Here is a 72089-nt window from a genome sequence, read left to right as displayed (position 1 = left end):
TTAGATTATCATTATTTGATAATCTACGTAATGCTTTTTAAACCTTTATCGATAAAGTAAAGGTTATGGTTGTTTTAAAAATGAATGCAGTCTTTGAAAAACGTATCATATAGAGGTCAAAACCTCGCGACAAAATCAATTAATATGGAACGTTTATAATCAATATGAACGGGACATTTCAAGGATTTTGTTCTAAACTCGTATGTAGAATGTTTGTTTTCCTGTACTTGTGTTCACTTAGTAAAAGAAATGTTTATGTTTTCTCATCCCAAATGTAAGTTCAAAAAAAGTAAAAGTGGGACTATGATCTCACCTTGAGTGCACGTATGTAAAAGTACTTCAACAAGTATACGTGTGTAAGAACGAATGCTAGTCTTGACCTAAACAAATAGGTTGTATCAATAACGGTAAACACGATAGGTCAAAGTGTTCAAGTAGTCCTATGGCTCGTTAAGACTCGATCATAATAGCATGTGAATCAAATTGTCATGTTTCATGTAAGGTACAAATATAAAAGCATGTTAGAATGATTGCACAAACATTTGGGTAAATTTGATTAAAAGTCAACTTTGGTCGGTCAAAGTCAACAAAAAAGTCAACACGTTCGGGTCGGGTCCCGAACTATTTTTCTGAGGTTTTTATTCATATATAAGCATGTTAGAACAAGTTACATGTGAATCGGAGGTCCATAGCGTGCCAAACATTTTTCATATTTTGACCATGTAGGTCAGAACCTGGACACGCCTTAGGTCGCGCCGCGACCCAAAACTGCCGCGTCGCGGCATTTAACGTGTGCTGGTACCTGGTCAGTCTCAAATGTCCAAGTCTCAAATCAAAACTCTTTCAAGTATAAATCACAAACCGCTAACACTTAGAACTCGTATTTTATATCGTTAGAAAGGTAATTTGACAAAGAACACAACAAAATACATTTCACCAACCAAAAATATTATTTGCAATAATCGACTTTTCAAATCAAATGATCAATCAATGAACACATTTAATGCTTCAAATTTTACAAGTGCACATTTATGATTCGGGCATTTAATGCATACATAAAACACGCCGTTTTGTAGATAATCAAGCATACAATACAACTAACTACTTACTAACAATAATTCATGGCATTCAATGCATCAAATATTCATTTCAAGCTTATCAAACCCTAACCCAAATTCACCAAAATCACTAATCAAGTTTATGGAGTTTTCTCAAGCAACCTAGATATCAAATTGAAGCTAGTGATACTAGGAACATATTTAATACATGTACTTATATCATTTAACAACATTCAAGCAACCAAATCATCAAATCAAACACATCAAAGTTCATATTCAAGCTAGTTACTTCAAACAACGAGATCGAGCATATAAATCATATAATCATGTTAGACTTGAGCCATTGACACTAATTAACAACTTTATAACTTAAAAACATCAAGAACACAAGATCTAGTGATTTTAGAAAGTTACCCAAATGTAATGAAATCGGTATGGAATCGAAGAGGAAGTTGCAAAGAATCCAAATATGTAATTTGTTTTGATTGATGCTTGCTTGAACGGATTTAGATGATGAATCTTCAAATTGGAGAATTGAAAGAAAATAGGGAAGTAGTAAAAGAAAAGGAAAAATGGAAATGAAAAAGATGGGAGGTGGGGTTGACTAGTCAAATGCTAGTCACCTCTTTGGCACTTTGGCGAAACTAGTCCCTCGAGTTCAGTTGTGGGTGCGTGATTTACCTAAACGAGATATTTTTAAAATGCGTATTAACGAGGGATGTTATAATCATATAACGGACTTTAAATAATTAAACGAAAAAGTAAACGGAAAAAGGCGGGATGTTACATCACTCGTGCGAGTGAGCCCTCACACGTGTGGTTGACCCTCAAAAGTATGGTCACTCGTACGTGTGACCTGTCACACGTGTGGGAGCTGAAGAACAGCTTCAGCACGCTGTTTTTCGCGTTTTTGATCCAAAAACTCGAATTTTGCAAGTTCTAACACCAAAGCAACTTCAAAAACATCATATAAACTATATAACAACTATTTCTAACATCAATTAAGCATAACAAACACAAAACATGAAGATTCAAGGTCAAAAATGCTTAAAACCTACTTTACACCCAAACCCAATTTCTTTAAGAATTAACACACGAATTCAAGTAAACAAACCTGGATTAATGATCACAAAGATGATATGAATCAATCCTTAAAGCCTTAAAATCCAATTTATAGCTTGGATTAATTTAGGGTTTGAGAGGAAATGAAGTTAGGTACGTACTTGTTTTGAGATAATTCTAGAAATGAGAAGATAGAAGCAGTTTACACTCTTAAGTGGGTATTAATGTCCATACCCCAAAAAACACGGGTATTTACCAGTTATCTAATATCTATCGTACATAATTTGGCAACTCTAATGGAGTCTAAATTCAACAAACGAACTATTTCTGTGACCCTTGTCACAAACTGGTCATAACCAACTAATCAATTAATAATAAACATATTATTAAAATAAAAGCATATTTTAAACACAATTATAAACCTAAGGGAAATTAAGTAATCTTATTTCTAACTCCGGTTTCAGTCTGTTACATGCAATCAATGCAATAAGATGTGTCTAGACTAAGAATGATAAGCAGGTAATTTTCCGACGAAAATGATAAGCAAAACTTTTGACATGCAGACACGGTCGAAGTCCAGACTCACTAATGTATCCTAACGACTTATCAGTTAGACACACTAATGCAGACATGGTTCGCTAAGACCACCGCTCTGATACCAACTGAAGGTACCCGTTCATATCAATTATAAACGAATCACAATAGTTGATTTCATTGCGAGGTACTTGACCTCTATATGATACATTTTACAAACATTGCATTTGTTTTTAAAAGACAAACTTTCATTACATCGAAAGTTGACGGCATGCATACCATTTCATAATATATTCAACTATAATTGACTTAATAATAATCTTGATGAACTCAACGACTCGAATGCAACGTCTTTTGAAATATGTCATGAATGACTCCAAGTAATATGTGACGACCCGGAAATTTCCGACCAAATTTAAACTTAATCTTTATATAATTCCGACTTGATAAGCAATGAATTTTAATAAATCTTGAACCTCCGGAAAGAGTTTTACACAAGCTTTTGGTCACCCTTTTATTCCGACGATTCACGAACGTCATAACTTGATTAAATTGTTTAATTGTTTAATTATTGTGTATATATGTGGATTTATATATATTTAACTTGAAAATATGATAATTAAATATCTCATTAAGTATATTAGCAAAGTATTATATATATATATTTTCATACTACTAATTTAAAGAGTTTTCAAACAATATATATGTTACTATTTAAACGACGTAATTAACTTATGTTAAAATGTATTTACATATAATGTATTATGAGTGTAAATACATCCTTACAAGTATTGAATACACTTTATAATATACCAATACATATAAATAATAGCTATACTCGTATTTCCATTCAATTTCCTCAAGAATTCTACTCGCATTCATACGGTATTTTTACCCGTATTATACACATCTTCTACAAGTATTTACTATTGGTATATACCAATAGAAATCTGCAATTATTTGTGTAATATGTCATCCATAACCTAATCAATTTAATATTTCATGCATGACTTAATACAATTTAACTTATCTTAGATATTTTCACTAAAAGCCAAAATTATAAGCTTATAAATAAGGACCATTTTAACTCATTTTTACTCCACATTTTCTTAAACTAAAAACACACACTTGAATGCTCTCATATCATACTTTAATCTCAGCAACTTTTCTCTTCATAATCAAGATAAAATACTTCTCAAAATCCTTGTTCAATTCCTTGTATAGTTGCTATCTTATTATACTTATAAAACTTGTAAAAACTAGAACTTGTTTTGGTGAACACCAAGCTTGTTTGAAAAACTAATCTAATCTTTCTAACATAACTCTAATAACACTTATTTATATGTATTATGATGTTATATTAAGTTAATATAAGAACTTATAACCTGTACATATGAAGAACACCTTGAAACTTAACATATATCCTTTAATCTCCATTCGGTAAAAAGCGGACTGTTTTGGGTTGGGAATTAAAAACCTATCTTAGACTTTGATTTCGAGGTTAAGACTTTGGAAATATGTTAATATATGTAAATAAGACTTCCAGTATTTTTTTCATAATTTTAGACAAAGTGAAAGTATTTTATCAAAAATCATATATTGGGTGGATGTCGGGATTTTTCCAAATCTGTCTATCGACACAAAAAGAGGGTAAAGCTCTAAAAATTACTACTTGAGATGAACTTTTTGAATTTGTTTTGTAAAATTTACTTCTTAAGGAATCCATAGCAATTTGATTCACTTTAAACGGAGTTGTAATGAATATTTGGCGAGCAAAACAAAATCTGCTAAAATTAACGTTGTATGGACGAAATTTATATTATAAAAACTATATTAACCATATCCTTGTTAAATTTTCCTATATCCTATATATATATTTGGACATGTTATCATTAGTATAACAAGATATTATAATCTTGATTAATTCTGTGATTGTATATATGTATAATAATATTCTTGGTACGTCCTAACACAATAAGTATACAATACGTTTTGATAAATCCTAAGACAATACGTACACAATACGTCTTAGTTAATTCTAAGACAATACATATACAATACATCTCTGGGTTGATGCAAAGACAATACGTATACAATACGTCGTGGGGTAATTCTAAGATTATATATATATATATATATATATATATATATATATATATATATATATATATATATATATATATATATATATATACCGATTATTGGACTGTTGGACTTTTCGGACTATTTTGGACTACTAACAAAGGACTACTAACATAAAATGTTAAAAATTATTATATAAGTATTCTATGAACTTGCTTTATTTTATTCATATGTCGTATTATTATCTGAATCGTTATTATTGTTATAGGTTCGTGAATCCAAGGACGACGGTCATATTTTTAATAAGTTGAAAACTTATTATTAATATACTTTTACTACTGTGAGTATATAGTCCCATTTTTAAACTCTAAAAATATTTTGGGATGAGAATACATGCATTTTATGTTTTACGCCATGGACACAAGCACTTAAAATATATTCTACGTTGAGTTGTACCACATTGCATATCTTCCCTAATAGCTTGGTAACTAATATTTACATGTTGTAAGAACATGTAAGCGAGAATCCTAATAATTGATCTATCGGGTTTGACAACCCCAACCGGACTAGTCGCTCTAGTATCGTAAACGGTTGCATAGTACTTCGTTTTTACTACACTTGGTACAGTGTAGGGAGATTTCATAATAAAGGGAATATGCCACATTAATGGTTAAGTATGGTTACCGAAGCGCTCAACAACTTATAGAATACTTTTATACACTTGCGAGTGTACATATATTTATAACTATGAAATCTTGTGGTCTATATTTATATCGATGCTAAACCTATATATATCACCAACCTTTGTGTTGACTGTTTAAGCATGTTTATTCTCAGGTCCTTAAGAAAGTCTTCTGCTGTTGCATTATCTGAGCAAGTTGTGCATGGAGTCTCATATTTTTGTTTAAATGAAGTGTTGCATTCAATAAAACCTTCGTCATGTATTATATTCAACTTTTATGTCACGTGTGTAGTATTTGAAAACCGATGTATTATGGGGATTATTTCTTAAATAATCGCCCACTTGTTTAAAACATGCATTATGTATAATAATGGTGTGCTTTTTATGAAACGAATGCAATAATTTCTAAAACGTATCATATAGAGGTCAAATACCTCGCTATGGGACTAATGAATAACGTACTGTATTTATAGTGATATGAACGGGTCGTTTCATAATATCTCTAAAATGAGCAAATGCACAGCGGAAGATTTCTTTCATACCTGAGAATAAACATGCTTAAAAGTGTCAACCAAAAGGTTGGTGAGTTCATTAGTTTATCATAATCGATCATTTCCATAATTTTAATAGACCACAAGATTTCATATATTTAATTGTACACGTAACCCGAGTACAAAATAACACGCATAACCCGCGAATTAAAAATCATTCATATGGTGTGAACACCTGGTAACCGACCTTAACATGATGCATATAGAATATCCCCATCATTCTGGGACTCACATCGGACATGATAAATCGAAGTACTAAAGCATCCGTAACTCGGATGAGGCTTGTTGGGCTAAATAGATCTATCTTTAGGATTCGCGTCAATTGGTGGCAATTATCATAAACACCAATTCTTAGGCTACTAAGCTAAAAAGGGCATATTCGGTTCGATAATCCAACCATAGAATGTAGTTTCGATTACTTGTGTCTATTTCGTAAAGCATTTATAAAAGCAGCGCATGTATTCTCAGTCCCAAAAATATATATTGCAAAAGCATTTAAAAAGGGGGCAAATGAAACTCACAATAATGTATTTTGTAGTAAAAATACATATGACGATATTGAACAATGCGGGGTTGGCCTCGGATTCACGAATCTATATCATTCATATATATATATATATATATATATATATATATATATATATATATATATATATATATATATATATATATATATATATATATATATATATATATATTAAAATATATAATCGTAATTGAGCAATTATATATATAATTTGTTATTAATAATATACTTGTTATACTATATGTTATTTAGATAAATTTAATATTTTTAGTTTATATGTTTTATGTAACTAGTACTTATCATTAATAATAAAAACTGTATATTAAGGTTTAGTATATATATTTGTATAATAATTGATATAGCTTTAACTAATATCTTTTTAATATTAAAAGTATAGCGTAATGTATTTTTATATAAAAGTATCTATTTATGATAATATTGATTGTTTGGGTGATAACAAAATAATAATTTTTAGTAAGAATTATAATAATGATAATAAGTTTAATAATAATAATACTAATGATTATATTAATAATAATAATGATAATATTTATAATAATACTTATGTTATTAATAATAATATTAATAGTACTAAAAGTGATACTAATACTAATATTAATCATAGTATTTATGTTCTCATGATAATACATATATTAGTCGTTAAAACAAATATAATAATAACAATGATAAAAATAACAATATTCTTATTTATAACTATAATAATAATAATGATAACTAATACTTGAATGACCACATTTATAATAATAAATACATTAATAATGTTAATAATAATGATAATGGTTTTTAATACTTACAACTATGTTAATAATCATAATAAGTGTTCGAATACTAATAATAACAATAATATCAATAACAATAATAATAATCATAGTAATAACAATAATAATAATACTGATAATAATAATATTAATAATGATAATACTAATAGGTTTTAATTGATATTACCTATAATAACAATGATAATAACACTCATAATGTTAATATTAGTGATAACAATAATTAACATAATAATAATAACATAATTAATAATAATAATAGTAATAATAATAATAATAATAATAATAATAATAATAATAATAATAATAATAATAATAATAATAATAAAAAATAGATAAATAACTAAGTAAACTACCTTATTGAGTTTCAAAAAAAAAATAACAGTCGAGGTATAGGCTCGAACCCACGACCATCAGCTAACACGACAACTCCCTTAGCCAACCAATCCATTCTGTTTTTCTGAATTATAAACAATCTGTATTTATATATCTATTATATCTCTCTGTGATTCACTCTCTTCCTCAGAATTTAATTCGATCAAATCCAAAGACAACTAGACTTCAATTTAATCTTCAGAATTAAAACGTATAATTGACACAGAATTAATTAGAAAATGAGTGAAGCAACATAATCAGAAAAGAATTTGGATTTAAAATAGCAGCAGCTTTCGTTATGTAAAAATAAGAACTCAAATCTTGATTATAAATTCTAAATTGTTTTAGTCTAAAATCACAACATGAAATATGTTTTAAATGACTCCTATAAACTTTTGAAATCATGAATTGGATTTAAATTTCAACAGATAACTCGAATTTGATCGAAGAACAACGTTTGACTTTATATTTCAAAAAATTTGACCTTGAAATTAGAATTTGATATAAAGAATTGGATTCTGAAACTTTACAGAAAGTATCACGACGTGATTTTGATCATCTCTGCATTTTTAGATTTTTCTAATTATTTTGAATTTGGATTATGGGTAAAAAGTATCACGAACAGAGGTGTTTGGGTACTAACTTCTAACTTCTAATTTCTGGTTTTCTTTTTCAATTGCAGTAACAATTACCAATATAAATAAGTTGTAAATGAATATTTGAAGTTGTCAACGATGTTACAATCAATTTGTTTGTATTAGGAATGGATTTGTACGTATAACAGAATTTAAACAGTGAATATTCGATCTGATGAGGGAAAAAATAAAAAAATTAAAGTGTGATCGCGATAGCTAACAGAATGCGTTCTATAATGGAAATGGAAATCGACCAAAATCAGACAGGATCCAAAATAATGAGCAGGAGATGAAGAAAAAATGAACACCAAATGATATCAGGTTCGGTTATTAATTGTTTTATATATATATATATATATATATATATATATATATATATATATATATATATATATATATATATATATATATATATATATATATATATATATATATATATATATATATATATATATATATATATATATATATATTAATAATTAGTATATAATATAGTAATAATAAATATGCTACAAAATAATAATAAAGTAATAATACTGTTAATATTAATAATAATTATCATAATAATAATAATATTATTATTATTTGGAACAAGGATAATATTAATAATAATATTGATAATAACAATAATGATAATTTTAATAAAAATACTAAGTTTAATACTAGGTAATAATAATAATATAACAAATCATGTATATCAACTTTCATATCTATATATATAACTAATGTTGATATTAATAATAATGAAAGTAAGTATAACAACTATATTTTAATCTTGTAATTAAATTTAATTTATTAATATTACATATTATTAATTACTTATATAGTATATTATATAATACTATATTTTGAGTATTTTATACATTTTGATATATTATTATATATTATAATATGCATACAATCAACCATTTTGTATAGAAATCATATATATATATATATATATATATATATATATATATATATATATATATATATATATATATATATATATATATATATATATATTTCAACTACTATATATACAATTATATTTTAAATATTAAGTAGATAATTATATTAATTATATATATATTGAAACAAATAAACTCAAAGTATACATTACATATTTAACATTTTGTTAACGTTGACCAATTAGGTTCGAAATCTTTTATATTCAATATACCCTATATGTTCAAAATAGCAAGTTTCGGTTATTTTAATTTATCTCTTATAATAACTAAATCACTTAATAGTTCATTAATATATTTAATTTATTATGTATAATTATGTACGTATATATTTATCTTATATATACATTTCTGTTTACAATTAAAGGTTCGTGAATCGTCGAGAATAGTCAAAGGTCAAATGAATTTATGAAAACAGTTCAAAAATTTGAGACTCAACATTACAGACTTTGCTTATCGTGTCGAAACCATATAAGATTTAAGTTTAAATTTGGTCGGAAATTTCCGGGTCGTCACAAATAGCATCCTCCAGCAGCCGTCAGCAACAACCGGCAGCCGCCAATGACAACTAGGGCTGTAAACGAGCCGAGCTGAGCCCGAACTTAGCAGTGTTCGAGCTCGGCTCGTTTGACTTTTGGAAAGCTCGAGCTCGGCTCGTTTCAAGCTTTAATTTTGAAATTCGAGCTCGGCTCGTGATACATTTGAAAGTCTCGAGCTAAGCTCGTAATTCGATTTTTTTAGCTCGTGAAAAGCTCAACTTTTTTACTTAGTTTGTTTCTTTTTTTTCTTCTTTTTTCTTTTTTTTTTTTTTTTTTTTTTTGCAGTAACCCGCTGAGACTTGAAATCTTTTTAATGTTATTAACTAAAACTTAGGCTTTATGCCTATGGCCAGGACATATAAAGCCTGTAATGGCCCAAGAAACATAAAGCTAAGCAAAAATAAGAATTTTGTTTGTTAACCTTGTAAACACTTCGACTGGTGTTTATATAGAAAATGAAAATTGGGAAAGTTTATAGTTGGTGGCGATGTGGGACTATAATTCTATAAACTTTTCTAACGAAACTAAATACAGAGTAAATATCTTGGGATTTGAGTGGGGGTAGTTGGGAAATAAGTGGAAGTACATCAGTTCATTTGTATTTCTATGCGTATATCTTCCTTTCTTTTTGATTTATAAGTAACATAAATAATATATATATATATATATATATATATATATATATATATATATACAAGCTCGTTTAGGCTCGCGAGCCTAAACGAGCTCGACATCTGAATCTCGAGCTCGTTTGTTAAACGAGCCATATTCTAAGCTCGAACTCGGGCTCGAGCTCGTTTAGGCTCGGCTCGAATCGAGTTTTTAACGAGCCGAGCTCGAGTAGCTCACGAGTAGCTCGGCTCATTTACAGCCCTAACGACAACCAACCGCCACCAACACTGTAGCGACCCGACAAAATCGTCATTGACGGCGCCGTCTACTTAGGTCCCGTTACGTGGTCATAAGTCTTTAAAACAACGTTTGACCAAAAGATATGTCGCATTCATTTTAAATGTAAAGATTGTTCAAATTTCACAAGAATAGTTCCACCACAAGTTACGTTACAAAGTTATAAGTACGAGTGAAACTTATGCGACACAATTTAAAAGTAGCCAAAAGACGCTCCATGTATGCATATATACTCGACATCCAATGCAAGTATCAAAGTAATGAGCGGAAGCATGTATCACAAAACGTTCAGGGACCTGAGAAAAACATAGAAATCTGTCAACGAAAACGTTGGTGAAATCATAGGTTTAAGTAAGTAAGTGAGTAAAAGTAAGTCGAACCACAAGATTTACATCAAAGATAAAATAGTAATACATTCTAAAAGTTAATATTCACGAGCACCCAATTATCAAGGCTTAACATTCCGTCCGTTGATACCCCATTCATAGTGCTAGAACAACACTGTTTCTCGAAAATATATTTCATCTGTGGACGGTAGCGAACCGTCCGAGATGAGGGTTTGTCAAACCCATATGGCCATACAACATAAGTTCACGCCTACACTTACACCCTGCAAGTGTAACTAATGATAATCGAATTGAGGATTTCGTTCTAAACTCGTATGTAGAATGTTTGTTTTCCTGTACTTGTGTTCACTTAGTAAAAGAAATGTTTATGTTTTCTCATCCCAAATATAAGTTCAAAAAGAGTAAAAGTGGGACTATGATCTCACCTTGAGTGCACGAGTAGTAAAGTACTTCAACAAGTAAACGTGTGCAAAGAACAATGCTAGTCTTGACCTAAACAATAGATTGTATCAATAACGGTACACACGATAGGTCAAAGATGTTCAATTAGTCATATGGCTCGTTAAGACTCGATCATAATAGCATGTGAATCAAATTGTCATGTTTCATGCAAGGTACAAGTATAAAAGCATGTTAGAACGATTGCACAAACAATTGGTTAAGTTTGATTAAAAGTCAACTTGGTCGGGTCAAAGTCAACGAAAAAGTCAACACGTTCGGGTCAGGTCCCGAACTATTTTTATGAGGTTTTTAATCATATATGAGCATGTTAGAACAAGTTGCATGTGAATCGGAGGTCCATAGCATAGTAAACATTTTCCGTAAAATGACCAACGAAGACAGTGGCCTGCCAGGGTATCTGGACGGCGTCCAGATTTTCTGGACGGCGTCCAGCTTTGAAGGCTGGGACGGCGTCCAAATAGCTGGACGGCGTCCAGCTTTGAAGGCTGGGACGGCGTCCAAGTTTCTGGACGGCGTCCAGACTGGTATTTCAGTCTGATGCAGTAAGCTTCTAAGTACACGAACCAAAAACCAAATAAACACAATTTATGATCCGCAAACAATCAAGTCAAGTATTTTATACCGTTGGGAAGGTAATTTGACGAAGAAAACGACTAGACACATTTCAACAAGTAATTTAACACCTACAACAACCCAAAACCGCATTAGACTTTCATAATCAAAGGTTCAAGTTCTAAAAACGCATTTCATGATTCGGGTAACCAATTTACATGTATGATATGCCGTTTCGAAAGTAATCAAACACACGTTGCAACAAAACACTTATCAACAATATTTCATAGCATTTGATACATTAAAAGTTCATATAAAGCTTATCAAACCCTAACCAAAATCTCAAAACCAATAATCATGTTAATGTAAGGTTTTCATGTCAATCAACACACCAAAACGAAGTTAATGAAGTAACTAACACTTTGAACACACAACCATTAACATCTAAACACATTTTATCATTCAAAATCAAAGGTTCAACTAACTCATTTCAAGTGTTCATGCTAGTTACACCAAATAACAAGATCGAGCTTACAAATTACATACGCGACATCACAATGAGCCATAGACACTAACTAACACCATTTCAAGTCAAAAACACGAATTTAGAGAAATCTAGAGTTTTAGAAATGTTACCCAAACGAGATGAAGTTGGTACCAAAATGAAGAGGATGAAGAGAGGGTCACGAATATGTAATTTATTTTGTTGTAAGCCTCCTAGATCGAATTTAGATGATGATTGAATGAATTTGGTAATTGTGTGTGTGTTCTTGCTAGAGAGAAAGAGAGAGAGATGGAGATGGTTGAATGGTGGTGATTTGGGGTGGGCTAGTTGACCTAGTCAACTAGTTTGCCCCGTGTCAATTTTAGTCCCTCAAGTTTGAATCGGGTGCGTGAATTACCTAATCGAGATAACTTAAAACGCGTATTAACGAAAGATGTTATAAATATATAACGGACTTTAAAATAGTTAAACGGAAAGTAACCGGAAAAAGGCGGGATGTTACAAACACCCTTTTAAGTTACCAACGACCACTAGGGCCGTCATCAACAAAACCAGTCGGCGTCAGCCACTAACGGCCGCCAGACAACCACCAATGGCAGCTAGAGGTGATCGTCGACCACTGTCGCCACCTCCTTCGACCGCTGATGTAACGACCCGCACTTTTCCGATCGTTCTATACTTATGAGATTAATATTTACATAAATTAAACCTTACCAACATGATAAGCAATCCAAATTGTTGAGACTTATGTTTTTGAAAAGAGTTTTACACAACGTTTGACCGTCTAGTTTGACCGATGATATCACGAACTATACAATATATGATAATTATACATACATATTTAACATGATCTAGGATGTTTTAATATCTCATTTTGTATTAATAACAAAAAGTCATAAGTATATTTTGAAACTACTAACTTAAGTTTTCAAAACAATAACCTACGTAACGTTATTTGACATAAATACTGATGATTTATAATGTTTATACATATATCGTATAAGTAATGTATTTAATCATTTTTAAAGGGCTTTTATACATAAAACAATATAAGTATATTTACAAAAGATAGTTATATTTGAATTCTCGTTCCGTTTCCTCAATAATCCTATACGTATATCTAGGGTACTATACACAGCTTCTAGAAGTATTTACTATTGGTATATACCAATAGAAATCTTCAATTATTGGAATAATATGTCATTCATGACATAATAAATTTTAACTTATCTTAGATATTTTCACTAAAAACCAAATTTTCAAGCCTATAAATAAGCACCATTTCTAACTCATTTTTACACATTCATTTTCCAAATTTTACTTCCAATTTTCACACACACTTGCAAGAACTCTCTCAACTTTTATTTTACTACTTCTTTCCAGCAACTTTACATTTTAAACTTGAGGTAAAAACTCTACTTCAACTCTTTTTCAATTCATATATTTAAAGCTATATATATAAGAGTTTATAAACTAGAACATAGTTTGAATGATTTCAAACTTGTTCGCAAACTAAATAGATCCTTCTAACTTAACTTTTAAAATACTTCAAGACCTGTAACATATCTTAATTATATGCTAACTTAACAAGGTATAACTTGGTTTTTCAAAGAACACCTTAAAAACTGAATTTACGACGTCGGAGTGCAACCGGGGGCTGTTTTGGGTTGGATAATTAAAAACCATCTTAAACTTTGAATTGGAGGTTTATTTTCTGGAAAAATGATTTTTACTATGAATATGATAACACATAAAAATTTCATGATTTAACTCAAAGTATAAGTATTTTTAGAAAAATAATCATTTGAGGTTGTTTACATGATGAAAAATGATTAACTTCATAAGTTTCACTAAATTTTGACCTATGCCGTGTGATTTTGAATACAAACTAAGGTATTTACAGTTCATAGTCTTAAAGAGGGACTCGATCCAAGGAGATGGCAAGTTGAATCAACGAAAACGGAGTTGTAACGAAGAAACTATGACCGAAACAAAATCGGATATCCAAGACTAGTTTAGCCACGAAAATAATTGGGAAAAAATTAAATAAATCACATCTTTTTAAGTTAACATGATATTTTATATATATGTACTTATAATTCAATTTTATATGGTTCAGGATCACCCGTAAACAACACGAGAAGATTAATCATAAGATCCCATGATTGTACGCAACACGTCATTTGACAACACCGGTACTTTATGTACGCAACACGTCATTTGACAACACCGGTACCATGGGTCAAGATTAATCTCGACCAATACATATACGATGGGGTTTTATTTATTTCGTTGGGGGTTTTATTTATTTCATTGCGGGTATATTAAACATCTAAAAATGAACCATTAAAATTGAATTACTAACAACGAACTGCTAACTACGGACTAAGGAATTATTCAAAGTATTAAAAGTATAACAAGTATATATATGTGACGTTTATTTAAAAAGAAAAGGTATTGATATATTATATATGGATAGGTTCGCGATATCAACCGGAGACCAAGTCAAATTATATATATATCTTCAAGACGAAAGTGAGTATATAGTCCCACTTTTAAACTCTAAATATTTCGGGATGAGAATACATGTATTTTATGTTTTACGATATGGACACAAGTAACTGAAAAATATATTCTACGTTGAGTTGTACCACTGGCATACTTCCCTGTAGCTTGGTAACTGTTATTTACAGCGGTATTGTAAACGCGAATCCTGTTGATAGATCTATCGGGCCTGACAACCCCAACCGGACTGGACGACCAGTATTCAACGGTTGCACAGTACTTCGTTTCGTGACTACACTTGGTACGGTGTAGTAAGATTTCATAATAAAGGGAATATGCGACGTGATTAAATGTTAAGTATGGTTACCAAGTGCTCAACCACTTAGAATATTTTTATTAAAATGTTTATATATGAAATCTTGTGGTCTATATTTATATCGCTGCCGGCATTAAACCTATATCTCACCAACTTTATGTTGACGTTTTAAACATGTCTATTCTCAGGTGATAATTAGAAGCTTCCGCTGCATCATGTTGAATCTAAGCAGGATCTTGCGTACGCATATTTGTGTCAAAAATAAGACTGCATATCCAAGAACTTGTGTTGTAAAATATGCTAGAAATCGGGTTGTTATTATCATTTGTAAAGTTTGTAAGTCGAAGATTATCGCTAAACGATAATCATCTTTATTTTGTCTAAAGCTTGTATCAAAATAAGAATTATGGTTTGTAATGTAAAATATATGCAGTTGTTCTTTTAAAAATGTCGCATATAGAGGTCAATACCTCGCAATGAAATCATACGTTATCTAACACGTTCTTATGGTTAAGGACGGGTTATGACATGTGGTATCAGAGCGGTGGTCTTAGCGAACCAGGTTTGCATTAGTGTGTCTAACTGATAAGTCGTTAGGATACATTAGTAAGTCTGGACTTTGACCGGGTCTGATTTCAAAAACCATTGCTTATCACTGTTGGTTAAAATTTATATGTAAATATTATGTAGTACTAATGGGTTAGTTGTTGTATGATAGATGTCGGGCTCAAAACTTGTTATCACATTCAGCGACTCCGAACCAGAATCTTCAGATGGTGTTCCAGTCATTAACCTATCCGATGACGAAAATAATATATTTGGGGAAGACTCACAAATTCCGGATGAACCGACTATAGAGAACCCGGAAAGTGAACCCGAGGAGGAAAGTGAACCCGAGGAGGAAAGTGAACCCGAGGAGGAAAGTGAACCCGAGGAGGAAAGTGAACCCGAGGAAGAAATACAGGAAATTACAAAAGACGAGTTTGAACTAGGAAAGAAACGAAAGGCTAATGAATTAGAAAATTCAAATCCCGAGTTTAGTAAGGATGATGTGGCACCAACTCCACTAGACACTACCACCCCTATTCCCGCTATTCCTATTCGTGCTGTCCCGGCATCCAGTTCTTCAGCCCCACAGCCAAAATATAGGCAGACAGCTAGGATAAGCGTTAGGCCATTCCTTGAACCTAAACGTCCTAGAAAATAGACCAAACGATGCGCTGCCGTATTAAACCATGGGATCATATAATGTTTTGTATAATATTATTAGTGTGGTTTGCTTAATGTTCGATATAAGATAAGCATATGTAAAATAGTGAAGTGTGAAATGCAATAATTTTCCATGGTTAAGTATTATTTAGATGGTAGTAATTGATTCTGTACTAAGCTATTAAGTATGGACATTAACGGGTAGGTACTACCCTAGATATAATTATAAAACGCTAATAAGAAGAAAAGGCTTTTATAATAATACCTGGTTCATATTATTAATAAGCTGTAATGTACTGTAAATATACACTACATCTATAATATTCCATGTGAATAATTATTTTCTTTTCATTCTTATAGAAGAATATGGCGCGATTGAACCGAATGACGGAACAAGAAATCCAGGAACTCATCAATCAGCGAGTGAACGACAGAATGTTATGGGTCGAGGCTGCAAGAGGTGCTGCAGTTAACCCAAATCCTCGTGTGGGGTGCACTTACAAAACTTTTCAAGCTTGCAAGCCCTCATCATTCAGTGGAACAGAAGGACCGATCGGTTTAACCCGGTGGATAGAAAAGATGGAAACTGTGTTCAAAATCAGTGGTTGTGTTGAAAAGGACATGACCAAATACGCATCGTGCACTTTACAAGATAGTGCACTCACGTGGTGGAAAAATTATGTGAAGGCTGTAGGAGGAGATGTAGCTTATGATACTCCGTGGGAAGAATTCAAAACAATGTTAATCAATGAATATTGTCCAAGGAACGAGGTTAGGAAGTTGGAAGATGAGTTACGAAGTCTGAAGGTTATTGGTACTGAAATCACCAACTACAATCAGCGATTCATGGAATTAGTTTTGCTATGTCCTGAATTGGTTCCAACCGAAGAACGGAAGATTGAAATGTACAAAGATGGTTTGCCCAAAAAGGTCAAGGCAAATGTTACAGCATCGAAACCTAAGACAATTCATGAAGCTATAACCATGGCAAACGAGCTAATGGATCAGGTCATTTTGGATAAGAAAGCATTCAATACTGATGTGAAGGTATCAGGTAACAAGAGAAAGTGGAATGGAAGCTATGATCGAGGTAATCAACAACAAACTTTTAAGAAACAAGAAACCCCGAAAGGTGCGGGTAGTGGTTCAGGTTTTGGTTACAAAGGACAAAGTCCTTTATGCAACCGATGTCACAAACATCACTTTGGTTACTGTAGTGTGGTATGCAACAAATGTAATCGACAGGGTCATCTTGCTGAAGATTGTAGGGCTCTCGTTACGAATACAAATGGTGCCAAGACTCCTGCCACCAACGCAAATAGAACTGCTTTGGCTACCATTACTTGTTTTGGGTGTGGAAAACAAGGCCACTATAAGAGCCAGTGCCCGAATCCAGAGAAGAATATCGGACCTGCACATGGAAGAGCATTTGTTATTAATGCTAAAGAGGCATGTGAAGACCCGGAGCTTGTTACGGGTACGTTTACCATTAATAACTTATCCGCATCTATTATATTTGATACTGGTGCTGATAGAAGTTACGTGTGTAGAGACTTTCACGCTAAATTGAATTGTTCATCATTACCTCTCGATGCTAAGTACATGATTGAGTTAGCTAATGGTAAACTAATTAAAGCCGATAAAATTTGCCGTGATTGTAAAATAAATTTAGCCGGATAAACGTTTAAAATTGACTTGATACCCGTAGAATTAGGAAGTTTTGATGTAATAGTCGGCATGGACTGGATGTCCAAAATAGGAGCTGAAGTTGTGTGCGCCAAGAAGGCAATTCGCATTCCTCGTAAGGATAAAACGCCAGTAATGATTTATGGAGAGAAGGGTAACTCAAAGCTAAAACTCATTAGTTATTTGAAAGCTCAAAAGTGCTTGAAGAAAGGGTGCTATGCTATCTTAGCACATGTTAATAAAGTCGAAACAAAGGAAAAAGTAAAGAGCATCAATGACGTGCCTGTGGCAAGAGATTTTCCTGAAGTCTTTCCGGAAAAGTTGCCGGGATTACCTCCATTTAGATCTGTAGAATTTCAAATAGATTTAGTACCAGGAGCTGCACCAGTGGCTCATGCTCCATATAGACTTGCGCCGTCCGAGTTAAAAGAACTTCAGAGTCAGTTAAAAGAATTACTGGATCATGGATTCATACGACCAAGTACTTCACCGTGGGGAGCTCCGATTCTATTTGTTAAAAAGAAAGATGGATCTTTTAGGATGTGTATAGATTATCGTGAATTAAATAAGTTAACTATCAAGAATCGGTATCCACTACCGAGAATTGACGACTTATTTGATCAACTCCAAGGATCATGTGTGTACTCAAAAATTGACTTAAGGTCGGGCTATCATCAATTACGTGTCAAAGAAGAAGATATACCGAAAACTGCTTTTCGGACACGTTATGGTCATTACGAATTTTTGGTTATGCCGTTTGGATTGACGAATGCGCCATCTGTATTCATGGACCTCATGAATCGAGTTTGTAGTCCGTATTTAGATAAGTTTGTTATCGTTTTCATTGATGATATTCTTATCTATTCCAAGAGTGAGCAAGAGCATGAAGAGCATTTAAGGTTGATATTAGAGTTGTTGAGAAAAGAACAACTATATGCTAAATTTTCTAAGTGTGCTTTTTGGTTGAAAGAAGTTCAATTTCTTGGCCACGTTGTTAGTAGCAAAGGAATTCAGGTTGATCCAGCAAAAATTGAAGCCATTGAAAAATGGGAGACTCCTAAAACACCAATGCAGATACGCCAATTTTTGGGTTTAGCCGGTTATTATAGAAGGTTTATTCAAGATTTTTCCCGAATAGCTAAGCCGTTGACAGCATTAACGCAAAAAGGGAAGAAATACGAATGGACCTCGGAGCAGGAGAACGCATTTCAATTACTGAAGAAGAAGTTAACTACGGCGCCTATTTTATCGTTACCTGAAGGGAACGATGATTTTGAAATATATTGTGACGCTTCGCGACAAGGTTTTGGTTGTGTTCTTATGCAACGAAAGAAAGTTATTGCATACGTATCTCGACAATTGAAGATTCACGAGCGGAATTATACGACGCATGATCTAGAACTGGGAGCAGTCGTGTTTGCGTTAAAGATATGGAGACACTACTTATATGGGGTTAGATGCACTGTGTTTACTGATCATAAAAGTCTTCAACATATTTTTGATCAGAAACAGCTGAACATGAGGCAACGTAGGTGGGTCGAGTTAATAAACGACTATGATTGTGAAATTCGTTATCATCCCGGGAAAGCGAATGTGGTGGCTGACGCACTAAGCAGAAAGGAACGAGAACCAATTCGAGTACGAGCGATGAACATAAAAATTCGCATGAATCTCAACTCACAAATCAAAGAAGTTCAACGAGAAGCACTTACTAAAGAAAATATAGGAAATGAAATAATGAAGAAGTATGAGAAGCAACTCGTTATACGGGAAGATGGAATTCGATATTTTGCAAACCGTATTTGGGTACCGAAGTAGGGTGGATTAAGGAAGTTGATATTGAACGAGGCACATAAGACAAGATACTCGATACATCCTGGAGTTGGAAAGATGTATCAAGATCTTAAGACACATTATTGGTGGCCTAACTTAAAGACAGACGTTGCAACATATGTTGGGGAGTGTTTAACTTGTTCCAAGGTCAAGGCAGAACACCAGAAACCATCAGGGTTACTTCAACAACCAGAAATCCCAGAATGGAAATGGGATGGTATTACCATGGATTTCATCACGAAGTTACCAAAGACTGCCTGGGGATACGACACCATTTGGGTGATTGTTGATCGTCTTACCAAATCTGCCCATTTCTTGCCTATAAAGGAAACGGATAGAATGGAGAAACTATTATGATTGTATATAAAGGAAATTGTTTCAAGGCATGGAATACCTATTTCCATTATATCCGATCGTGATAGTAGATTTACCTCAAAGTTCTGGCAATCACTGCAGGAGGCACTAGGAACTCGTTTAGATATGAGTACCGCATATCATCCGCAAACCGACGGGCAGAGTGAAAGAACGATTCAGACTCTTGAAGACATGCTCAGGGCATGTGTGATCGATTTTGGAAACGGATGGGATAAGTATCTACCGTTAGCAGAATTTTCGTATAATAATAGTTATCATGCAAGCATTAAAGCTGCACCATTCGAAGCATTGTATGGAAGGAAGTGTAGATCTCCTATCTGTTGGAATGAAGTAGGAGATCGACAATTAACTGGTCCCGAGATCATACACGAAACGACTGAGAAGATAGTACAAATCAAGGAGAGATTGAAAACAGCCCGAAGTCGCCAAAAGAGCTACGCCGATGTCCGAAGGAAACCATTAGAGTTTCAGATTGGGGACATGGTTATGCTAAAGGTGTCACCTTGGAAAGGTGTAATACGTTTCGGTAAAAGAGGTAAACTGAACCCAAGGTATGTAGGCCCGTTCAAGATCATCGAACGCATTGGACCGGTAGCTTATCGACTCGAGTTACCGCAACAACTCGCCGGAGTACATAATACCTTTCACGTCTCAAACCTTAAGAAGTGTCTTGCAAAGGAAGACCTCACCATTCCTCTTGAAGAAATCCATGTTGACGAGAAACTACAATTCATCGAAGAACCAATCGAAATCATGGATCGTGAAGTTAAACGGCTCAAGCAGAGCAACATACCGATCGTTAAGGTTCGTTGGAATGCTCGAAGGGGTCCCGAGTTTACTTGGGAACGAGAGGATCAAATGAAACAAAAGTATCCACACTTGTTTCTCGATGACGCAAAATAGGTACAATTTTAAAATTTCGGGACGAAATTTATTTAACGGGTAGGTACTGTAACGACCCGCACTTTTCCGATCGTTCTATACTTATGAGATTAATATTTACATAAATTAAACCTTACCAACATGATAAGCAATCCAAATTGTTGAGACTTATGTTTTTGAAAAGAGTTTTACACAACGTTTGACCGTCTAGTTTGACCGATGATATCACGAACTATACAATATATGATAATTATACATACATATTTAACATGATCTAGGATGTTTTAATATCTCATTTTGTATTAATAACAAAAAGTCATAAGTATATTTTGAAACTACTAACTTAAGTTTTCAAAACAATAACCTACGTAACGTTATTTGACATAAATACTGATGATTTATAATGTTTATACATATATCGTATAAGTAATGTATTTAATCATTTTTAAAGGGCTTTTATACATAAAACAATATAAGTATATTTACAAAAGATAGTTATATTTGAATTCTCGTTCCGTTTCCTCAATAATCCTATACGTATATCTAGGGTACTATACACAGCTTCTAGAAGTATTTACTATTGGTATATACCAATAGAAATCTTCAATTATTGGAATAATATGTCATTCATGACATAATAAATTTTAACTTATCTTAGATATTTTCACTAAAAACCAAATTTTCAAGCCTATAAATAAGCACCATTTCTAACTCATTTTTACACATTCATTTTCCAAATTTTACTTCCAATTTTCACACACACTTGCAAGAACTCTCTCAACTTTTATTTTACTACTTCTTTCCAGCAACTTTACATTTTAAACTTGAGGTAAAAACTCTACTTCAACTCTTTTTCAATTCATATATTTAAAGCTATATATATAAGAGTTTATAAACTAGAACATAGTTTGAATGATTTCAAACTTGTTCGCAAACTAAATAGATCCTTCTAACTTAACTTTTAAAATACTTCAAGACCTGTAACATATCTTAATTATATGCTAACTTAACAAGGTATAACTTGGTTTTTCAAAGAACACCTTAAAAACTGAATTTACGACGTCGGAGTGCAACCGGGGGCTGTTTTGGGTTGGATAATTAAAAACCATCTTAAACTTTGAATTGGAGGTTTATTTTCTGGAAAAATGATTTTTACTATGAATATGATAACACATAAAAATTTCATGATTTAACTCAAAGTATAAGTATTTTTAGAAAAATAATCATTTGAGGTTGTTTACATGATGAAAAATGATTAACTTCATAAGTTTCACTAAATTTTGACCTATGCCGTGTGATTTTGAATACAAACTAAGGTATTTACAGTTCATAGTCTTAAAGAGGGACTCGATCCAAGGAGATGGCAAGTTGAATCAACGAAAACGGAGTTGTAACGAAGAAACTATGACCGAAACAAAATCGGATATCCAAGACTAGTTTAGCCACGAAAATAATTGGGAAAAAATTAAATAAATCACATCTTTTTAAGTTAACATGATATTTTATATATATGTACTTATAATTCAATTTTATATGGTTCAGGATCACCCGTAAACAACACGAGAAGATTAATCATAAGATCCCATGATTGTACGCAACACGTCATTTGACAACACCGGTACTTTATGTACGCAACACGTCATTTGACAACACCGGTACCATGGGTCAAGATTAATCTCGACCAATACATATACGATGGGGTTTTGTTTATTTCGTTGGGGGTTTTATTTATTTCATTGCGGGTATATTAAACATCTAAAAATGAACCATTAAAATTGAATTACTAACAACGAACTGCTAACTACGGACTAAGGAATTATTCAAAGTATTAAAAGTATAACAAGTATATATATGTGACGTTTGTTTAAAAAGAAAAGGTATTGATATATTATATATGGATAGGTTCGCGATATCAACCGGAGACCAAGTCAAATTATATATATATCTTCAAGACGAAAGTGAGTATATAGTCCCACTTTTAAACTCTAAATATTTCGGGATGAGAATACATGTATTTTATGTTTTACGATATGGACACAAGTAACTGAAAAATATATTCTACGTTGAGTTGTACCACTGGCATACTTCCCTGTAGCTTGGTAACTGTTATTTACAGCGGTATTGTAAACGCGAATCCTGTTGATAGATCTATCGGGCCTGACAACCCCAACCGGACTGGACGACCAGTATTCAACGGTTGCACAGTACTTCGTTTCGTGACTACACTTGGTACGGTGTAGTAAGATTTCATAATAAAGGGAATATGCGACGTGATTAAATGTTAAGTATGGTTACCAAGTGCTCAACCACTTAGAATATTTTTATTAAAATGTTTATATATGAAATCTTGTGGTCTATATTTATATCGCTGCCGGCATTAAACCTATATCTCACCAACTTTATGTTGACGTTTTAAACATGTCTATTCTCAGGTGATAATTAGAAGCTTCCGCTGCATCATGTTGAATCTAAGCAGGATCTTGCGTACGCATATTTGTGTCAAAAATAAGACTGCATATCCAAGAACTTGTGTTGTAAAATATGCTAGAAATCGGGTTGTTATTATCATTTGTAAAGTTTGTAAGTCGAAGATTATCGCTTAACGATAATCATCTTTATTTTGTCTAAAGCTTGTATCAAAATAAGAATTATGGTTTGTAATGTAAAATATATGCAGTTGTTCTTTTAAAAATGTCGCATATAGAGGTCAATACCTCGCAATGAAATCATACGTTATCTAACACGTTCTTATGGTTAAGGACGGGTTATGACAGCTGAGAACCAATAACAACTGCTAGCAGCCACTCATGGTCGTGAGCAACCACCACTACCCCTCAACAGTCTATGGCTGCGACCGGACCACCGAGGTCTGCCGGATTTCAACATAAAATGCGATAACCATAAAATACGCTACTGAACATTAATTAAATTTAAATTTAAATTTGAATAACAATAATAATAATTTATAATACTTTTAAATTTATTAGTAATGGTGTATTGGTAATAAAATTACCATTAATGATTTTAATTTATATAATCCTTGCTATCTTATTTATTATACAAAACTTTTATATTTTTATTTATACTACTAAGAATAATAAGTATAATAATAATGATAATGTTTTTTGGTATATTATTTACAAGAATAAAATAATAATATTTATATAAAAAGTGTACTATTAACCAGTTTTTTCTTTTTAAATTATAATAATTTAGTGAAACATATAAAAATAACGTTTTAATATGAGTATATCTAAAAAATGTATTAGAATAGTGCATGCACTTAATATCTAAAATATCACTACTTTAAGTTATATTCCTTTCACTTTTTAATGCACTAAATTATATTAATATTTTCTATTCTTAGTGACCAAATATTACCCTATGTATTTAACTGATATTTGATCAACGTAAATCTGAAGAAGATCATAGTGTAACATGTATAATATTTATGTTGTCAGCATATCGTATATATGTGTATATATGCAAAGATACGAAAACTAGTCAGTTATGTGATTTAGTGCATGTAAATTATATATGTTACGACTTATTTTTAAGTAAGTATATAATTTTGTACCAAACTGTGATTTTTAATAGTATTAAGTTGAAGGAAAAAAATATATAACGATGAATTATCTAATGGATATCAATTGACCCGGTTAATTTATCAGATATGAATATGGATTGATTAAATTAAATGGATCATATGGATGAACATTTGGTTAATAAATATGAATGTGAATATGGTTTAATCCGATCAAATATTTGATGCAACCATTCTTAGTAATAAGTATTCGTAGCACATAATAATAATTAATAATAATTAATAATAATAATAATAATAATAATAATAATAATAATATAATAATAATAATAATAATAATAATAATAATAATAATAATAGTTCATCCACTCTTGTCAATAATTAAAATCTAAATTTATTTACGGTATTCTTTGATCTCCGATTATTTTTTTCTTCTTTAAAAAAAATTATCAATTGGGAAGCTTCATCAAATAAATAAAGCCTCTAAAACCATACTAACCGCAAGAAACTGTTGAGGTTAACTACAACAAAAATCAAACAAAATCTCACGACCAAACCATAAAGATAACAAACTACATGACATTACGAACTAAAATCGAACTAAGCGACTAAAAGGATACCCAATCAAGCAAACTAACTCGAAAGATTAGGGACCATCTAAGACTCAAAAGTAACAAACAAGAATCGAAAAAACCTAAGAAAAAGAACATCAGACATATTTAACAAATTTAGAAAAATCGTTCATTTCGACTCCCTGAACCGGTCTTCTTCTTTGCTTATTTACATTAATCGGTTTGTTGAACAAATCTCTACAATTAATAAGCATAGCTTCGACTTCTTCAGCACCTAAATCTTCCATCATAGCATCAAACGCCGCAAAAGGATTTGCCTCGAATTCTCGAAAATTGGCGTCGTACCATTGGCGTTGCCGAAATTGAAAGCAACGGACATAAAGTCACTCGAACGATTGATTTCAACATCAACCAACACAGATTTTGATTCCCTTACACCCGTCTCGATACAACCCGACGAAAAAGATTCCTTAAACAATTTGACTCTTAGAACGATCTCTTCAAAATCATCGTCAAACATATTATCCAAATCATTTCCCGACAGAGACAAATTACCGACAAGTATGTTTATGTAAAGTGATTTGAAACAAGAATTCTTAACAGCAGGGATATTTGATACCGGAGAAAAAGAGACCATCTTAACTGGATAGTGTATAGTATTAAAGCTACCACGTGTTACCAGTCACGCGTATCTTCATCTGCTCGTGACGACGAGTTAACGATATAAAATGTTACATGTCACTTTCCTATTGGTTACCGGCGGGTCTATCTTCCTCTGCATTTGAAAATCCATATAACACAGTTTAATAATCTTTACCCGGTAATATTTACTACGTAATATTCACACTGAGCACTCCACGTGTTACCAAACATCCACGTGAAACGTTACTATTTTTACGTGGCATGTTCTACCTGACTTTCTCTTTAAACATCCACGCTCGCTGTCTATCCCCATCCATCTCAGTGTATCATCTTCTGTTAATACTGCCGGAGGTCGGATCTCCCACCGGAGTCTCCGACCTAAATAAACTAACCAGCCGTGGCTCCACCGTCAACTGATCACAATCACCCTAACACTAACAATATCACTCGTAGAAGAAACTTATCGTCAAATTCATCACCTACAACTACTACAAGTGAAACCCTAGCTTCATCTAAATCGGAATTAGACTTACCGTTTTGGGCCCGCAGGTGGTTTATTGGACTGCTGTTAGTTATAACGATTTCGTGCTTCGGTATTGCTGTTTTTCTTTTGTTAACCCTAGATTCTGATTATACTTCCTCATCAGCAGATCCTGTGTATGCTGATACTACAGAATGTGTTGAGGTATAATGTGATAATGAATTTTATATAATTAAGTATTTATTTAATGTATTTGTGTGCTTTTTTTGACGTTTTTATCTATTTATTTGGACTGTGTAATGTTACCTGATTCAAATTTGACCTCGTTGACTGATTTTTGCTTCAAATCTATGTGAATGTTGTATTATCTTATGGAAATTGTTTTATGTGTTTGAAGTTCATTGAATCATTTGGAGTCTGTAACAAGTATTACCTGATTACAATTTGACTTTGAAAAATAAATTTAACTTCTAACTTTTAATAGAATTATGTAAAAATTTAAGCAGAATTTGATAAATTGCTCAGGTATTTTTGATAATTAATACGAATAAATAATTTTTAATGTTAATGTTGCAACTAAGTTCAGTGAATCCTAATCAGTTAAATTATATTTATATTTAATCTGTATAGTAAGTCCTAGATTCGTTTACCGTGAAAAATTGTACTCATATAAACTTATTTAAGTTTAGAAGGTAAAAACTAGTAAACTGTGATTAAGAACAAGGGAATCGGTTTTTATTCCCAACTTTGGATGTCAAATGTTTCATGTTTATGCTAACTTTATTGCAACTATCTATATGCTAGATTACCTATGGGTCATTAGTCAAGCTGATGCATGAAAAGACAAGTTTCCGACTGCATTCACACAATGTGCCATATGGATCAGGCAGTGGGCAGCAATCTGTTACGGGATCTCCTGATGTAGATGATGCAAATAGCTACTGGGTATGTTTATGATATATGTGGATTTCAAAGATTTGAATAACATATGTTCATTATTATTGCTTTAATTTGAACTTTCTTAAACTAGATTGTGAAGCCTATGTCAGAGACATCAGCAAAACAAGGAGACGGTATAAAAAGTGGAACCATAATTCGATTACAACACATGAAAACCAGGAAATGGCTCCATAGCCATTTGCATGTTTCACCACTATCAGGCAATCTAGAGGTTTGTGGATTGTCCTTTTTTTAGTTACCCCTCTAATTTTTGTAGTTGGTAAAGATTTTCAAAGTTTTTATAATAAATTTGCAAATAAGTTATAATCATTTTAGGAAAGTTATCTCTTCTCGTAAAGTTTATGTGTATATGTGTTACATGTTTAATATCTATACCTATGAACTTGCTGACATGATTCGCCTAACTCATTATCAATAATTATCTTGTACGAAGTATATATACTTTTTTTTTTTTTTGTTTGTGGTTGGTTCACAGTGTAAGCAAGTGATATCTTGTGTAGGTGAGTTGCTTCGGAGATGATGGTAATTCAGATACGGGAGATTATTGGAGGTGAGAACTATTGCGATTTAATTAATACTATAAGTTTATAATTAGAACTATTCTGAAATACAATGAATAAAATTTAGTTGTTGTGTTTTCCTGAAAATGACTATATGTTGATTTTGTTGATCGTTTTATTGTGATGTTTGAAGACTTGAAATTGAAGGAAAAGGGAAAACCTGGAGACAGTATCAGCGAATAAGGCTTCGGCATGTTGACACGAGTGGTTATCTGCACAGCCATAATAAGAAATACAACCGCATTGCTGGTGGCCAGCAAGAGGTTAGATCTGTATTCATCGTATGAATGGTTTAGGATATGTTATAAACTGGTCAAACTGATTACGTGAAAAGATTAGCCAATTTGGGAAACGGTCCACTTAGACAAACAGGTTGAAAGTCGGCCAGAACGGATTTAAATTCATACATCCTTTCGTATTAGAAAATATGGATTGTTAGTGTATATATGAAGTTTATATATTCATTTTGATAAAGTAAGTATACATTAGAATAGTTGAAGTTGAAAAGAAAACGAAAGATTGTTGTCAATCAATACCTGCCCTGTTTTTGAGATATTCAACCACTTATTAGACAACTACTTGTATTGTAATATAGCATTGTAATCATAGTTTAGGGATAGTTAATGTAAGTATACCTTCTATAAATAGAAGGTCTCATGTACTGGTATAACACACAAATACAAGAACACAGTTCTTTCTTTCTCTCTTTATCTCTTACAGTTAATATGGTATCAAGAGCTGTAAAGGCCTAAGTCCGGCAACAATTCCGGCAGCCAAGCTATTTTCCGGCAACAATTCCGGCCAAAAAAAAAAAAAAACTGACCTTAAAAACTCGTAGTATGCTCTGTGGTTGCAGCCTTGCCTGAACCTTCACATCAGAAACGAGGCTTTCGGGTCATAACACCCAACCCGTCATCACACAAACCCACCGCCATTATCTTCAGTGAAGAAAATATAACTGAAGATCAACTACCTCAAATCAGCGAAAATTACAAACTACACTAAGTTCGGAATTATAATCCGAATCAAAACCAAAATTTTCAGCCTCAAAGAACACCAAAAGTAGCCGGATATTTTCCGATCCTTTTTAGATCTAGCCCGATCCAGCTTAAATCAGGGAAATCGGCCAACACCATTAGCTTCGGAATCAAATTCCGACCTAACCCTGAATTTTTTAGATTTTTTTTTTCACTATTCATCTCCGGCGCCACTGTTCACCGCCGCCGGCCACTGTTCACCGCCGCCGGCCACTGTTCACCGCCGATTTCTTTATTTTTGGTTCTGTTTTGGAAAGAACGGGAGTAAAAGAAAAATAACCCACTGAAGTTTAACTTCATTCTCTTTTATATTACCTCCCGTACTTATCTTCTCTATTCTATATTTTATTTTTATTTTTATTTATTTTCTTTTCAAAAAAAAAAGAGTAAAAACAAAAAAAAAAAACAAAAAAAAAACGCAAAAAAAAGCAAAAAAAAAAAAATAAAAGCGCAAAAAAAAAAAAAAACAGATACGAAAAAAAAAAAAAAAAAACAAACGAGTTACTGTATCATTTTCTCTATTTTTGAAAATGGCACTATTAGCTACATTTACTCCAGCAGAGAAAACCGCACACAACTCTCACAAATTTGGTTTCACCTTATCTCCCACGAACTATGGTTACTGGAAGACAATGGTTCAACCGTTCTTCGTCACCAATAAATTGTTTGACTATATTGATGGCACAATCCCTTGTCCACCTAAGAATGTCCCATCATCGGTCCAATCACCAGAAAAAGATGAAGAAACACAGTCTCAACCACAAAACCCCAATTACATTAATTGGGTCTCTAATGATGCTCATATACGAATGCTTCTCATTTCTACCATATCCGAAGCATCATTTCAACATGTTCAAGGACTAACGTCTCGTGATCTCTGGTTGTCCCTTGAGCGTGCCTACGCTCCTCACACTTCCTCTCGGGAATACACTTTAAAAACCCAGCTTCTCCGACTACAGATGAAGCCAGATGAAACAACCGCAGACTACCTAACTAGGACTCAAGAATACGATGTTGCGCTCGCTAACATAGGCGAAAAGATGAAAGAAAAAGATTTGGTGATGCTAGTTATATCAGGACTACGATAGGAATACAACGGTTTAAAATCAAGCCTTCTGGGCCGCGAAAAGCCTCCTACCTTTGTAGACCTTCATGGTCTGCTATCAGACCACGACTACATGATCAAGAAATCTGTACCTGACATTCTTTCAGCTCAAGCATTCACGACTAGCACACAAAGTCGCAATTCAACAGCTCCTAATAATGTCTTGCCCGCTTCACAAACAGATCAGCTTCAAGCGGTACAATCGCTTTTATCTCAACTTGGACTCCAAGCTCAACCTGCCCATACACCGGCTGCACAAGCCATGTACACTAACCGATCTGGCAATAACCGTGGTCGTGGACGTGATTACAGACGTGGACGAGGCAACTATAACAACATAAATCAAGCAGGTAATCGAAATTCATTTAACTGGGCTTCTAATCAAAACACAGTTTTTGGCACATGCAACAGGTGTGGGATTGGGCACATCCCATCTCAATGCCCTAATCGTTACCCTGCTACTATGAGACGACAGTCACCTTCAGCCAACTTTACAGACTATCGCTCCCAAGCGTCAACCTCTTGGATCCCAGACACAGGCTCTAGTCACCATGTTGCTCCAGACCTATCCAACTTTGGCAACTCCGAGGTCTACTACGGTGAGGACAATCTTCATGTTGGCAATGGTAAGGGTTTACCCATTTTACACGTTGGTTCCTCACAATTTTCGTCTCCAAACAAAACCTTTTCCCTTAAAGACATACTTCATGTTCCTGAAATAAAACATAAATTACTTTCTGTACAAAAGTTTTGTCTCGATAACAATGTGTATTTTGAATTTCACTCAACTTTCTTTGCTGTGAAGGACAAGATTACACACACTACCCTCCTCACGGGTCCAAGTAATGGTGGTCTTTACTCCTTCCATCTTCCCCAGTCTTCACCAGTTCACAAAATAGCATTCTCCACTACCCGTGCATCTTCAATTACATGGCATCAAAGACTCGGACATCCACATCCACAATTGTTGAAGTCCATGTTATCTAAATATCATTTGCCTTTACAAAATAAGTTTACAACCACCTTTTGTGATTCATGTAATGTTGGAAAATCCTCTAAACTTCATCTATTACCATCTACTTATAAAAGTTCGCACATTTTGGATTTAGTCTTTTGTGATGTATGGGGACCTGCGCCTGTTACCTCCTATGATGGTCACAAATACTTTTTGTTGTGTGTTGATCACTTTTCACGATTTATGTGGTTTTTCCCATTAAAACTCAAATCTGATGTTTATGCCACCTTTAAGCAATTTGTGGCAATGGTTGAACGACAATTTCAGATCAAACTCAAATCTGTCCAAACTGATTGGGGAGGTGAATTTAGAAATCTCCATCAATTCTTTTCTCCACTAGGCATCAATCATCGTCTTTCCTGTCCTCATACAAGTGAACAAAATGGTTTGGTTGAAAGACGACATCGTCATGTTGTTGAAACCGGTCTTACTCTACTCGCTCAATCACATGTACCACAACGTTTTTGGCATTTTGCTTTTGGAACTGCAGTATACCTTATCAATCGAATGCCATCTCGAACAAACTCAGCCACCTCACCTTTTGAACATGTGTTCAAACATAAACCTGATTTTTCATTTCTTCGAGTTTTTGGGTGCCAATGCTACCCTCATCTTCGTTCATACAACCAACACAAAATGGATTTTCGATCTACACCTTGTGTATTTCTTGGTTACAGTACTGCCCATCATGGTTATCGATGTTTCGACCCAAAGTCGGATCATATTTATATAGCCCGTCATGTTCGATTCAACGAGCAATCTTTTCCTTTTAAACAATCTGTTACAACCATTTCTACACATCCAGTCAATCCCTAAATCTCTAAATATCCAAATCCTACCTCACAAACTAAAGATTCACCTTCCACAGTTCCTAAAACACATTCTGTCCCACCAGAACCACAAAATACCACCACTACACCGCTTGAACATGGCACGATCAAACCACCTATCATTCAAACATATCATCGACGCTCCAAAACCTCCTCATCATCACCTAAACAAAGTCACAACCAACTACCTCAGACTACTGCTACTACTACCACCACTTCCACAAACACTGAGCCACCTCCTCGTTCTCGACCAGCCAATCTTCGCCCTAATCCTAAACAAATCCACCAACATAAGGCTACCTCCTATCATACAAGAGGTCCCTCGTCCGATACTGAACCAGCAAACTTTACCATTGCTAACAAAGATCCTCACTGGCGTAAAGCCATGACTGAAGAGTATTCAGCGTTAGTGCGGAATGGTACTTGGTCACTAGTACCTCGTGTTCCAAATTCTAATGTGGTTGATTGCAAGTGGGTATACAAATTAAAACGGGATCAAACAGGGGCAGTACAACGCTACAAAGCACGTTTAGTTGCTAAAGGGTTTCGACAACAACCAGGCATCGACTATCAGGAAACATTTAGCCCCGTTGTAAAATCAACAACCATTCGTGTGGTTCTCTCCTTGGCTGTGTCTCAGAAATGGTCCCTCAGGCAACTTGATGTACAAAATGCCTTTTTACATGGTGATCTTCACGAAACAGTTTATCTACAACAACCACCGGGATTCGTCAATTCAGCTACACCAAATCATGTGTACCTCCTTCACAAAGCCTTATATGGATTAAAGCAAGCACCTAGAGCATGGTTTCATCGACTCTCGACAGCACTTCATTCTCTTGGATTTCATGGGTCGAAAACGGATACTTCCTTATTCATCTACTCTAAAGGGAACACTCTTCTATATATGCTTGTGTATGTTGATGACATTATTTTAACAGGGAACGATACAAAAGAAATAGATAGGGTGGTACAAAGTCTAAGCCGCTCATTTGCTGTTAAAGACATGGGTAACTTATCTTATTTTCTAGGGATTGAAGTCACAATGAATGGTAATGACATGATTCTATCACAACGCAAATACATCCATGAACTTTTGGAACGCGCCGACTTATCTAATGCTAAACCAGTTTCATCTCCGATGACAACCAACGCCAAACTTGCTCTTGGTGATAGTGCAACATTTGACAACCCTGTTCAATACCGTCAAATTGTAGGTGCCCTTCAATACGTTACATTGTCTCGACCGGACATCACTTTCGCAGTCAACAAAGTCTGTCAGTACATGCATTGTCCCACGATAAATCATTGGTCAACAGTTAAACGAATTCTCCGTTACTTACAAGGCACTGCCAATTATGGTTTACGATTTATGCACAACTCCGGAACAGTGCTTCATGCCTATACTGATTCAGCATACAACTCACTGACTAGCTTCTCTGATGCTGACTGGGCAGGTTGTCCAGATGACCGTCGATCCACGGGAGGATATGCTATATATCTTGGTTCAAACCTAGTCTCATGGTCAGCTCGAAAACAAAAGACTGTCTCTCGATCCTCAACAGAATCTGAATACAAGGCCCTAGCTGACACGGTTGCAGAAGTAACATGGCTTCAAGATCTATTACGTGAACTTCGTGTTCCTGTTAAATCGGTTCCTACCTTATGGTGTGATAACCTTGGCGCTACATATCTCTCAGCTAACCCAGTCTTTCATGCACGTACAAAACATGTAGAAGTTGATTTTCACTTTGTTCGAGAAAGAGTTGCTCAACAAAAACTTTCAGTTCAGTTTATAACTACTGATGATCAGATTGCTGATATCTTCACCAAGCCATTGTCCACACCAAGATTTCTCCAGTTACGATCCAAGCTACAGGTTGTTACCCGACCTTAGCTTGCGGGGGAATATTAGACAACTACTTGTATTGTAATATAGCATTGTAATCATAGTTTAGGGATAGTTAATGTAAGTATACCTTCTATAAATAGAAGGTCTCATGTACTGGTATAACACACAAATACAAGAACACAGTTCTTTCTTTCTCTCTTTATCTCTTACAGTTAATACCACTTAACCCATTTTGCCACCTTAGAGTACCATTATTTTTTTTTTAAAAACACTGTTTTACTCTCACGTATATCTATTTTGAATAGATAATTTTGGATCGATTATGTTTTGCAGGTTTGTGGTATCAATGAGAAACTTGCAGACAATGTTTGGTTGGCAGTGGAGGGTGTCTTTATACCAGTCTCTGAAAGCAAATGAATGGATCATTATTCGATGTAGTTCAAAGCTTTTACATGTTCCTTTTCGGATTTATGTGTAGGTTTGTTATAAGCCAGCTTATGTGTAGTATTTAACTATTTATATTTAAATGTGCAGCAAAGGCCCAATTTTTGGTGCCTTTAAGATATCTACTGTTCCTGGACAATCCATGTGTCAGTTCCGTTATATGTGATGTGGTAATACGGGTTGTTGATTAAATGGGTAATGTAATGTATCAATACGAGTCAAGGAGTCGTATATAAAGATGGTTAGCAAAAGAACAGGTTGACTTGTCATTACTTTTTATTCTCACTTTCTATTTCATTCGTAATTACTTAAATCGTATTTGTGGTTGCTAAATGTTTCCCGTTCAATGTATCATGTTCGTCACCGGTTTTCAAAAGTTCTTCGAATATTGACGAACTTAAAAAGTTGAGATTGCTACATGTTAAACGGTTCATCATTGATATTCAAAAGTTAATAGACCAACTTTGTGGTGTAGACAGTTCAAAAACTAACTTATGTTGATTTTTAACTTTAAATGAGATCATGTGATGTTCACAAGAGGATATTTATTTGTAAACAACGTCATCATCTTACCCATTGCTTGTGGTGATAACTGGTTTAATGATGTTTTCCCTTCCGATCTCCTTGCCATTTTGAATCTGATTGATATGGCGGGACATCCATATTATGAAAATCAAGTTGTTAAGGTGCAAGATGCTTTAATGGTTGAGGATTCGGTTGTCATTCAAGAAAGTGCGCAAGAAAGTGGGAATGAAATGTTGCGAGTGGAAAACAGACGAGCGAACTTGTTGGTTCAGCCTTGAAGTTTGGTAGTTTTGATGAAGGTACTTATGCTAATTCGCCGATTCAGACTCATGCTAATCGAGACATGTTTATTAATTGTGTGGAAGTCCATGTTGTCGAAGCTTATGTTTCAAAAGAAGCTGTTTCGGATTTGCAAAAAACTGTTGTTGTCCCAGTCCCAACAGTTGATAATGTTTTTGTTCATCCTTCTTTTGTTCAGCAAGTTGCTACCGATGATCCTTTAGGTCCACATTCAAAGAAAGGTAAAAACAAGGCGAAGATGGATTGGATTCGTACGTGCTTAGGGACGAACATGAAGTGGACAAATCGAAAGAGGTTGGTAAAGGCTTCTTTCAAGGTTTAGCGGATCTTGGTTTGATCCCTCCGTGCGCTCCGGGTTAAGTTATCAATGGTAGCTCGTCTAACGTTAGCTCGTTCAATTTTAAATCGAGAAGAGGTAAAGGTGGATGGTGTGACTTCTCGGCCGGACGAAAGGAACAACAAAAAAAGTTAGTTCATAGCCCCTTTTTTTAATTGTATTGTTTTAGTTATTTTGCTTTGTTTAGTTAGGTTGTGTTTGGTTTTTATTGTTGTTTTTGTTGGTGTTTTTTAGTTTTTGAGAGGTTGGTGTTCTACTTGTTAGTTTGTTTGGAGGGCTCGGTTCGAGTAAGCATTTTAGTTAGGTTGGTCTAGGTCGGCTTTCTCTCTCCAAGCCCTTCGTCGTGTTTGGTTTCGTTGCTTGTATCGGTTTGGGGATTTCATCTATTGATGAATACCATTTAATTTTAATAGTAATCGTTATTTTAGCTAGCACCCCCCCCCCCCCCCCCCCCCCCCCCCCCAACCCACCACACACACACACACACACACACACACAATCTTCATATTCTTAAATGAAAAAACGTCTCTAAAACTTCTATCTTTTATGGTTTAGTGTCAAAACCTTAATGTTAACAATCTTCAAATCTCCAAAATCAATCATATGGACATAAACATATAAAAATTATTAAATACCGAGTTCTTCCTATGATGTTTAATGTTGATCACAATTTCATTCTTTGGGGCCACTTGTTAATTCTGGTCTAGCTCTCTTCTGGCACCCCATAGGCGGCAAGTATTGGTGCGTTTGATGGTGGTGTTTAGTGGCAACGTAGCTGAGTGTAAGTTTTCAACACTATGAATCAGGAAACACTGAACGAGAAGAATATTGAAATAAGAACACTTTATCCGGACGATCAAGATTCAAAGATATACGGGTCAAATGTTGTGTTGGTACGCACCCGTTATTCACCTGGGTATTTATATAAAGGGGAGCGCCTTTGTGTTTCTTTATGGATGCTATCATACTCGAAAGTCACGTGATGGTCTCGTGAGACACTTTAATATGAACAAAAGGCTTTTACTATTCAAAAACCATTTTTAGTGGTGTCATATGGAGTGTGATATAAATCGAATTGTTGCAAGCAGTGACAAATCCAGAAATTTCTGTCACATAACAATTTTTTTAAACATATTATATTTGATAGACATAACTAAAATAAAATTAAAATAATCGTTAAGTTGTCCAAGTAGATTTAATTTTTATAAATATGATGATTTTACTAAATACACAATAGAAAAAGAGCTTACAAATAATTTCAACGCTACAAATTATCATTTTAAATTTTAAATTTTATATTCTATATAGCTTATTAATTATTAATATTAATTTTAAAAATATAGCACGTATGAAGTGGTGGAATGTTGCTTCTATTAACCAAATATCGATTGATCAAGTCGTGGACAATTCCTCCTTTTTTCCGAACCTAACTTCATCGGGTAAGACAATTGTAAAGGCCCGTCCTAATCCATAAGAACGAATACAATAACATATGATTACATCGCGAGGTATTTGACCTCTATATGATACATTTTACAAACATTGCATTCGTTTTAAAAGACAAACTTTCATTACATCGAAAGTTGACAGGCATACATACTATTTCATAATATCTATCTATAAATGATCTAATCTGTCATTTACTTAATCATAATCTTTACTGAACTCAACGACTTGAATGCAACGTCTTTTGAAATATTCCATGAATAATTCCAAGTAATATCTTTAAAATAAGCTAATGCACAGGTGAAGATTTCTTTAATACCTGAGAATAAACATGCTTTAAAGTGTCAACTAAAAGGTTGGTGAGTTCATTAGTTTATCATAATCATTCATTTCCATCATTTTAATAGACCACAAAAATTTCATTTCCATTTCTCATAAATATACGTCCCATGCATAGAGACAAAAATCATTCATATGGTGAACACCTGGTAACCGACATTAACAAGATGCATATAAGAATATCCCCTATCATTCCGGGAAATCCTTCGGACATGATAAAAACGAATTCGAAGTACTAAAGCATCCGGTACTTTGGATGGGGTTCGTTAGGCCCAATAGATCTATCTTTAGGATTCGCGTCAATTAGTAGATCGGTTTACTAATTCTTAGGCTACCAAGCAAAAGGGGCATATTCGGCTTCGATCATTCACCCATATAATGTAGTTTCAATTATTTGTGTCTATTTCGTAAAACATTTATAAAACTGCATGTATTCTCAGTCCCAAAAATATATATTGCAAAAGCATTTAAAAAGAGAGTAATGAAACTCACCATACTGTATTTCGTAGTAAAAATACATATAACGTCATTGAACAAGTGCAAAGTTGGCCTCGGATTCACGAACCTAAATTAATTATATATATATATATATATATATATATATATATATATATATATATATATATATATATATATATATATATATATATATATATATATATATATATGTGTGTGTGTGTGTGTGTGTGTGTGTGTGTGTGTGTGTGTGTGTGTGTTGGTCAATAATTGCCTAACAAATTAGGTCAAGTCATAGTGTATCACAATCCTAATGCTCGAGACTAATATGCAAATGTCAACAAAAGTTAATTTGACTCAAAATGATTTCTAAAATCTATACATAATTAATATATAGTTTAAATATCGTCATTTTATATTTTTAAATATTTCTAAAAAAAATTTATTAGAGTAAATAATATAATTCATTTATTAATAAATAAAATTTTATATTAAAATTTATATAATAAAATATACTTTTATATATATTAAGTAATAAAATTTATAGAGTTCATTTAATATCATAAAGATAATATGATAGGTATTATTAAAGAAATTTTATTACACGTAGTAAAATATGTTTGTATCATATATTTATTTGATAAAATAATATCTATAATAATAGTAAGTAAAAGTTGTATTATTTTGTAATAATAATTATTATTATTCTATTAATAAAAATATCAATATTTATAATTACTAAGATGACATTATGATAAAATGATAATTCTAATTATGATAACTTTAATATTTACGACACTTTTTAATATTATCTTTAAAATAATAATTCTATTTAAAATGATAATAATAATGATATTTTATAATAACAATGACATTTCTATTAAAATGATAGTTTTAGTACTAACGATACATTTAATAATAGTAATGATAAAAATACTAAGAACGATAATTTTATCCAAATCAATATCTTACAATATTTTAATTTCATCATGATACTCATACTCATTATTTCCTAATCGTTTCGTTTAATAGCTTTTAATCGTCTTTTATATCGTGTTCATAATAATGATAATAATAGTAATCAAAATAATTATGTGTTACTAATATTAGTTTTAATTACAATAATACTAATAATGATAATTACTATGACATTATTAATGATAATATAATAATAATAATAATAACAATAACAATAACCATTTTTAAATAATGATATATATATTAATAATGATAATAATAATAATAATAATAATAATAATAATAATAATAATTATTAGATAATAATAATAATAATAATAATAATAATAATAATAATAATAATAATAATAATAATAATAATAATGCTAATTATAACTTTAACGATAATAACGATAGTAATAATAATAAAAATAACAAAATTTTTTAATGATAATTCCTTTTATTGATAAAGATAATAATGATAATAACAATAAGATAAAACTAGAACGATGATAATAACGACGATAATAATAATCATTTTTAATAATAATACCAAATTTTAATTGATTATAACTTCAAATCCGTTCATCGAAACCATTCGATATCTAAATGAAAAGTTCTTAATTTTTCACTAGCTTTCCAACAACATGCATATCTTATACCTTATCTCAACCGCATATGTAACTAATTCAGGATTCAACATAACCTATCTAATGGCAATATCAAAAGTACAAGCATGCATAATCCTATATACTCGAGCACTAGTCAGGGATACACTATTAATATGTAAAAATTAAATTATGAGTACTCACGTATCAATACTGAGATTCAATATTGCAGAAAAGGTATGTAGACGCAACAGAGACGATAAACATTAGATTGACCTCACGAGCATACCCATGAACCATACTCATCACCTCCATAGCTATAACCCATAATTTTCTTAACCCTATCCTACTCGCAAACTAGTTTTGAAAATTACCCGAACAGCATTCCGTCGTAGTATTTTATGTATAAATACTAATAATATTAATACTCCTAACTATAACACTACTCTAATAATAATAATAATAATAATAATAATAATAATAATAATAATAATAATAATAATATAAATATAATTATATACGGAGTAATATAGATAGATAAGTGATATGTGTGTGTAAACTGAAACGAATTCGTTCGATTTTGGCCACCAAAGAGATGCCATGCGATCGCATGGCTTCATAGCACATCTCCCATGCGATCACATGGAGATGCTTTCCAGTTGTGATCCTCAATTCAATTCTACCGACACTCATATATAAATGTATATTAATTATAAATTATTAGTTAATCTATATAATTAATTATATATTATATTATATTTACGTTCATGGTAAAAATATAATTTTTACTCAAATGACACGGACGTTGTCACTCGACTCATGTACCACTTTCGGTTTTTCGAACGCACTTTCGTACGTTTGGAAAACTAGCCCTTTACGTTACGCGACGTGTACCCTTAATAATAATTTGACTTATTTATCAATAAATTACCTTACAAAAATGTAACTTATAAAATTTGAGCGTTGTGGTCATTTGCTTCTATAAATCAGTGACTCGTTGTTTATCAAAATATATTATTTTAAATTAGGACGTTTTATGACTAAGTTATATTGTAACGACCCGTCAAAATCGCTATTGACGCGGCACGTTAATCATTGATTCCACAGTGAGGTTTTGACCTCTATATGATACGTTTTGATAAAATATTGCATTCATTAAAATAAGTGACTTTCTAAACATAGAAAGTTATAAACATGTGGGCGAGTGCTTAGGTATAAGCAAAACCCCGAAATACATAAGTCTTTAATTTACAGGTTGACATCACAGTCCAATTATTTATTACACAACGCAGTTTTATTTTGAATGCAATAAACTTTGTACAAAGCATGAGAGACTCCATGCAGGCAACAAGCACATCACAGCGGAAGCATTCTAAGGACCTGAGAATAAAACATGCTAAAAAAAGTCAACACGAATGTTGGTGAGTTATAGGTTTAATTGCTCGAGTCATAAACATGTATAAAGATAGACCACAAGATTTCATCAAAAGTTTATCAATAGATTCTACGTAACAGAGCACCCTGGTAACTAAACTTAACGCTATAGATCAATCTTAGAATAAACACTTGATCCTTGCAATTGATCAAACAAATCATCAATCCTCGGTAATGGGTACCGATTCTTGATCGTTAATTTGTTTAATTCTCGGTAATCTATGCACATTCTCATAGATCCATCCTTCTTCTTGACGAACAGAATAGGAGCACCCCAAGGTGAAAAACTAGGACGAATAAATCCACGGTCCGATAATTCTTGCAACTGGTCTTGTAATTCTTGCATTTCTGAAGGTGCAAGTCTATATGGAGATCGGGCTACAGGTGCAGCTCCTGGTATGAGATCAATCTGGAATTCTACACATCTGAGTGGAGGTAGCCCCGGTAATTCTTTTGGAAATACTCCGGGATATTCTCTTACAACCGGCATGTCATCAATGCTTCTTTCTTCAGTATCGATCTTCTTTACGTGTGCCAGAATAGCATAACAACCTTTTCTTATAAGTTTCTGGGCCTTCATACAGCTGATAAAGTTCAGTTTTGAGTTGTTCTTCTCCCCATAAATCATTAATGACGTTTCATCCTTACGAGGGATGCGGATTGCTTTCTCAGCGCAAACAACTTCCGCTCTTGTTTTGGACATCCAGTCCATGCCAACGATTACATCAAAACTTCCTAATTCTACGGGTATCAAATCAATTTTGAAGGTTTCACCAGCGAGATTCATTTCGCAACCATGGCAAATTTTATCGGCTTTTATCAGTTTACCATTAGCTAATTCAATAGTATATTTATCGTCTAGAGGTAATGATGCACATTTTAGTTTAAAACTAAAGTCTTTACACATATAACTTCTATCAGCACCCGTATCAAACATAATAGAAGCTAGTTGATTATTAACGGTAAACGTACCAGTGACAAGATTAGGATCCTCACGTGCTTTACTGGCACTAACATTAAATGCCCTCCCACGTGCGGGTTCTTTGTTCTTCTCCTTATCAGGGCATTGATTTATAAAGTGACCAGACTTCCCGCATCCATAACATTTCTTGACATCGGTCGATTTTGTCTTTACTTCAGAAACGGTGGCATAACAATCTTTCGCCACATGTCCTTTCTTGTTGCACTTATCACAGACCACTTGGCAATAGCCTGCATGATGTGTGTAACATCTTTTGCAGAACTGATGAGGTCCCTTATAGTTTGGACTTGCAGTTGCCCCATCTTGTTTACCTTTAAAAGTTTCTTGTTTCTTCAGATGAGTACTTTTGCCCTTATAGTCTTCTCATTTCCTCTTTCCTTTAGTTGTCTTGACTTCGGTAATTGGTGCCTTAATCGAACTCTCTGTGATCTGGTCCATGAGTTGGTGTGCCATTGTCATGGCTTCCTGCATCGTATTTGGTTTGGACGATGTAACATTTCCTTTGATATTGATCGATAAACCGTCAATATACATTTCTATCTTTCGTTTCTCGTTTGGCACCAATTCGGGACACAACAAGGCTAGTTCCATGAAACGCTTTTCATAGTTATTGAGATTCGCGCCGATAACCTTCAGATTACGTAACTCAGATTCCATTTTTCTGATCTCGTTTCGAGGACAGTACTCCTCGATTAGCATCTTTTTCAGTTCTTCCCAAGAGATATCATATGCCATATCTATTCCTTCTGCTTTAGCATAATTGTTCCACCAAGTAAGTGCACCGTCTTGCAACGTACACGAAGCATACTTTGACTTGTCTCCGTTCGCACAATTACTGATTTTGAAAACGGACTCCATCTTTTCAAACCATCGGGTTAGACCGACTGGTCCCTCGGTTCCACTAAACGTCTGTGGTTTGCATCCTTGAAAAGTTTGTATGAGCATCCGTTTCGTGCGTTTGTGTTTACGGATGCTGCTTTGGCTGCTGCTTCGACTGTTGCTTTTGCTGCCTCGGCTGCAGCAATTCTTTCATTCACACGTTTCTCGACTAGTTGCTCAAACTCAGCATCCGACATTTGAGACATGTTTCTTCAATAAACACAACAGATATAATTTAATCATATAGAATATTATAGGTAAAATGAGTTGTCAATAGTTAATCGTAGCATATTAATAATATGAACCGATTATTATAAAAGCATTTTCTTCTTATTAGCATTTTATAATTATTTCTAGGGTATTACCTACCCGTTAAGTTCATACATAATAGCTAGTACAAGGAATTAACTACTAAAATCCTAATAATATTCCACTATGAAAAATTATAGCGAGTTACTACATTATTATGTAATAATAATAATAAGAAGTAGTAATAATACAAATAATCATTCCATGCATTTATTATTAATAAACCAAAATAATACAATACCATACAATACTGATATTTTACATATGCTTATTTTACATAACAAGATAGAGTAGCACACATAAGCAATAAAATAGCGCATGGAAGATTTATGGTTGCGAGGTCGTTTATTCAGAACTATCAGAAACTTCTTCCCATTTGGTTCTCTCTGCCAATTGTTTGTGTGCACATGGTCCGACAGACATTCTGGCAGTGTATTTTATTTTTAGTTGGGGTTTTGAGGTACCCGTTGCCTCAGTGGGTTTAATACAATAAGGGTGGTTACGGATCGAATGGTCCTGTTCTTTTTTAATAATTAAGGACATTTTATTATTGTGGTTGTTTTTATTATCTATAGCAAGTTGGAATTTCTCCTTAGTGATCTCTTTTATTTCATTAGCGAAATCCTCCTCCTTACTGATCTCGTCTGATGACGAACTGTCTGAGTCATGTGTAGGAGAATATGATGACGAACTGCAAGAATATGTACCGGTGGTCATGAATCGAAATCTGCCAGGCGTAATCGGCACAACCCGCCCGTCGGCGGTATATCTGGACCAATGTCCATATTTGTTTAGAAATGGACGATCCTCATTTACTCCAGGGATCATGGGTCCATGCCAACGATACTGTGGCTCCGGAAAACTAAAGCTGGGTGGAGCTGGAACCTCCTCTGGGTTTACCGGGAGTTGAGATTCCCCGGCTAACACAATTTCTTCTTTAATAGGTATTGGAACGCCCTTTTCAGTTGTGGATAGAATAGATTCAGTGTCCGATTCCGAGTCGTACAAAATGATAGGATTAGAGGAAGTCATCTATCACATAATTGAAACAACAATTACGTTAGCATATAAATATATCACATATAATGTTTTTGACCAAATAATAAGCAAAAATCGGTAAAAACAGATATGGTCATAGTCCAGACTCACTAATGCATCCTAACAATTACCAGTTAAACACACTAATGTAATTTCTGGCTCCCTATGACCTCAAGCTCGGATACCAACTGTAACGACCCGTCAAAATCGCTATTGACGCGGCACGTTAATCATTGATTCCACAGTGAGGTTTTGACCTCTATATGATACGTTTTGATAAAATATTGCATTCATTAAAATAAGTGACTTTCTAAACATAGAAAGTTATAAACATGTGGGCGAGTGCTTAGGTATAAGCAAAACCCCAAAATACATAAGTCTTTAATTTACAGGTTGACATCACAGTCCAATTATTTATTACACAACGCAGTTTTATTTTGAATGCAATAAACTTTGTACAAAGCATGAGAGACTCCATGCAGGCAACAAGCACATCACAACGGAAGCATTCTAAGGACCTGAGAATAAAACATGCTAAAAAAAGTCAACACGAATGTTGGTGAGTTATAGGTTTAATTGCTCGAGTCATAAACATGTATAAAGATAGACCACAAGATTTCATCAAAAGTTTATCAATAGATTCTACGTAACAGAGCACCCTGGTAACTAAACTTAACGCTATAGTGATAATTACCCCATTCGTTTTAATACACGCAAACCAACGTGTCTTAAACTCAAATAACATACGTCCGTTAAAAGGCTAGCGCTCTAGCTCGGACGGGGATGTCAAGCCCTATGGATCCATATACAATTATTCGCGCCCACCAGTCCATATCCTATGTACTGGCAGCTATTAGTTACCAAAGCGAAGGGATTTCCGGTTTAACTCAGTGTAGAATTTAGTATGTACTTGTGTCTTATCGCGTTTAAAATAAATTGCATGTATTCTCAGCCCAAAAATATTTAAAGTATTTAAAAAGGGAGACTATAAACTCACAGTTCAATATTGAGACTCAATATTGTAGGCAAATTGCGTAGACGTAATGACGGTATATGACTGTATGGTTGGCCTTGGATTCAAGAACAATACCCCAAACAATACCCAATATTTCCTTAGCTTAAAGCGGTTTGAAACCCGAATTAAAACACCCTCGAATATACTTTATTATTATTAACTTAAATTAAAATTATAATTATAATTATAAATTAAAATTTATATTACATAAGAAAATATGTTGTGAAGTATTTCGTCGAACAAACTGGCCTTTTTATAGTACTTTTCGATTTACTGTAGCTCATGCGATCGCATGAGTTTTCAGTGTTTTTGCCATGCGATCGCATGGCCACCTTTCCCGTTTTGTTTGCTAGTTCGTCGACATCAAATAGTATTTACTGTAGCAAATAGTGTTTTTACTGTAGCAAAATAGTGTTTTACTGTAGCAAATAGTGGTTTACTGTAGCAAATCATTGTAGCAAAGTCGTTTTCACTGTAGCGCTGTAGCACTGTAGCAAAATACGGTTTCACTGTAGCAAATAGTGTTTTACTGTACCAAATAGTGTTTTACTGTAGGAAAGTCGTTTTTACTTGTACATATATATATACATACATATAATTGTTCATGAATCGTCGAGAGTAGTCAAAGGTAATTGTATATATGAAACAGTTCTAAAATTTTTGAGACTCAATCTAACAGACTTTGTTTAACGTGTCAAAATAATAAATCGTATAGAGAATTGGTTTAAATTAGTCGAAATTTTTCGGGTCATCACATATATATATATATATATATATATATATATATATATATATATATATATATATATATATATATATATATATATATATATATATATATATATATATATATATTCTTATTTAGAATTGTAAATTTGTACATAATATATATGTTTGAAATATTTATCTAATGATATAATATTTAGTCTTTCAAAATCAATTACATTTTAAAGTTCGTTTTATATAATTTAACTCGTTTTAAATAATAGTAGTTATTTTACCAAATAATGTTTTTAATATGAAAACTAAATAGTTGATTTATCAAGGGACACGAGTTTATCAAAGTAAAGTACACCTTTGAAATTTAAACGGAAATGATTACTAACTTTTGACTAACTCTCGTTAATGACACTATTGTAAATCACTTTTACCAAATATTCCGGATACCGTTAAAAGGAAAGGTTTTCTAAATCAAAGTGGACCTCTCAATAGAGACTCGTAGCCATAATTCAATGTATCTGATAAATCAATCATTTGATATATCTTTTAATTCCATCGATAACTATTTGAATATATTATGAAACAAATACGTTTATGTAAAGTATTATACGTCTAATACTTTGTTAATGTTTTCAAGTTATAATATATACACATATACATATATAATCATATTCGTTCATATAATGGTTCGTGAATCAATGGAATTTGGTCGAGGTTAAATGAGTGTATGAACACAGTTTAAAATTCTTGAGATTCAACTTATAAACTTTGCTTATCGTGTCGGGAATATATAAAGATTAAAGTTTAAATTTGGTCGGAAATTTCCGGGTTGTCACAACAATTTGGCAAAAAGTTAAGTGGGTCGTTTGTTACCATATTTGGAAAGCTAGGAATGAACTTATCTTCTCAAATCAAGCTTGGAACCTATCGAGAGTCCTCACCAATATTCAAACTTCAAGCTTTGGTTGGATTTCTAAGCGTCTCAAAAATTCTTCGTTGGAGTGGAGTCAATGGTTAATTAACCCGGGATCTTTCGTTTCCTCACAAACCTCAAGAGTGGGTATTGGCTAAGTTTAAAAGCACTGTTACTAACTAATCTTTTTTAATCATCGAAGGTATATGACCTCAGTTACACCACTATGGATCCGCCCCGTGTCGCGTGCATCACATTGCAAAGACTTAAGGTAGTAATGTCAGACTATACACGCCCCTACCCGTGCTGATTAGTCCATAGGAGACGCTAATCTTGACTTCTTCTTTTTAGGGTTTCCGCACATCCAACGTCGAAGGATTATGTTATGGTGGTCTTTGATCGTTGTTAAAAGATGGCGCATTTTATTCCCCGTGCTAAAACGTTCGACAGGAGTCATGTGGCTCGTCTCTATTTTTCTGGAGTTTTTCGATTGCATGGTATTCCAAAAACATTAACTTTTGATCGAGATGTGAAGTTTATTAGTCACTTTTGGTGCACTTTTTGGGCGCGTGTGAGGTCTAAGTTACAATTCAGTAGCTATCATCATCCCAAAATGATGGGCAAACTGAGGTAGTTGATCGAAGCTTCGGCAACCTCTTAAGAAGTTTAGTTGGTGAGCAATCGAAACAGTGGGACACAACGTTGCTACATGTTGAGTTCCCCTTCGATTGGTCAATTAATCGCACGACATGCATGTAAGAGTCCTTTTGAAATCATCTACAATCGAGATGCAACCACCCTTCTTGATCTGCTTCCTCGACCCATGAATGATCAGTCACATGTTAAATTAATATCTAATTTATGTGATCTTTTACCATTTAACCCCTTAAGTTTGCACAATTGACAATAACTACCCAAACTAATAATGAGTTATTTAATGAAAATAACTATCATAAATATATAAAACAATTAAGGCGTGACTTTTCTGTGCATATTATCATTGACGTATTTCTCTCAAAAACACCAAATAATTGGAGAGAAAAATCTTTCAATCGGATTATTGATAATATTACAAGAATTTATTAACCGTAATATTTATGACTTCTCCATCAAATTTCAATTCTAAATTAATTCTTACATCAAGTAAGTTTTCATCCTTCAAGATTTTGTTATACGTGGTTACATGATCACTTATGTGTTTATGTGTTTCCCCGAATATCCATCTCTTGGCACTCAAGTAAAAATGCACCGACTTAAAACATCGGGGAAAAATAAGGTCGGTTTTGTTTCCAAAATAATTATGGTTATCATTACTATTATATATACGTTCTCAACTTCTCATACCCCATTCAAAACCCCATTATCCAAACACACACCTCAATTCCTTCTCCCAATTCGCGCTCTTACATCGTAACACTATCTTCGATTAAACAGCATCTCCGGTGATTGATTTCTTATTTAGAAATTCAATTTCTCTCGTATCGTTACAGTTTGTTCCTTCAGGGTTACATATACACACATAATTTTTTTATTTTTTTCATCCAGGGTCACGAATCTGTTAACAATTTTATTTGTTTTTGTAATCTAGGGTTTCATGTATTGATATCAATTAGTTACACGAGTTTTGAAGTGTAGTAATTTTTCTTCACGTTATTAGGAATCATGCAAAGAGGAGGTGAATGCCCTAAGAATGAAGATGAGTGGATTAATGAGTCATGTCAATTACCAAAGAGCCAATGGCTTGGCGGTATCGAGGTCACCCTTACAACCTTGAGGTTGAGGGTTCGAGTCCTGCTTAGGACAACCGTGGTGTATATATTCGAGTTAGATTTAAGTGGGTGTGTGAGTTTGCCTTTTAAAAAAAAAAAAAAAAAAAAAAAAAAAAAAATGAGTCATGTCAATTATCAAATCCTGATGAAGCAAAAGCTGTGATTGCTAGAGGTTTAAAGGCAATTCCAGATTCAGTAAAACTTTGGATGCAAGCTGCTGATTTGGAACATGATGATGATATCAAAAGTAAAGTTTTGAGAAAAGGTCTTGAAAATATACCTGATTCTGTGACTTTATGGAAATCAGTTGTTGAACTTGCTAATGAAGATCATGCTAAGATGTTGCTTTGGAGAGCTGTGGATTGTTGTCCATTGCATGTTGAGTTTTGGCTCTCGTTAGCTCGATTAGAGAAGTATGATGTTGCAAAAAAGGTACTTAATGAGGCACGTCGAAAGCTTCCTAAAGAACCGGCTATTTGGATTACAGCAGCCAAACTGGAAGAAGCTTATGGGAACACAAATATGGTTGGGGAGATGATAGATAGGGGTATTCGAGCTTTACAGAAAGAACATGTCGAAATTGATCGAGAAGCTTTCATGAACTCCTTTCGTGCTGCCCCTGACCTACCTGACCGGTCTGCAGCGGCTGTTGGTGCTGCAGGTATGGGTGCTGGTGAGGAGGATGATGAAAATCACAAGTTTGAAGGTAATGATGATGGTTTGTTTGATTCTGTTAAATATGATGATGAAGGTGTGTGGGATGAGATTGATAAAAGGTTGGATTCGATATGGAAAGCTAATAGGGAAGCTAGGTTAAAAGAGGATATCGAACTGTATCGAAGTTTTAACCCGAAAATTACTCTGTACCGTTTGGTGATTAGAAGAGAAAGTCAGTAGTAACATGTAACATTATCTTCTGCTGAATGGCATAGTATTCCAATGGGATGGGATTAATTTAGTTTTTAATATTTAGTTAAGTTTGAATAAATCTGAATTTCCTTTCTATAATGATTCAGATAAGTCTGCATTTAAATTTCTTTTTTTTGAATCCTAGTCCAGTTCTGTACCTATTCCTTGTAAAAACAAATGTAACCCCTTTGGATTATTATCTTTCATAGAATAATCATTGAATTGAGTTACTTCATACGTTGTGTTTACGTGCAGTGTTTACTAAATACGCAACACAAAAACATAGAAGGAAAACATAATACAAAAGCAACACATACTAAATAGTTCAGAAAAGCAAACACACCACACATTACAGAGAAGAACGGAACAGAAAATGATAAAACCTACCCTAATGATCATGTAATCCTGCAATCCAAATCTGAACATGCGAGTGAATGTCCGAATGATGTTATCAATGAGATCAGAAATAAAATCCTCAAACCCGGGACATAGAAGGGAGAGGGATTGGGAGAGAATTGGGGAAAGGTATTGGTATGGAATGGCTAACCTTTTTTTTTTTTTTTTTTTGTGGCTAAAAACGGAAATTTTATAACAAAATCTTTTTCTTTAGAGAAAAAGAACAACAATATACAATACCCAAACACGGACATGGCACGAAAGCAGTGAATTAGACCTAACACGTTAATCGAACAAAAACTAACTAAACTCGAGCTCCACCGAAAGCCAACTACCAACACAACCTGCGACTAAAACACATGGAAATAGACGAACAATCTAACAATAAAAATAACTTTTTTTTGGATATACGAAAGCTTAACCGAATGGCTAACCTTTTAAATGGTGGGGAAGGTGAGTATTTATAGCACACAATCACCATCATATCAATATATTAGACTTAACAAATCCTTAATGAAGATGTTCTCGCTAGCTTAAGATTCTTGTTGCATTTGTTGGTGTCGAAAAGAAGCAGGAGATTTTCCTTTTAAATGGAAGCTTGGTGTCTAAATCCTAGGTGTGTCCTAGTTTATTGCAGGGTTGATTAGGTAATATAATTACGTTAACAATTCGTAGAAGGTTGATTAGGTAATTAATATATGAGTATATGTAATCTCTTGAAATCACGAACTTTTTTGTTATCCGAAAATCAACGCGATTACTGAATGATACTGTATTTTGGAACTTGTTCTCAACCAATTTGGAAAACTTCAAATTAACAATTAACAATTACTACTAATTTCAAACCATCTTCAGCAGATTTAAAGCTCATTCTTAAAAAATCCCCAAAAGTTCAAAAACAGACAAGATTAATGAGAAGACACCTGTTTCCATCGTGGTGCTTCAGCGAATTACCAAACCACTAGAGTTGTAAATATACTCGATGACGCATAATCAAAAAACACCAACACATAAAAGGTACAAAAGACTGAATAACACAAATCTAGTCCACTTTGAAAAGAGTACTATGGCGTACAATCTAATAATTTATAGGGAAAGTTTCCCTTACCAAAATTTAAAAACAGACAATAATGAGGTCTCAACGAGAGTATTTTGATCCACAACCATATTTAGTGAGATTTAACATACTCCTGGACGATGTGAAGCCCTTCACTTTCCTCGCCATAATCCTGCAATAATACATATGGTACGAAATTAAAATACACAGTTTATAAACAAAAACTGAGTTCGACATTTGTGTGTCGAAAGTTCGAAAGTTATACCTTCACAACAAGGCATGAACAACCAACAACCTTTCTTGCTTTTCCTTCGGAGTCAATCTTGCACAACTGTACATCATAAATTACAACCAACAACCGTAATGAACAAGTAATCAAATGGCCATTTGTGTTCGTATGAAAAATGGTGACTATGCGCAAGATGACTAGATCATTTAACCAAGTTCAAAAACGTCCGGTTTGAAACAAGCCATTGCTACTACAAATCAAAACGAGTCAGCTTGACCCACAAACAATTCTTGGCCTTACATACAAACTTGTAGGCAAATCAATGTGTTAGGTATCGGGTAACATTTTATTACAATAGCAATTCTAAAAATTCTAACAGAAACAAGTTCAAAATTACTTCAATCATAAGTTCTTAACGATCGTATAGCTGACATAACTTTCAACCAATCCGAATTACTCCCATTTTAGCTACAAAATTAATATCAAGCCCAACCCTAATCAACCCAATATATATGCAGGTGCTGAAATTTATAGCGATGCTTATAATAAGTTTGAACAGAGACTTACACCAGCCCACTCGCCAAGAGTCTTGGCACTGGGAACGGTAACCAAGCTAACATTATGGTCAGCACATAGTGCTTTGACCAACTTTTGATAATCAGGCTGGTTACAATCTTCAGCCAATACACAAAGTTGAGCAGCATGCTTCTCGATCACTTTTGCAGCCCCATGGAGCCCACGTACAAGACCACCATGAGCAAGTGATTTCCTCAACACAAGTTGCAAAGCGGTCATGATGTCCATGGGCTCACCAAGAGCAGGGGCTGGAGCAGCCACCTCAACTGGAACAACACCTTCTTCACTGAAATAACAAAACATTAATCAAAAATTCATTACTCATTAGTGAAACAATACCCGTGCAACTCAAAGGCAAAAAAGAAACTTACGCTGCCATGTTTTCTGATGGTATATAATCTTCGAGTCAAACTGTCAAGTAAATAACAAGGAAAAATACAAATCAGACTAAGGAACAATATGTAATCAAGCAAAGACTTGAATTATTCCAGTTACATACAATCTAGTTACCAACTACAGCCGATTAGAATAGCAAAACAGTCGTATATAATTCACTTTCGAACATCTACATGTATAGACCAAACACCAAAATTGTGTGAATTAATGGTATGGCCCCATACATCCCCTCATTTTAAACGAATTCCGTGTAGCATTAATAATCACATTACATTTTCAAACATTACATATTAAATAATTTAATTAATTAATTACTCTATCACTAGAAACTAAAATTTCATGTACATCATAAATTACAGTTAGAGAAATTAATCATAAAGTTGTGCTTGTATATACTTCTAATATACATTTTACTCTTTAAAGGCAACATAATATTAACGCGTACATATACAATATAAACAGGCAGAAATTAATCATTTTTTTCAATTCTCAATATACAACATAATGAAACCACTTTCAAACTACTACTAACGCAATTCTAAACAATAACTAAAATCAATGTCACATAAACCTATAGATTTATATAACTAGAAAAAAAATCATTGTAATTCATATCTAACAATCATGTACACAGCTTAGAATCGTCAAAAACAGCACATAATCAAGGTTGATTTCGCAAGTAGATGTAATCGAAACAAGAAAATGTATATAGATAGAAACAGAGATAAACAGAGCAAAACCTGGTGTCGTTGATACAGAATTAAATTAAGGCACAAACAGGTCGGCTGCGAATTCAGACCTTGAGAGAATATAAAGGGTGTATATATCGAATCTAAAACCCTAGTTCATTACTTTCCATTTTTACCCTTCAACTTTATTGTATTGATGTTTTGACCCTTAAACTTTCATCATTATGCATTGCTAATTAAAATGAATTTTAAAATTTCAAAATAACGATAAGTGATGTTACGTATATTATTTATTTAAATTTAAGATGGACTGAAAAAGTATGCTTAACAATTTAAGAATTTTTTCACAGCATTCTTTGAAATTGTCGTTAAAGTACATATGTATACTTTAATAATCAACAACTAAAAGTCAATATGTAACCGTTATGTACAATATTTTTAAAAAACGTTAACAACAGTCCTAATGATTGTCGCTGATAAAATTATAAGTTATTTATACATATTTTATACAGTATTTATTAAATTATATATATCGAAAAACAATAATATAAATAAACAGATTAGAAAATCAGCAAGGTATAAACTGCTAACACGGAACAAATCCAACATACCGGAAACAAACAAACATGATAGCCAAATTAAATCTAACCACCAACAAGGTAGACAAAAACTAAGGCTAATAACAACATAAAACAAAAAGACCAAAACATTTCCAATGAGCACAACTAGTCGTCTGGACAACGCCGAAGACACTAGCCACCATAGATCTCTACGAGGCGCCAAAAGAGCACCAACCGCAAAAAACTAACAAGTCCTTCGACACATAAACTAGATCCCCAACACAGAGATCGCCATCTGGTTGGAGAAAGTTTGCTTTTAAGAGAGGTTGGAGAAGATTTTTTAGAGAGAACAAGAGTTCTTTCGGTGATCGTGATTTAATGGGGTTTTAAATTAAATATATCTTACGTGTTCTGATTTGTTAGTGTCAATTATATCTTTGAGTCTGTTTAGAGTTTGAACAATTTTAGTTAGTGTCGGAATTAACAATTGTTTTAGTTAAATCCATATCAATCTAATTAATCTATGTAGATGTTAAGTTTTCAACTACTTCAATTCACAATTTTTTACATTTAAATAATGGAAGGAAAAAAAAAACTAACTTGTGTTTTTAGGGCCGATAATAATCACACTGAATTCATATAATTTTTCAAAAATAGTATAAATTTTAGTTAATAGTTATTTTTAAATGAAAGGATTTGAATATAATAAATGAGTTAGTATGATTTATAAATAATTACTAGTTGCAGTGCCCGTGCGTTGCACGAACACTTGTATGGTTTGTGGTTAGGGGGTGGGTCGTATAGCAATCAGGTAAAGGGGGTAATTCCTTTGGTAATTGGTTTAACGACATTCATATTGAGTTAGTATGAAGTTAGAAATATATGAAAGACAAATGAGGTTTAATTTATTTATCTACAACCATACAAATGATTACACCAAAAAAAAAACTATAACACTTGTATTATAAAGGATGAAAAAGGGATTGATGGACATAGTTAGTCCACTGTTGATGTGCCTTCGGCTTTAGTAGCAGCTGATGTTTTGGAACAAATCCGATGCCCTTTTCGGTGTAATATATCTATGGTAATGAGGGAATTCAAATCAATGAATGTCATTATGTGCACAACTAATAAAGTTAATGAGTATCTGAAAGTAAAATGCTAATAAAATACCTCGCGAAGGCTGGTACGGGGGTGCGAAAATGTGTGTAATCTGCATTGTGGAATAATAACATCAAATCCAGTTGTTTGAGATGAAATAATTAATTGATTGAAATTAGTAGTAAGCATACCTCTATGAATCATGTTTCAAGTTGAAGAAAGTTTCCCTGTAGACAACATTACGTGTGTGACCCTTTAAACGTTCGTCGCTATCATTTATCATGACTATTTTTAAACCAGATGGGTCGGTTACTCGTGATAGGGCAACATATAGTTGTCTGTGGCTAAAAACTGGTTTAGGTAGGTAAAGACCGACATATTTTAAAGATTGTCCCTGGCTTTTGTTTATTGTCATTGCATAACAGGGCTTGACTGGGAATTGAAATCTTTGCATCACAAAGGGCCATTTTGTTTGGGCCGACGTAAGAACAATTCGTGGAATGATGACTGTTTTTCCTATATGCGAGCCTGTTATAATCCGGGCTTGAAGAACAAACTTTTGGAAATCTGTTAGGATGAGACGTGTTCCGTTGCACAGACCTGCGCTTGGGCATAGGTTTCGTAACAACATAACTGGTTGACCTAATTTTAGCTTAAGTTTGTGAGGAGGAACACCTGGGAAGTTTAACGTATTTAAGTATTCCACGGGATATGTTTGTTGTTGTTCCATGCTGTCGGTTGATCCCTTGCAAATCTCATCAGAGCTTTTGTATGTCATTGTTGCTCCTTGTAATTTTTTGAACATATGTTTATTAATCTCATCCGCGTCGTCATTTATTGGTGTCAAAATATCCCTCTCTCGCAAGTAATCTTCATCTTCCAGTCTAACGGGGAAATCTGGAAATATCGTGTCAACGATCGTTTCAATCGGGGTTTGCTGGAAGATATAATGAATTATTCGGGAATTTTTATCCATGTTGGCTCATCCTCCCCATCTTTAGCAATTGCAGGAACTTTACCTTCCCCTATATCTAGTACCCATTTATTGAAGTTTTGTTTTCGTGTATCAAGATGTCCATCTGGAGTGTATTCGTTTACCCGCATAATGCGGGATAATGTGTGCAGGTTACAATGTTGCCATAATTCGGACCTGTTAATGCATGCATGGACTATTTCTTGTCTTTTGCCCTTTAGTATCACTGGAAGTATTTGTCTAAAGTCGCCACCTAGTAAGACAGGCATACCTCCGAAAATCTTTGATCTGTTTCTATCATCCTTCGCCCCTAAAATGTCTCGCAAAGTTTTATCTAGGGCCTCGAAAGCGAACCTTTGAGTCATTGGCGCCTCATCCCAAATTATTAAACGGGCTTCTTGAATAAGTGATGCCAATTGTGTTTGTTGTTTTATTCCGCATGTGCTGTTTTCCATTAATTCCAGAGGGATGACAAATCGACTGTGTACTGTCCGGCCTCCGGGTAAAAGCAATGATGCGATACCTATAGTTTAGGTTTGTTAGTGTTTGTAGGGGTAGCATGTATGAAATGTTTTTTGTGTAGTAGGTAATATGTTAATGGTAATATGAGTTGGCAATCATATATAGTTAAAGATAAACACACCTGAAGATGCAACTGCGAGCACAATCAGCCTTTCTGACCTTAATTTTGCGAGGACTGCATTGTATAAGAATGTTTTCTCGGTGCCGCCGGGACCATATAAAAAAAAGACCACCTTGTTGTTTATGAACAGCGTTAATGACCTGGAGATATATTTCTAGTTGCTCTGGGTTGAGTGAGATGAAAAGGGTGTTATGTAAGGTAGTCATTTCTTTTATATTGTAGTTTAATTCCTCGCGTATTAGACGGTTGTCCATTTGGGTTAGCATTGATTGGTCCGGCTGCGGAAGTTCGGGGAAGTCAGCTAAGGATTTGCCATTTTTATTTAAAATGCCTTGTATCTCGACTAAGCAATAATTTTTAAGCTGAGCCTCGGTTAGGATCAAATCTGGGAAGTTGAATATTTTTCTTTTTTTATAGAGAATGTCCTCTGATAAAGCTTCTCAATTTAGTTCCCATAGTGTGAGTGGTTTACTTACATTGCAAAAGAGTAACATGGTTACAAATAAGTCTCGCAGTTGCGAACCTGTTGCCCATAGCCTTGATTTAGAGATGGCTTCTGTCCATTCTTTATCATCGTTCAACAAACCATGTGCAAAGCATGCATCTTTAAACGTGGGGTGCAATGTACCATCTACAGTTCGAATTTCCTCAAAGGAACGGGGACCTTTAACTATGTTCAACAACATCCGTAGGTAGTAACGTTCACCTGATGCAGGATTTGAATAGACAATACGTCCGATGCATGTTCTTAGTTTTCTGCGGGTCCATATTTTGGCATCTTGGTTCCACACATAATCTTTGGGGATTTTTGCGTAAGTTAGGGAGAGCGCATGTTCATCCTGTTTGTTAAGTTCAAACCACTGGGTGAACATTGTCTCTTTAATGCTCTCTCTGTGTAGAAGGGGAGGGAGTTGCTGGGAATCGCGCAATGTCACTGATTGTTGATTAGGCAAATGGTATGACAATTTGATAACTCATGGTCTTGAATAATAGATGTCAAACAAAAACAATCGCCAGACGACCTCACACGGTGATAAATATCGGCAATCCAAATAATTCTTAATTTCGTCAACGTCAATAACAGTTTGCACTGTTGAGTTTTCGTTGGGGATCATGTTTTCTTGTATGACTATTGTTGCTCGATCCGGACCTTTGTTTAAGTATTTGAATAAGTACTTGATTGCGCGTGATCTATTGCATCATTCGACATTAATATGGGCGTTGTACTTGAGCAACAAATATCTGTTGTAGGGGACAACAAAACTATTATCAAGGTTAGTGTTGTTCTTGCGAAATTTGACTCCGTTGTTGCGATGCATATAATTGGCGTACCCGTCTTTGTCAATAGTGGTTTCTGCATAATATGGTTTAGGAAAGTGTTTTGAGCATTTCCTATCAATAATGAAAGGAGCATCCATATGCGAACCACCGCAAGGTTCGTGCAACATGTATTCAGTGACTGCTTTAAACCCTTCAGGATCGTGTATTTGAGAGGGTATCTCTGCTGATATGAGATCATCGATGTCTGATGGTGTCTTGCACTTGTAATCACGTGTCAACCATATTAACATATGTACATGAGGTAATCCGCGCTTTTGAAATTCGATAATGTAGAGGCCTGAAACAACATATGGGGTTAAAGGGTTTGTTAACATATATGTAACCTAGTGGGTGGTTCTTAAAACGGTAAATTATCAAATTAAAAAAACATGGCATTATGCGTAAGTGGAAATGCTTAAGTAGGTGTTCATAGTACCTGCTTGACACGTTCCAAATATGTGTTCTTTCATGATATCATTTGTTAGAGCATCTAGTTTCTGTTTGAATACTCGGGCGACAATCTCATGGCGATCTGGTGCCTTTTGACCGTTGACATAGGAGAGCATTCCATCAATTTCGGGCCATTTTGGGTTAGAAGTGGAGGTGATGAATAAATCAGGGTTATCAAATTCCCGACATAAAGCCATTGCATCTTGGTAATTTTGGACCATATATCGTGGACTCCCTGTATGGGAAGATGGCAAAATAATTCTCTTTCAGATTGATGCCGCTGACGTGTCGCCCCTTGTAACAGCATCACAAACATTATTGTATATGTCGGTTCGCAACTCATTTTGGTGATGTCTTACCCACTGCAATCTTTGTTCTTCAACGGATGTATATGCGTCGACCAAGAATTGTTGGAATAATCGACCACCTCTTAGGAGAGTTGTGCCCTCATTTTCACGATGCTGAATTCTATAGCAATAGTACTCTCGCATAGTGACGTAACCTCTGGCAGTCTGCCTTTTCCCGCTATTATTATTATATGGTATCGCTTCGTGATATCCGGTTTCACCGTATGGAAATAGTAAAGGGTATTGCAACGCCATATAAAGTTGATGTAGCTATGATATTCTTTTCGGGGCACAATTCTTTTTTTGGACAATGATATCTCGTGAAGAATTGCAGTGGCCAAAGTCGCTAGTGACTAACGCAGCTATTTCACCAACATTGGGTGCAATATATTGTCGTGAGCTGGTAATTTTAGCAACTAAATGTAGTTCACAATCTAACTTTGGGTTATTACTTGACCAATCCCTTGCCATACGAAATGCCTTTGCTACGGTACTGTACTCATCTAGCATGCTGATAGTTAAAGCTAAGGGGTATATAAAATAGCTTTATATTTTAGCAGGAAATACTATTAAATACGATACAATTTTACACAAGATATTTATTTATTTATAGAATGGATATACTTAAACCTTGCTACAACACTTATAGGCAGTGTACCTAATCGTACAGTAGTGTAGTTTTTAGTAAGTCCGGTTCGTTCCACAGGGAAAATCTTTAAACAAAGCTTAACGCTATATTAGTTTACTTTTATAAAAATACAAATATATATATATAAGTAATATTATTATTATAAAGGGAGTTTTTACCGTTTAATGACCGGTTTGTCGATTTTAAAACTTTAGTCGCAGTTAAAACCAAATGTAAAATAATAAATAAATACAAGACTTAAATTAAAGCGTAAAGTAAATAATGATAATGAAATTGCGATAAAATAAACTTGCGATAATTAAAAAGTACGAAAATTAAAGTGCAATTAAATACAATAACAATAAATAAAATGCGATAATTAGAAGTGCAATTAAATATAAAATAAAGGAAATAAAATATGAAATAAAATAATTATGCTTATTTAAACTTCCGTAACCATGATGTTTGACGTGTTGATTTTAGTTTTATGCCCATGGATTAATTGTCCTTTGTCCTGGATTATTTAATATGTCCGTCTGGTTTTTGTCCATAACAGTCCATCAGCCATAAATATAAAGTGCGAGTGTCCTTGTCAAATTATCCTTATACCCGAAGTTAAATATTCCAACTAATCGGGGACTTAAACTGTAACAAGATTTTAATACTTTGTTTAATAATTACACCAGGATGTCGACTGAGTGTAACCCAAGGTTTTAATATTTTGTTATCAATTATACCAAGTGTCCTTGTACATAATTTCACCCCTGTTTTAATTATTCTAGTGGCTATTAATCCATTCCCGTGTCCGGTTAAATGAACGATTATTCGTACATATAAATACCCCGCCCATCGTGTCCGATTGAGTGTATATGGTAATTTATAGGGACGCCCAATTGTAAATCTTTATATTAACATTAACAAACTATCATTTAGTTAAACAAATATAAAGCCCATTAATAGCCCGTAGTCTAATTTCCACAAGTGTCGTTCTTTTGTCCAAACCCCAATTATGGTACAAAGCCCAATTATCCAATTTTAGTAATTAGCCCAACATCATGATTACTTCGTATTAAATAAGCATAATAATAACTTAGCTACGAGACATTAAATTAAAAAGGTTGAACATAACTTACAATGATTAAAAATAGCGTAGCGTTACACGGACAGAATTTCGAATTACACCCTTACAACATTTGCTAACATACCCTTATTATTAGAATTATAATTAAAATTAAAATTAAAATATAAATTATAAATATAAATATTACGTATGAATGGAGAAGAGAAAGATACATGTTTTTTCGTTCACCAAACTGCGAATTTATAGGAGATGTGGCCTGACTTTTCATGCCATGCGATCGCATGGACTTTCTTCTTCCTGGCCATGCGATCGCATGCCCAGCTGGGAGAGCTCACATGTTGCTTGTTTCCTTGTGCCGACGTTTTATAAATATAATATAATATATATATATTAATTTTAAGAATTAATTATATATTATATTATATTCATATGCATAGTTGACTTGTAATTTTTAGTCCGTTGCGTCGAGCGTTGAGAGTTGACTCTGGTCCCGGTTCCGGATTTTCGAACGTCCTTGCGTACAATTTAATATCTTGTACTTGCGTTTTGAATCTTGTACTCTTGTAATTTTGAGACGTTTCTTATCAATAATTGGAACCTCATTTATTGTATTTTGTACTTTTGAGCTTGTTGGTCGTTTGCGTCTTCAATTCGTCGAATCTGTCTTTTGTCTTCACCTTTTATTATTTAAACGAATATCACTTTTAAATAGAACAATTGCAACTAAAAGCTTGTCTTTCTTGAGGAATAATGCTATGAAATATATGTTCGTTTTTAGCATTATCAAATATTCCCACACTTGAGCGTTGCTTGTCCTCAAGCAATATCGTCTTGAAATACTAGAATCACTTCTTTATTCTTCACACTTTGTACATCAGTGATTTCTATACGGCGGTATAAACAATGGTAGTAACGATATGGTTTACAGTCCCACATGACTATAAAAATTTAGATCCATTAAGGAAATTGGATCTTTATGAAAACATTTGATCTTTTGAAAATTAAATCTAGTTTTTATCCTAGATAAGTTTTCCGGAATAACCCTTCACCGGTGTTTGCAAAATATTTTTGTGGGCTTGGTGGGTTTCAGATTTGAAAATTTTAGCTCAAAACTTGTGGTTTTGTGTCACCCACTTGCTAACCTTGTATTAGGAAAGCAACACGTCCAGTTTACTTGTCCCGTATATTACCTTTCGGTAAACTACCGTCCGGTTGTAAAGGAAAGAGTTGAACAAGCAACTGTTAAGGCAATGTCCCCTGACATGCTTTTAATTATGGTCTATAACGTGTCGGACGCAATTACTATCCTTTGTAGGAGAAATAGTAAAGCTCACCCTTATAATTTGTCGGTCTGGCACAAGGTCTTGTCTTTAACCATGCTATGCAACCACCGTTCTTACGGTTGACACCCGATTTGGTTCAGATGACCTAATGAATTCCAGGTGAATTCCTAGGATTTTACGTTCAATGGTAATGAACGCATTGAAAATGGATTTTCAGAAAACAAATCGGTTTTAATTTGATCAAAATATTTTCTCGTTCAAGCTCGAGTTTAGATATCATTGAATTCCATGAGTTTGAATTCTCAATCTTTAAGGTCAATCTCTAGGATTGAGTAATATCAGGCTTAAAAGCTGATTTTTAATCTTTAAGGAGATTATCCTTTCTGGGGATCTGATTCATTAGTCTTATCCAGCTAATTTGCACGGCACCCTCCCCATTTTACGAGACAGATCCTCTCATGGTTAGGATAAGTCTGACCACTTGGCAACCCTATTTAATGCTGAGGTCCGTGGATTTCCTGCTGATTTTAGTGATGACTTTTCTAGGTTTTTCGTCAACCTACAGCTGGTCTGGACGACAACTTCTTGACCTAAATCAAGAAGCGCGTTTCTTTTTCGGAAGACTTTACTTCCTTTTAATGATGGAATTGATTCATCGTGTAGATCCATCTCTTCTTTTCTTTCATCGGGTAAAATAGTTTAGTTTAGTCCAAAGCAAAAGTATTTTCAGTTATTTGTTACAGAAATATGTGACATATGTTTAAGATAACTTGGTAATTTTTCCCACACTTGGCTTTTATTTTCCTGTTTATTGTCCTCTATTCCATTTTAAATGAATTTTAACATTTTGGTTTGTTTCTCAATTTATGTCCTTTCTGGGGTAACAATAATTTCGGTGTTAACACCTAGTTTTATCGTTCATAAATATGTATAAACATGATTTTGAGTTCATTTAATTGAAAATTTTGAAAAATTTTACTAGAATTGGGTAGTCAGTATATAAGACTAGGGCTGTTCTTTATCATCAGAGAGCACTAGATTCTAATACAACTACTACGTTACTAGTATTTTTAATGGTAACCAAGTGTTTAAGATAAAAATTTTAAAAATCCGAAAGAATTTAACCCCTTCCCACACTTAAGATCTTGCAATGCCCTCATTTGCAAGAAATCAGTAACAATTTAAATTATTGAGGGTGATTAGCGTAAAAATGATTAAATTTTACCAAAGTTTCCAAACATATTGGCGTTTGGTTGCTGAATGATAAATGGTGCATATCATTTGTTCATTTCGTCTGTTGTTACATCACATTTATTTGTCATCTTGTCGTCAAAATTAGTAGCTTTTGCTGAACTTAATGCCAGTCTTTGAAAATGCGCTGTTTTACCCTGTTTTGTACAATCGACAATATACATACATACAAATATAATCATGCATGGCAATTTGAAATGGGACTTAATATCCCACTTTCAAATTTTAAATATGAAATATTAGTACACAATAATAATAAAAATAATAAAAATTACACAAATATATCCAATAACATAAGTTTAAACATGAAAAAGTCAAAAGATAAAAACATAAAAATCATAAAAATAACCAAATGGAACTAAATTAGTCTGGATATGGGTTCCAGTTCATCTCGTCAGGTGGGTTCCATTGTTGGTTATAGGTGTTTTGATAGGCTTGGTTATAGTCATACCGGTTAAAGGGTGGTCGGATATCGGGGCTATGTGGCGGAAAATGAGCAGGTCGAGTAGGTACATAGTTATTTGGTACCTGATATGATAGCTGGCTCATGATTTGGTGCTAATGAACTAACCAGCTATCGTGTTGGCGTCACCTATAATCCTCGTATACTCGCTCGGAGTTCCACTGCTCATACATACTATGTCTGGCCGCGTTCGTCATTGCTTCCTCATCTATACGAACGTGGACGTCAAGAATAGCATCTCGAAAGACATCCCTAATGTCTTCCGCCTCCTCCATTTCCTCGTCTGAGCCTCTCTCTACCTGTGGATGAGATCCCTCATAGGGTACTGCCTGGTTACGTCTACTTTTTAATACCTTAGCACCCACATAAACTTTCAATCCTAAGGGCTCAACCTGTTCTCTACAAAGCTGTAATGGACCCCCTTGGTTCCTATCAACACCTAAATACTCTCCAATGAGAGTAACAAAAATACCTCCTCCTATTATACTCCCGTCCTGCATTCCCTCTACCATTTTAGATAAATAAAAAGCAACACAGTAAGGGATATTGACAAAGCTTCTAGGATCCCGAATACACTTTAGGTAGAATAAATCATGTAAGGTAATTTTTTTTTATTATGACCTCTCTGTGTAATCGAGTTAGCCAAAAATCTATGAATAATACGAAGCTCGGCTCTGTCAATATGTGTATAGGAGTATCCTCCTGCTCGTGTAAAAACATCAAAATGTGACATACGCCTCCAAATGGCGTCAGCGTCAAAGTTACTATCTACCCTTTCACCATAATGAATCAAATTTGTACAATCGGGTAATAGCAACTCACCAGGAGTATATATCTGTAAGGCCCTGGCCATGTCCAACATGGACATTCTGTACATCCTACCGCCAAAGATAAACCTAAGAAATCTTCTATCATCTATCCTAACAATATTTGTATCAAGTGATACAGTACTCATCAACTCAACACACCATTCCTTATATACAGGTCTACGAATGGTGAAAAGACGTTCCCAATCTGTAAAAGAAGAACTGCCATACCTTTGAACTAAAAGTTGTCTAACACGGTCAGCTAGATGGACCGTTTCCAAAGGGGCCCAATCGATTACCCTTGGCACCTCTACATTTTTTGTTACCAATTTGAATTTGTTCCTTTGATATGTCTCGTAATCTCTCCATCTCCTATCAAATCTCAGATTAGGATGCAGAGTGTGCTCAGGAATCGTTGGGAATTCTACTGGCGGCCTCATTGGGAATACTATGAATTCATTAACAAACTGTACCGGATCATAATAAGGTATGTGCTGATCAGGCTGTTGTTATTCCTGTTGTGGTTCTTGTTCGTGTTGCATTTCTGGTTCTGGTTCTGGTGCTGGTGCTGGTCGTCTAGATGATGATGCTCCTGAACCTCCAGTATCGGCTTTCTGCAAAACACATTAAACACAAAATTTGAGCATCCAAATATGCATTAGTGTTAGCAAAATAACAACTTAAAACAATCACTATAACATGTTAAATCAAAATTAAACTTATACACATTTTCACAATTTTTCAAAATTCTACACTTTTCAAATAAGCACATATGAAAATGTATACAAAATTCATAAGTATTTAACTTAAATAACATGTCAAAATATTCATTACTAATAATTAAACAAGTCTCAAATGGCAAATATATCAAATTAATCAAGTTCATGAATTTTGGACTTAAAAAGTCCACTTTAATCTCCAAAAATCATGTTTAGGATCAATGTTTGGATCATTTAACTATCTAAACATGTTACACTACTCAATTTAGCAATAATTTATGACAAAAATCGGCCATAACCTGTTTATAACAAAAAGCCCCAAATTGCTCAAGAACACAAACCCTAGATTTCTAAAAATTTTGAAGTTTTTGGCTTCAAATCATGTTAAATAGCATCAATCTATGTTATACATGCATAAAATACTAACAATTTAACACTAATTACACTAGAAATTAACAAAATTGCATTAGGTAAAAAATTGGTAATTATCACAAAAACTAGGAATTTATAGAGTTTAGGGGTGTAATTTTTACCAATTTGCTGAAGAATGAGAATCTAGGCATGATTAGAGCAAGAAATTTGATGAATTACGGTGGAAAAATGGCGAAAATTGGTGAATTTTTGGGTGAGTTTCGTGAATGTGTGTGTTTTGTGGAGAAGAAACAGACCCGCTGGTCTGTATGTACCAGGCCTGTAATTGGCCTCCATGCGATCGCATGGGTACCCGGCTACAGTGTTTTTCGTTTTTTTTTTTTTTTTTAACTTTAACTTATAAAACAATTAAGTGATTAATTTTAAAATTTTGTTTCCCTTTGTTTTAGGACGAGGTCGTTTCGGATCGATGTCCTAGTCCGTCCTTCGACAAAATTTTAAAATTTGTCTTTTTCAAGCGATTGTTTTAAAAGCTTAGACTTTTGGGTTTTTTTAATTTTTTTGGCATACCTTAATTCAATAAGATTAAAAATAATGATAATAAAAGTTCTCGTCCCTCCCTCGGGTAAAGCAATTTCGGTTCAAAGACCTAGTCTTCAACTTACGACGAATTTTAAAAATCATATTTTTAACTTAGCGAAATAAAGTAAATTTTTGTTTTTAATTTCACACAACTTAAATTTAAAAATGCATAAAATTCAAAATTAATATCAAAAATTCACACCAAACTTAAAATTTGAAATGCATAAAATTAAAAATTCTTATTTTAAAAATTAAAAATTCACACCAAACTTAATTTAAAAATTCATATTATAAAATCACACCAAACTTATATTATATTTTTCAAATATTTACAATTTTAAATATATTGTTTTTATAAAGTTTACAATATTAATTTAAGATTTATATATTAATTTTAAAAATATGATAAAAATAAAATTAAAAATCTTTTTGGCTTTTTATCCCACTTTAATCAATCAAATATTATCAAAAATATGCGCCCCTCTTTTCGGTAAAGTAATTTCGGTTCCATGACCTAATTTAACTCATGACGAATTTTTAAAATATTTTAGGTTGATTGATTAAAGATATTTATACCTTAAGAATAAATGTTAAATTTCGCAGTGATGTAATAAATTTTTGTATGATATCAATAATTTCGGTCGCCAAACCTAATTTTATTTAATACCAATTTAATACTTTATAGCGAATAAATTAACGTTTATTATCAAAAGGTTAAAAATAAAAATAAATAAAAAATAAAAACTGTACAGATTTACCTGTGAGATAGTATTCTTAGTTATATGATCTATCCCATTCATAAGATAGTCGGTTTAATTGGTTTTCTATAGCTACATAGGCGTAACCTCGAGCATTCAGTGTCTTTTCTTCTAAACATATGAACGGTCCGTCTCTGCATAAAGTAACAAATTCGGTATTTGAATAGGTTTGATTATTTGAACATTTACCTCCATGTGACCATTTTCCGCATTTGTGACATCTTTCTAGGTGTCGTGCTCTTCTTTTCGCTGCGGATTTTGATTTTCCTTTACCAAATTGTGACTTATTATCTTCGCATCTGGATTCTTTTCTTACTCCGTCCAATCTTTCTCTGATTACTGATACTATTTCACTCGGTAATGTGTCATTATTACGTTTAGTGATCAAAGCGTGTAGCATTAGACCATGGTTTAGTTCACAGGCAGTCTTCATTTCCTAAAGAAATAAAAATTCAGAATGGGGGGAGAAGACTAGTTCTTTAGGGTCTGCTAGGGAAAGACCATTCGGGTTCCATTTTCGAGAACTACACGAAAACAGACAATCTAACTCTAACAGAAATACATATTATCCTTTAAAGACTTGATTCTCCCCACACTTAGTTAGCTGTGGTATCGAAATTGTGATTAACTTCATTGTCGAATTCCATTGGACTATCTATGTAGTGTTTAACTCTGTGACCATTAACTTTAAATTCAATCCCATTTGAATTTATTGATTCTATCGTTCCGTATGGGAAAACTCTTTTGACTATGAATGGTCCAGACCATCTTGATTTCAATTTTCCAGGAAATAGCTTGAATCGTGAATTGAAAAGAAGAACTATGTCTCCTTCTTTAAATTCTTTTAAACTTATGATTCTTTTATCATGCCATTTCTTCGTTCTTTCCTTATAGATTAACGAATTATCGTATGCTTCATGTCTTAATTCTTCTAATTCGTTTAGTTGACTTAACCGTAGACGTCCAGCTTCATGTAAATCAAGATTACATGTCTTCAAAGCCCAAAATGCTTTGTGTTCAATTTCTACTGGAAGATGACATGCTTTTCCATAAACAAGTCTAAAAGGTGTGGTTCCAATTGGAGTTTTGTAGGCTGTTCTAAAAGCCCAGAGTGCATCCTCCAATTTAATGGACCATTCCTTCGGATTTGATCCTACGGTTTTCTCTAGAATATGTTTTAAAGCTCGGTTGGTATTTTCAACTTGTCCACTTGTTTGTGGATGATATGCGGTGGAGATTTTATGAGTTACTCCATATCTTTTAAGAACTTTTTCAAGTTGATTATTACAAAAATGAGTACCCCGATCACTTATTAAAGCTTTCGGTGTTCCAAACCTTGCAAAAAGATGTTTTAAAAAGTTGACTACAACTCGTGCATCGTTAGTTGGGAGAGCTTGTGTTTCCGCCCATTTAGATACATAATCAATGGCTACGAGTATATATAGATTATTATGAGATTTTGGAAATGGACCCATAAAGTCAATACCCCAAATGTCAAATACTTCACATACTTGGATGACATTTTGTGGCATTTCATCACGTTGACTTATTTTTCCGGCCCTTTGACAAGCATCACAGGATTTGCAAAGAAGGTGTGCGTCTTTGTAAATTGTAGGCCAATAGAATCCAGCATCATAAACTTTTCTTGCTGTTAGTTGAGGCCCATAATGCCCTCCTGTTGGTCCTGTGTGACAATGGTTTAATATTTTACTGGCTTCATCTCCGAATACACATCGGCGTATTATTCCATCTGGACAACTTTTAAACAAATGTGGATCTTCCCAAAAATAGTGTTTTATATCACTGAAGAATTTCTTTCGTCTTTGGTACGATAATCCTTTTTCAAGGAATCCACAAACTAAGTAGTTTGCATAGTCTGCAAACCATGAAATTTCTTTATAATCTATCTTCAATAGATATTCATCAGGAAAGTTGTCTTGTATGGCCGATTCATTTAGAACTTCTAACTCGGGATTTTCAAGACGAGAAAGATGATCAGCGGCGAGATTTTTTGCTCCTCTTTTATCTCGGATTTCAATATCAAACTCTTGTAAGAGTAAGATCCAACGGATTAATCTTGGTTTAACATCTTGTTTCGAAAATAGGTATCTAAGAGCAGAATGGTCTGTATAGACCACCGTTTTTGCTAGAATGAGATATGATCGAAATTTGTCAAAAGCAAAGACAATAGCAAGGAGTTCTTTTTCAGTATTTGTATAGTTCGTTTGTGCTCCTTGTAACATCTTACTAGCATAATATATTGGTTGAAATCGTTTTTCAATCCTCTGTCCTAAAACGGCTCCCATTGCAAAATCACTTGCATCGCACATTAGTTTAAATGGTAGATTCCAATTTGGTGTTATCATGATCGGCGCATTAGTTAGTTTCTCTTTAAGAATACTAAAAGATTTGATACACTCATCTGAAAAGATGAATGGAGCATCCTTTTCTAGGAGTTTATTCATAGGAGTGGCAATTTTAGAAAAATCTTTTATGAAACGTCGGTAAAAACCGGCATGCCCTAGAAAACTCCTAACTCCTCTAACATTGGTGGGATGTGGAAGTTTAGCAATTACATCTACTTTAGCGCTATCCACTTCAATTCCTTCTTTTGAAATTTTATGTCCAAGAACAATGCCTTCGTTAACCTTGAAATGACATTTCTCCCAATTAAGTACTAGATTTGACTGTTCGCATCTAATAAGCATTCGTTCCAGATTAGCTAGATATGTTTCAAATGTATCACCGAAGACTGAAAAGTCATCCATGAAAACTTCCATGCATTCTTCTATCATGTCGTGAAAAATCGCCATCATACACCTTTGAAAGGTTGCAGGGGCGTTGCAAAGTCCAAATGGCATGCGTTTGTAAGAAAAAGTACCATAAGGGCACGTGAATGTGGTTTTCTCATGGTCCTCTGGTGCTATTGGAATTTGAAAATATCCGGAAAATCCATCTAGAAAACAATAGTAACTATTTCCGGCTAATCTTTCCAACATTTGATCAATGAAAGGTAAGGGAAAGTGATCTTTTCTGGTGGCGTCATTTAATTTTCTATAATCAATACACACACGCCATCCTGTTACAGTTCTAGTAGGAATAAGCTCATTTTTCTCATTTGTAATGACAGTCATGCCACCCTTCTTAGGCACGCATTGAACTGGACTTACCCATGGACTATCAGAAATTGGATAAATTAGACCTGCATCTAGCAGTTTAATAATCTCTTTCTTAACTACATCTTGCATATTAGGATTTAGTCTTCGTTGGCGTTGCACATACGTTTTATGACCTTCTTCCATAAGGATTTTATGTGTGCAATACGAAGGACTTATTCCTTTAATATCATGAATCTTTCATGCAATGGCTGGTTTATGAGCTTTCAACACAGAAATGAGTTATGATTTCTCATTTTCAGTAAGAGAAGACGATATTATTACAGGTAATTCAGATTCACCATGTAAATAAGCGTATTCCAAATGGTTTGGAAGTGGTTTTAACTCTAATTTCGGAGGTTCTTCTATCGATGATTTGTATCAATATACGTCTTATTCTTTTAGCATTTGGATTTCTTCTGTTGTTGGTTCATATCCATTAGCTATTAGTGTAGCTAACATTTCAGCTTCATCAATTTGTTCTGTTCCTTCTCCTAAAGAACATTCTCCTGTTCCTTGTAATTCTGGAAATTCTTCTAATAATTCTGCATGTGCATCTATAGTTTGAACATAATAACATGTATCATCTGCAGATTGCGGTTGTTGCATTGCTCTATCAACTGAAAAGGTAACACTCTCGTCCTCTATACTTAGGGTCAGTTTCTTACCGAACACGTCTATCATTGCTTTAGCCGTGTTTAAGAATGGTCTTCCTAATATGAGAGGAACTTGAGAATCTTCTTCCATGTCCAGAATAACAAAATTTACTGGAAATACTAAAGTACCAACTTTAACTAGCATGTTCTCCATTATCCCTCTAGGATATTTTATTGATCGATCGGCTAGTTGTATGCTTATTCTTGTTGGTTTCAATTCTCCAAGGTCTAGTTTAGCGTATAGTGAATATGGCATTAAATTTATACTAGCACCTAAATCTGCTAATGCTTCTATTGAACTAAGACTACCCAGAAAATATGGAATTGTGAAACTTACTGGATCAGATAGTTTTTCTGGTATCTTATTCAACAGCACTGCTGAACAATTAGCGTTCATAGTAACAGCCGAGAGTTCTTCCATTTTCTTTCTATTCGAGATTAGATCTTTCAAGAATTTAGCATATCTAGGCATTCCTGAAATTACATCAATGAAAGGAAGATTTACATTTATCTGTTTAAACATATCCAAAAATTTGGATTGCTCGGCTTCAAGTTTCTCTTTCTTCATTTTACTCGGGTAAGGAAGCGGTGGTTGGTATGGTTTAACATAAGGTTTAGCCTTAACTGTGTTATCTTCATTAACCTTTTCAACTACCGGTTCTTTTTCCTTATCTTGATCAGGTTGTGGTTCTTGTGGAGTAGGAATAGCTTCATCAGAAGTTACAGGTATTTCAGGTGGTTTAAGTGTTGTACCACTTCTTGTGGTAATAGCTTTAGCTGTTTCATTCCGGGGGTTAGCATTTGTATCACTAGGTAAACTTCCCAGTTTTCTTTCACCTATTAACCTTGCTAGGTTACTTACTTCTTGTTCCAAATTTTGAATAGAAGCTTGTTGATTTCTAAATTCTTGAGCATTTTGTTCATTAGTTTGTTTCTGAGATGTGAAAAACTGCGTTTGAGTTTCAACTAGCTTCGTCATCATATCTTCTAAATTCGGCTTTTTATCATCGATTTGTTGTGGTGGTTTGTTTTGAAAATTAGGTCTTTGCTGGTTGTAAGTATTATTGGATACTTGTTGATTGCTAGGACCTTGTTGGTTGTTGTATGGAATATTTCGGTTATAATTCTGGTTTTAATTGTAAATAGGTCTTGGCGGTTGATAATTATTCTGATAATTATTTCCAGGCCTTTAGTTTATGTATGAAATATTCTCTCTTTGTTCCATTGTTAATTCAATACTGAGACAATCTTTTGTCAAATGTGGTCCTCCACACTGCTCACAACTAATTCGTATTGAGTGTATATCCTTAGTCATCTTTTCCATTCGTCTCTCGACAGCATCTATCTTTGCAGAAATGGAATCTAAGTCATGGCTAGAATCGGCTCTAGCTGCTTTAGATGATCTAACAATATCTTTTTCTTGGTGCCACTCATGTGAGTGGGAAGCAGTGTTATCAATAATTTTGTAAGCATCAGTTTCGGTTTTCTTCATAATAGAACCACCAGCTGCTATATCTATGTCTTTCCTTGTAGTGATGTCGCATCCTTGGTAGAATATTTGTACTATTTGACAGGTATCTAAACCATGTTGCGGACATCCTCTTAATAACTTTCCAAATCTTGTCCACGCCTCATATAGAGTTTCATTCGGCTTCTGTGTGAATGTAACAATTTCTCCTTGAAGTCTTACGGCTTTAGATGCAGGAAAGAATTGTTTAAGAAATTTTTCAACTAAAACGTCCCATGTATCAATCGCCCCTTCAGGTAACGATTCCAACCAATCTTTGGCTTCTCCCTTTAAAGTCCAGGGAAATAACATGAGATATATCTGTTCATTCTCCACTTCTCGGATTTTAAATAGTGTGCAGATCCTATTAAAGGTACGTAGATGTTCATTTGGATCTTCCTTCGGCGCACCACTAAATTGGCATTGATTAGTCACCATGTGTAGAATTTGTCCTTTGATTTCATAATCTGGCGCATTAATGTCTGGATGAGTAATTGCGTGACCTTGGCCAGTGCGTTTAGCTCTCATTCGGTCTTCCATACTTAATGGTTCTGTTACTTCCATAATTGAATTTGTTGAATCGAAATCACTAGAGGATTCTGATTTAATGGTTCGTTCCTCAACAATCTCTGTTTGAATGATTGGTGGTTCCGGAGGAAAATTTAATGGTTCATGATCTATGAATCGTCCCTGGATATTCTCCGGATTCTCAATTGTGAGGTCGGGTTCAAAAAATGGATTATC

At 33.8% G+C, this 72089-nt stretch overlaps 6 protein-coding genes across 6 annotated transcripts; 1 reads left to right on the top strand and 5 right to left on the bottom strand.

Moving 5' to 3' along the window:
• Positions 1 to 26518: 26518 nt before the first annotated feature.
• Positions 26519 to 34603, top strand: LOC139840405 (stromal cell-derived factor 2-like protein; the record flags this gene model as incomplete). The annotated part of the gene is made up of 6 exons (XM_071830675.1): positions 26519 to 26812; positions 27413 to 27553; positions 27639 to 27779; positions 28069 to 28118; positions 28262 to 28391; positions 34301 to 34603. Coding segments are annotated over 6 exons (840 nt in total), but the record flags the coding sequence as incomplete, so codon positions are not given.
• A 15990-nt stretch (positions 34604 to 50593) lies between these two features.
• Positions 50594 to 52799, bottom strand: LOC139840219 (small ribosomal subunit protein eS12-like). The gene is made up of 5 exons (XM_071830444.1): positions 52742 to 52799; positions 51977 to 52016; positions 51597 to 51891; positions 51066 to 51131; positions 50594 to 50972 (listed from the first exon to the last, which is right to left on the bottom strand). Exons 2-5 carry the CDS (start codon positions 51982 to 51984, stop codon positions 50913 to 50915), a joined length of 429 nt encoding a protein of 142 aa, XP_071686545.1. The 5' UTR covers positions 51985 to 52016; positions 52742 to 52799; the 3' UTR covers positions 50594 to 50912.
• A 1745-nt stretch (positions 52800 to 54544) lies between these two features.
• On the bottom strand, positions 54545 to 55129 carry LOC139840404 (uncharacterized). The gene has a single exon (XM_071830674.1). The coding sequence runs from the start codon at positions 55127 to 55129 to the stop codon at positions 54545 to 54547; it is 585 nt and encodes a 194-aa protein (XP_071686775.1).
• A 176-nt stretch (positions 55130 to 55305) lies between these two features.
• LOC139840403 (uncharacterized) lies at positions 55306 to 55779 on the bottom strand. The gene has a single exon (XM_071830673.1). It carries the CDS (start codon positions 55777 to 55779, stop codon positions 55306 to 55308), a length of 474 nt encoding a protein of 157 aa, XP_071686774.1.
• Positions 55780 to 56407: 628 nt separating this feature from the next.
• On the bottom strand, positions 56408 to 57934 carry LOC139840402 (uncharacterized). Its single transcript, XM_071830672.1, has 4 exons — positions 57724 to 57934; positions 57300 to 57585; positions 56995 to 57158; positions 56408 to 56901 (listed from the first exon to the last, which is right to left on the bottom strand). Exons 1-4 carry the CDS (start codon positions 57932 to 57934, stop codon positions 56408 to 56410), a joined length of 1155 nt encoding a protein of 384 aa, XP_071686773.1.
• Positions 57935 to 58003: 69 nt separating this feature from the next.
• LOC139840401 (uncharacterized) lies at positions 58004 to 58339 on the bottom strand. Its single transcript, XM_071830671.1, has one exon. It carries the CDS (start codon positions 58337 to 58339, stop codon positions 58004 to 58006), a length of 336 nt encoding a protein of 111 aa, XP_071686772.1.
• Positions 58340 to 72089: the final 13750 nt, after the last annotated feature.

Source organism: Rutidosis leptorrhynchoides, chromosome 4 (genome assembly GCF_046630445.1).
Source record: "Rutidosis leptorrhynchoides isolate AG116_Rl617_1_P2 chromosome 4, CSIRO_AGI_Rlap_v1, whole genome shotgun sequence".
Taxonomy (NCBI): domain Eukaryota; kingdom Viridiplantae; phylum Streptophyta; class Magnoliopsida; order Asterales; family Asteraceae; genus Rutidosis; species Rutidosis leptorrhynchoides.
This window is presented reverse-complemented; position numbering and strand designations above follow the sequence as displayed.

What these genes read in the sequence shown, in the direction of transcription:
- LOC139840219 (XM_071830444.1), bottom strand. An exon ending in CTCTTGGCGAGTGGGCTGGT is followed by an intron (nt 51,132 to 51,596) that starts GTAAGTCTCTGT and finishes TATGATGTACAG; the next exon opens with TTGTGCAAGATTGACTCCGA. An exon ending in GTTCATGCCTTGTTGTGAAG is followed by an intron (nt 50,973 to 51,065) that starts GTATAACTTTCG and finishes GTATTATTGCAG; the next exon opens with GATTATGGCGAGGAAAGTGA.
- LOC139840404 (XM_071830674.1), bottom strand. Translation starts at nt 55,129, where the DNA reads ATGACATACAAAAGCTCTGATGAGATTTGCAAGGGATCAACCGACAGC.
- LOC139840402 (XM_071830672.1), bottom strand. Translation starts at nt 57,934, where the DNA reads ATGGCTTTATGTCGGGAATTTGATAACCCTGATTTATTCATCACCTCC. An exon ending in ACCACTATTGACAAAGACGG is followed by an intron (nt 57,159 to 57,299) that starts GTACGCCAATTA and finishes ATGATGCAATAG; the next exon opens with ATCACGCGCAATCAAGTACT. An exon ending in TTGCCGATATTTATCACCGT is followed by an intron (nt 56,902 to 56,994) that starts GTGAGGTCGTCT and finishes ATCAACAATCAG; the next exon opens with TGACATTGCGCGATTCCCAG.
- LOC139840401 (XM_071830671.1), bottom strand. Translation starts at nt 58,339, where the DNA reads ATGGCGTTGCAATACCCTTTACTATTTCCATACGGTGAAACCGGATAT.
- LOC139840403 (XM_071830673.1), bottom strand. Translation starts at nt 55,779, where the DNA reads ATGGAAAACAGCACATGCGGAATAAAACAACAAACACAATTGGCATCA.